General features: G+C 43.6%; 2 protein-coding genes and 1 pseudogene across 3 annotated transcripts in view; 1 reads left to right on the top strand and 2 right to left on the bottom strand.

The window, feature by feature from the left end:
- Positions 1-743: 743 nt before the first annotated feature.
- sh3glb1a (SH3-domain GRB2-like endophilin B1a) lies at positions 744-19,894 on the bottom strand. The gene is made up of 9 exons (XM_071414940.1): positions 19,658-19,894; positions 15,928-16,069; positions 11,975-12,103; positions 10,235-10,368; positions 9,729-9,821; positions 4,008-4,097; positions 3,483-3,583; positions 3,085-3,313; positions 744-2,822 (listed from the first exon to the last, which is right to left on the bottom strand). The coding sequence occupies exons 1-9, from the start codon at positions 19,718-19,720 to the stop codon at positions 2,715-2,717; spliced, it is 1,089 nt and encodes a 362-aa protein (XP_071271041.1). The 5' UTR covers positions 19,721-19,894; the 3' UTR covers positions 744-2,714.
- A 2,820-nt stretch (positions 19,895-22,714) lies between these two features.
- LOC139583648 (crystallin J1B-like) lies at positions 22,715-31,184 on the bottom strand (annotated as a pseudogene).
- A 15,220-nt stretch (positions 31,185-46,404) lies between these two features.
- The window catches only part of LOC139583652 (guanine nucleotide exchange factor VAV3), a 143,147-nt gene continuing 117,462 nt past the window's right edge, over positions 46,405-72,089 (top strand). Inside the window, exons 1-2 of one of the 2 annotated variants that reach the window (XM_071414942.1) lie at positions 46,405-46,937; positions 70,470-70,586. In XM_071414942.1, coding sequence (XP_071271043.1) covers positions 46,731-46,937; positions 70,470-70,586 — 324 coding nt within the window. In that variant the 5' untranslated portion in view covers positions 46,405-46,730. The remainder of the gene's footprint in view (positions 46,938-70,469; positions 70,587-72,089) is intronic. The other variant, XM_071414943.1, reaches the window with a different exon arrangement.

Below are 72,089 nucleotides of genomic sequence, written 5' to 3' on the forward strand. Positions count from 1 at the left end.
AAACAAATTAAATTAATCCTGACCTATTTTTAAAGTTCATAATCATGTGTCAAGGCCAAGCAGGATGAACCTTGATTATGTACCAGCCTTTATACAGTGCCTAAAGATGCATATAATCTTTAATTCAGATAAATTTCCCCATGGGGATAGACATTTGGTTGCAGCTCTGTGCATACATAACACAATCAAAGATAGACTAAGGACATATACGGACAATAAATACAGGTAGAAAAAGTGCAATTCATGAGTGATCAATGTATAATCTGTACACAACAGAACACTATATAAATTACAATGTTAGCCATAGTCCAACCCGCTGTTCCTACTTGTGGATTTAAACATTCAGAAGCCTTACTGCCGCTGGGACAGAGGATCATTTGTCCCTATTTATTTTGTGTCCAGTTGGATGCTTTGTAATAAGTTGTGCAGAATGCTAATGAATACCCATGGAGAACAAGTTCTTAATAGTTTTGTTATGGGTCTCATTTGAATTTCTTTGACTCCGTGTCCCATCTCTTCACTTCCTTCTCCAAGCGCATCAGAAGGCCTGAGGGGAGGAACCTCTAACCTTCTCCACCAGTGCGTTTTGATGAGGCAAGGAGAGGACATGAGGTTCACAACTGAGATTGACTCTTGGTCCTCACAGAGCAGTCACAAGCCTGTCCTCTAGTGGTAACAAAAAGGAATAAATTACTTAATGTAACATGCTGCATGTTAATATGAAGAAAAACAAGAGACCGTCAAGCAATACATTATTACTTTAATACCAAACTGCATATATTCTTTACAATTCTATGATTACAGTTTTTTTTTTTTTTTTTTAAATGAGCAGCAATAAGCCATTATATAATTTAACCCCCCCAATGAACTAGTGTGTGTGTTTGTGGTTGGTGGCACCTTAATTTCAGAGGACGGGTTTGTTGGAATAGCTGGAGCGGAATCGGTGGAATAGTATCAAACACATGGTTTCTATGTGTTTGATGCCATTCCATTTGCTCCCTTACGGCCATTATGAAGAGTCGTTCTCCCCTCAGCAGCCTCCATTGGTGTGTGTGCTCGCATGGGGGAGGGTGTCTGATTGGTTACACACTACATGTTAGTACTGAAAAAATGAAGACCACCTCTTGCTTTCCATTAAGGCACTGTTGCCCATCAAAGTAAACATAAAGCCTAGCCACACACCGCAGAGCACCGAGGACAGCCCATATTAAAACTGACTAATTAACCATATTGTATAATCAAATCAGAAGCAGTAAGAGAATACCTGAAGCTGCTTGAGAGTTGCTACTACTGAATGAATGAAATAAAAAGGCTTACCTAAAGTCAAAATATGCTTTCCTAAAATAATGTTGCCGACGGTGAAAATGTTGGTCCCTAATTCTTAGACAATGTAAATAAAATATAGATTAGGGGTCAATATTAAGAAAGAGGATTGCTTGAAATGGTTTCTTATTAACAAATACTTTACTGGGTAGTTACAGTTATGGCATTTATATATATAAACAGGGTCTTAACAGGTTTAACTGTAATGTTTAACCCACCCTTACATCAGAGATACATCTCTCCAGATACCTCCGTCAGATTGAGAACGTAAATCAGAGGCACATGTCTCTCCTAGCCGTGCCAGACAATCCTTAATGCAACTTACAGTAAGACCTTACCCATTCTAACTGCATTCTAATCAAATGGAATTTTCCTGGACCGTTGTCACGGTTAAGGTTCCACAAAAGGCACTGTGCAATTGTCAAAAGGCAACGAGTAGCTAATATTTGTTTATTTAACCTTATTTAACTAGGCAAGTCAGTTAAGAACAAATTCTTATTTTCACTGACGGCCTAGGAACAGTGGGTTAACTGTCTTGTTCAGGGGCAGAACGACAGATTTTTACCTTGTCAGCTCGGGGATTCGATCTAGCAACCTTTCGGTTACTGACCCAACGTTCTAACTACTAGGCTACCTGCCGCCCCTGATTATGATCTACAAAATAATACTTAAAGTTAAGATTAGTTTATTTTTAAGTCGTCCTATGCAAATTAAAGTGCTTTTTTGTCTTGTTGAAAATACAAAAAAAAGACATGTCGAGCAATTCAACCATATTACAAACTGGACTATAATTGGCAGTGTAGAAAAAAGAAAAAAAAATCACATCAAAAAACACTTTAAGATCAACATCTGAATTGTATTTTAAACAAAAGGTTCGGTTGTACAAATGGAAGGTTGTGGAGAAAGTCTGGCACATATTGAATTAAGATTGCATTGAGCGAAAAACATGGAAGCGGCTTGTATAAACAGTTGCATACATGGCACGGCAGGGATAGGGTCAGTTCCAATTCAATCCATCCAATTCCTATGACGAATTTCAATTCACAATGTCATTGTCACTGTTTTCCATTGACTTACAATTCTCCTGATGAATTGACAGAATTAGCATGGAGCAGACCATATCCCGTGGTAGACAGTATAAATAGGGAAACCTTGCTCTACTACACTGGGCTTGCGTGTTGCTTTCCTCTGGATCCTGGTGCCTGTATTAACAAAGCGTCTCAGAGTATGACTGCTGAACTAGGATCAGGTAATCAGATCCCGCCTGTTCATATAGTTATAATCTAAACTGTAAAACTGATCCTAGGACCTACTCTGAGATGCATTATGAATACGGGCCCCGCAGTCTGGACTCTGAGTCTCTCCCACATACAGGCATCACTCCGCTCTGATCAGTTCAACAGCTCCAGATAGGTGATGGGCACTTTACCCTTCTGGGTACCCCGCTCGCCCATCAGCCAATCAGAGTCCATGCCTGGGACACTGCTCACCATGATGACCTGGAAGTAAACAAGACATAACACACCCCTTCTTAGTCATGCAATAAACAAATCTCATCCGCAAGAACCTCAGATGTTGCAGTCGGAACAAACAAGAGGGAAAGAGAAAGAAAAAGATGAAGAGATAAGGTGGGAAGGAAAGATGGAGGAAGAGAAGGCTAAAAGGCAAAGAGCGAGCAAGAAAAACCAGAGACGGAAAGGCATGCCCAAAACCAGAGACAATTAAAGCTTTGAGAAGTGCTCAACCCCAGTCCCATGTTACCTCATCAGCGAGCAGGGAGAGTTCACTGCTGCCAGCAGCATCGTAGTCATAGAGAACGCGGGCTTTACGGCTGCCGCTGGAGATCCGGAGCTCACTGAAGCCTGACAAGCCCAGGCCGGGAGAGGGGCTGAGCATGGAGGCAGACAAGGGGATGGTTGGTACTGAGATACTGGCCCCACCGGAACTACTAGACGACTGGTTGTTGTTGGAGGAGAACGTAGACGGGAAGCTGGGGAGAGAAGAGGAGGACCACCACAGGTAAAAAAAAGAAGGCTAACCACATTTAAGAGCAGATCCTCACACTTTACAAATAGATGTCATGCTGTGCCAACAAAACTGTAGTAGAATAAACCACACACACTTAGATGGAGGTGATTTGTCAGAGTAGGTAAACATACCTCCCCAGTTGCTTCTGGAGGTCAACCATGTACTGGTAAGACTGGGCATAGTATGTAGTCTGGGCCTCCACAAAGTCAGTCAGACAGCGGAGGTGGTGTGCCTATTGGAAAGAGAGTACAGGGATTTGGGGGGGGGCAGAGATAAGGGGAGAAAGAGTACAGGGATTTGGGGGGGGGGGGGGCAGAGATAAGGGGAGAAAGAGAGTACAGGGATTTGGGGGGGGGGGGGGGGCAGAGATAAGGGGAGAAAGAGAGACATGTCTACCAACAGGAAAACTCCTCTACAAACAGGTATTCATGAATTAAACCAAAGATGCACGCTGGTACAGTAATTGACCCTTTGGGTTACAGAGTCTAGGTCATGCTGGCATCATGGAGGGTTGTGGGCAGGGACAGGCAGGGCACCCTATTCCGCTAGGATCTGGTCAAAAGTAGTGCACTATAAAAAAAGGCAATAGGGGGCCATTTCAGACAAACGCTGATCGAGGTCATGCGAGTCGTGGGGTCAGAGGTCAGGGTACGTACATGGGTGCTGCTGACCCCCTCCAGGAGCAGCCTGGTGATCTCAGCCTGTCTATCAAACTCACTCTGGGTCATCCTTAGGTCCTGCTCCGCCTGGTGGACACACACACACACACACAACATACAGTCATCACAGACGCACAGAAACACAACACACTTTTCAGGGATGAAAATATTGTAAACCAGCTTAATATACAGTTGAAGTCGGAAGTTAACATACACCATAGCCAAATACATTTAAACTCAGTTTTTCACAATTCCTGACATTCAATCCAAGTAAAAATCCCTGTCTTAGGTCAGTTAGGATCACCACTTTATTTTAAGAATGTGAAATGTCAGAATAATAGTAGAGAGAATGATTTATTTCAGCTTTTATTTCTTTCATCACATTCCTAGTGGGTCAGAAGTTTACATACAGTCGTGGCCAAAAGTTGAGAATGACACAAATATTAAGTTTCAAAGTCTGCTGCCTCAGTTTGTATGATGGCAATTTGTATATACTCCAGAATGTTATGAAGAGCGATCAGATGAATTGCAATTAATTGCAAAGTCTCTTTGCCATGCAAATGAACTGAATCCCAAAAAAACATTTCCACCTCATTTCAGCCCTGCCACAAAAGGACCAGCTGACATGTCAGTGATTCTCTCATTAACACAGGTGTGAGTGTTGACGAGGACAAGGCTGGAGATCACTCTGTCATGCTGATTGAGTTCGAATAACAGACTGGAAGCTTCAAAAGGAGGGTGGTGCTTGGAATCATTGTTCTTCCTCTATCAGCCATGGTTACCTGCAAGGAAACACGTGCCGCCATCATTGCTTCGCACAAAAAGGGCATCACAGGCAAGGATTTTGCTGCCAGTAAGATTGCACCTAAATCAACCATTTATCGGATCATCAAGAACTTCAAGGAGAGCGGTTCAATTCCTGTGAAGGCGGCTTCAGGGCGCCCAAGAAAGTCCAGCAAGCGCCAGGACCGTCTCCTAAAGTTGATTCAGCTGCGGGATCGGGGCACCACCAGTACAGAGCTTGCTCAGGAATGGCAGCAGGCAGGTGTGAGTGCATCTGCACGCACAGTGAGGCGAAAACTTTGGAGGATGGCCTGGTGTCAAGAAGGGCAGCAAAGAAGCCACTTCTCTCCAGGTAAAACAGCGGGGACAGACTGATATTCTGCAAAAGGTACAGGGATTGGACTGCTGAGGACTGGGGTAAAGTCATTTTCTCTGATGAATCCCCTTTCCAATTGTTTGGGGTATCCGGAAAAAAGCTTGGCCGGAGAAGACAAGATGAGCCCTACCATCAGTCCTGTGTCATGCCAACAGTAAAGCATCCTGAGACCATTCATATGTGGGGTTGCTTCTCAGCCAAGGGAGTTGGCTCACTCACAATTTTGCCTAAGAGCACAGCCATGAATAAAGAATGGTACCAACACATCCTCCGAAAGCAACTTCTTCCAACCATCCAGGAACAGTTTGGTGACGAACAATGCCTTTTCCAGCATGATGGAGTGCCTTGCCATAAGGCAAAAGTGGCTTGGGGAACAAAACATCAATATTTTGGGTCCATGGCCAGGAAACTCCCCAGACCTTAATCCCATTGAGAACTTGTGGTCAATCCTCAAGAGGCGGGTGGACAAACAAAAACCCACAAATTCTGACAAACTCCAAGCATTGATTATGCAAGAATGAGCTGCCATCAGTCAGGATGTCGCCCAGAAGTTAACTGACAGCATGTCAGGGCGGATTGCAGAGGTCTTGAAAAAGAAGGGTCAACACTGCAAATATTGACTCTTTGCATCAACATCATGTAATTGTCAATAAAAGGCTTTGACACTTATGAAATGCTTGTAATTATACTTCACTATTCCATAGTAACATCTGACAAACTTTGAAAATGTATATTTGTGTCATTCTCAAAACTTTTGGCCACGACTGTACACTAAATTAGTATTTGGTAGCATTGCCTTTAAATTGTTTAACGTCGTTCAAACGTTTTGGGTAACCTTCCACAAGCTTCCCACAATATGTTGGGTGAATTGTGACCCATTCCTCCTGATAGAGCTGGTGTAACTGAGTCAGGTTTTTAGTCCTCCTTGCTCACACAAGCTTTTTCAGTTCTGCCCACAAATGTTCTATAGGATTGAGGTCAAGGCTTTGTGATGGCCACTCCAATACCTTGACTTTGTTGTCCTTAAGCCATTTTGCCACAACTTTGGAAGTATGTTTGGGGTCATTGTCCATTTGGAAGACCCATTTGCGACCAAGCTTTAACTTCCCGACTGATGTCTTGAGATGTTGCTTCAATATATCCACATAATTTTCCCTCTTCATGATGCCATCTATTTTGTGAAGTGCACCAGTCCCTCCTGCAACAAAAGCACCCCACAACATGATGCTGCCATCACCGTGCTTCACGGTTGGGATGGTGTTCTTTGGCTTGCAAGCCTCCCCCTTTTTCCTCGTCATTATGGCCAAACAGTTCTATTAATTTTTCATCAGACCAGAGGACATTTCTCCAAAAAGTACAATATTTGTCCCCATGTGCAGTTGCAAACCGTAGTCTAGCTTTTTATGGCGGTTTTGGAGCAGTGGCTTCTTCCTTGCTGAGCGGACTTTCAGGTTGTGTCGATATAGGACTCGTTTTACTGTGGATATAGATACTTTTGTACCTGTTTCCTCCAGCATCTTAACAAGGTCCTTTGCGGTTGTTCTGGGATTGATTTGCACTTTTCGCACCAAAGTATGTTCATATCTAGGAGACAGAACGCGTCTCCTTCCTGAGCGGTATGACGGCTGTGTGGTCCCATGGTGTTTATACTTGCGTACTATTGTTTGTACAGATGAACGTGGTACCTTCAGGCGTTTGGAAATTGCTCCCAAGGATGAACCAGACTTGTGGAGGTCTACAATGTTTTTTCTGAGGTCTTTGCTGACTTATTTTGATTTTCCCAGGATGTCAAGCAGAGGCACTGAGTTTGAAGGTAGGCCTTGAAATACATCCACAGGTACACTTCCAATTGACTCAAATAATGTCAATTAGCCTATCAGAAGCTTCTAAAGCCATGACATTAATTAATGTTTTTCCAAGCTGTTGAAAGGCACAGTCAACTTAGTGTATGTAAACTTCTGACCCACTGGAATTGTAATACAGTGAAATAATCTGTCTGTAAACAATTGTTGGAAAAATTACTTGTGTCATGCACAAAGTAGATATCCTAACCGACTTGCCAAAACTATAGTTTGTTAACAAGACAATTGTGGAGTGGTTGAAAAACGAGTTTTAATGACTCCAACCTAAGTGTATGTAAACTTCTGACTTCAACTGTAGGTATGTTTTGGAGCAATTTATTGTGCATAATGAACCCGTTTTTGAAGCCCGCAAAAGGAAGTTCAGGGCATTTGTTTCAACCCCAAGTGAAATCAGGACAACCTTTGTTTTTCATTAGGCTGTGTGCTACTGCTGTGGTTCAGGAACAGGAGTTAACAAGCAGAGTGAGGACAATGGCATATTCTTCTGACTCATTTGACTCTAGTAGTTGCATGCAGAGGAAAAAGACCCATAAACATTGACTGATGGCCACTGTGACATTGACAATGGTGTTGGACCCCTCTGGTCCTTCCAGCTTTACACTATTATTCCAGAGAGAGAGCGCGAGATGGCAGAGAGAGGAGACCGAGAGTAGAGAGACACGGAAAGAGAAGATGGGAGAGAGAGAGACAGAGCGAGAGAGAGCGAGAGAGAAAGAGAGAGGAGACCAAGCGTAGAGAGATACGGAAAGAGAAGATGGGAGAGAGAGAGCGCGAGAGAAAGACCAGAGTAGAGAGAGATACGGAAAGAGAGAATGGGAGATAAGAGACAGACAGAGACAGATCACAAGAGACACACAAACAGCTGCTAACCATGACGCCAGCAGGTGTTCCGGTCCTCAGTTCCAACATGGCTGCTGAACATTCCACTCACCTCGGTCACTTCCTATGGCCACATCTGTTTGTTAGCACGGTGTGAAACAGTGACAGTCATTCTATTAGAGCTACAGCTGCTGCGACACCACAGCCAACACAACACAGCCTACTATCCTGATACTGTGTGTGTGTGTGTGTGTGTGTGTGTGTGTGTGTGTGTGTGTGTGTGTGTGTGTGTTTACAGTACAACAGTCTGACTACAACACACGATAGTGCATGTCAGTTTACTAGTATTCACAGATCCACAGACTGATACACAAGCTGCACTACAACCACGACACAGTTTCTCAACAAACGGCAAGCGGCCTTCTCTTGCTGTTGTCGACATCCTTTAGGGAAACGGCAGACGGCTGTACCAACAAATTGACTGGGGCCTCCTACAGTACAGTACGAAGATACACAGATAAGCCAAATATTGTTTCTCTGGTTACCTTAAAAGAGGCAATCTGGGATTGGTACAACATTGGTTACATTTCTCCAGCCCCATCCCTCATTATTTGACCAAAACATTGGCGGGCTGACTGACCACTTTGCTGTTGTTTGAATCCCAGAACGCACCGCGGATCACCAGGATATGTTTTTTTAACCATCACTGCTACTTGTTTCACAACGTCCCCCTTCATGGTTTGGTAATTTGCTGTGCCTGTTGTAACAGTGAACAGCGCAATCCTCTGAAGGAGAATCCTCCGATCATATCAGTCAGACTGGTAACAACAAGGCTTGCAGGCGAACCCAGGCCCCTGCTAAGGTCTAGTGCTAGCTAGATAATGATGGGTGAACCACAAGAGATGGCAAACCTACACAGTCGCCACCTGATGAGGGAACACCACTTTACATCGGCCTTTTGCCTTAGATACTATAGTGGAATATGCCTGTTTCAGGCTGTTAGGTAGTACAGAATGTGACATCCAGTTCTCTTGTATAATAAGTTAAGTGCTGTAAGTAAATTACTAGAGCAGGGTTCCAAAGTATTCCCATGCATAATGGAGATATGTGATCGTATAGAAAATGTAAGCAACGTTTGAAATTATTATGTTTTAGTCTAATATATTTGTTCGGGCTTCATGCGATTAATTTGCAGTCTACAAATTGTTTGTAATTATGTTGCGGCCCCCTGACCATCCGCTCAAGAACATAAATGGGGCCGCGGCTGAATCTAGTTGATGATCCCCCAATTAGAGTATGCATGTACCTAGCCGGGTAGAGGCTAGTTAGCACTAGCCTAAACTATTCCACTATTGTTTCAATGACACAGGCCATGCATTCACATGAACGAAAAGGCAACCAACCTTCAGCCACCCATGTGACGTGCAGGAGACTGAACATGTTGCTAGAAAGAGAAGACGTACACAGGGGAAAGGACAGAGTAGAATGGGAGTAAGGAGGAGGAGTGCTACAGGAAAACAGGATGGTGGAAGAGAGAGAGAGAGAGGAGCTCCAGAGAAATTGAAATGAGGAACTGGCCCTTCTCATAACGAGCCGTGTGTTGGTCAGGGAGGGGGAACGGTTCAGCCAATGTTGTGTAACCAAGGCCACAGCGTTCTAGGTCAGTCTAGTGACTTGTGTCTGGAGACTTAACAGACTACGCCCAGATAACTTTCACCCGTCCGACAACGTCTCCCTCTACAAGGTTTTTTGTCGTTCGTCTTAGTAATTTAGTTATCTACAAATGAACACTGTCCTATATTACCACCCATTTCAGACGCGCGCGCGCGTGTGTGTGTGTGTGCCCGCGCGTGTTTTGAAAATAAACAGTCCACTCACCACTGCTCTAGCGTCAGGAACTCTGGCCTTCTTTAGCCTGGTTTTTGCTGCGTCCAGATCCAAACGCTTCACCTGCAAAAGCTTCCGTTCTTTCTGCACACAACACCACAACGACAGATTACTATCAAATCAGCTGCATTATCATATTTGGAACCAAAACGGTTGATGTTAATAGGACTGTCTGCCGCTCGTCATTACATAGAGTAATGACAATGAAACTAGACCAGAGCGTACTGTACGAGGGCCTGCAGAGAAACAGCAACATAACATCATGCCACAAATATGACTGGACTGACTATTACATCTATTAGGCCAATTAGCTTTCACGTGGTGGGCACTGGCAGAGAAAAGGGACCTTGACTCTTTTAGATTCAATTACTTCCAACCACCCAGTTTCAATCCAAAAGGTCATGAACCTTTTGGGGACTGGTCAAAAGTAGTGCTGTACTACATAAGGAATAGGGTGACATTTGGGACGCTGAACGGATCATCCCGTTGATACTCACCAGGATGGTTTTGAAGTCTCCTTCTAGAAAGTTCCTGAACGGCGTGAGGAAGTTGATTGCTGAGCTCTGGATGAACTCTCTCTCCGCTCCTCCAATCTGCTTCTCCGTCTCGCCACATTTAATAAGTGCGTTTCCTGTAGGGACAGGAAGTAGACAAGGTTTAACCAGGAAGTAGAAATGAAAGGTTTAACTACAGAGACATCCAGGAGGACACAGACGCTGGAGATTTCAGCTTTGCTTTTTTTTAATGATAATAACACATAGCAATTCCTTGGCACCTGGCCCATGTGAATGTTGTGCTCAGCTGAATGAGACAACTCTATATGGATTTTAAATATGTCCAATAAAATCGATTCAGTCACAGGCTATATCAATATCCATAAACGCTCATTCCCTTTTTTATTTTAGCAACTACATTGTTGATAAGGCATAGCCTATACAGGGTTCTACACAATTTATTTTCTTCAGTTGGTGGCACCAGTACATGATACGGTCACACCGATGTTTTAATAAAATAATTTATAATGGCCTGGCCTGTGTCCAATAAAGTTCCTGCATTTCATACAGAACCAGGCTAATAACGATAAGCCATCTTTTAAATTAGCATGCCCATGTGTTTTTACATTGATTTGGATCGATTTACTGTAACAGAAAAGAGACTGTTAAAATGAATTGCAAAATGTTTGAAAAAACGACACCGAAAAAAACAAATAAAAAAATGTCATGTGGAGTACTGATTTCCCCTAGTTTCATCAGGTTTTCACTCAAACACTTAACAGAAAAACACAATTTGGATGTTCCAAGTCTACAACAATGCTTAAACCACGTCAGGGGACCATGTGTGTGCACCAGCCAGGTTGTGTTTGGCAAGTGGTGTTTCTGTAGCGCACCTGTAATGGAGTTGACGCACTGAGCAAGGTGCCTATTAGGTTATATGTTTGCAGCGCACATGTGATAAAAAAGCAGGTGAAAAAGGTAACTCAAATTTCAACCTAGCTAATTTCTGATTCATATAAAATTGTTTGACTATAGAGGTAACAAAACTGTACTTCAAATCTATGCTACTCCCCCACTTAACATACTAGTCTTCTTTGCGTCCGACACATAACGAAAAAGACATTACAGACAAAAACACTTTACAATTTACATACATTTAAAACATTATCATAGACAATGCCAAGTGTGCAAAGCTGTCATCAATGCAAAGGGTGGCTACTTTGAAGAATCTCAAATATAAAATATATTTTGATTTGTTTAACACTTTTTTGGTTACTACATTATTCCATGTGTTATTTCATAGTCTTGATGTCTTCACTATTATTCTACAATGTAGAAAATAATAAAAATAAAGAAAAACCCTGGAATGAATAGGTGTGTCCAAACTCTTGAATGGTACCGTATAAAAAAAAATAAAGACACAAAAATAAACAATAAAACAAAGGAATCATAGTGTGTGTGTGTGTGTACATCTACCAGTTACACATACATGTCAATACATACACACAATAATTAGCAGTTGTCAACAGTGCCATTTCTGAGAGATGACATTGAGTTAATTGGGGTGGGGGGGTTATGACAGTGTTCCCTCCTATCGGCCTTTGTTCACTCCCCTTGACAGATATGACAGGGGAGGTGAACAACTTTGTGGAATAGAGGGACTACCAGCATTTGTCAAATAAGAAATGCCTGTTTTGATTTTGCGTTGCACTTATTAATGCACCCCAGGTACAACTCACTCACCATAGGCCGTTCCAGGGCCAAACTCACTCCCCGACTCGATCATGGACTGGCCAAGCACCTCGTGGTTGTTCATCCGCGTGGGGACTTTCTTCTCCAGTTTCTCATACAGAAATTCCTCTATTCTGACATCTGAAAATTGTACGATAAACTCAATTAGAGAGAAAGGAGAGTCACGAGGAAACAAGACTAAGGAGCAACCTTGTGCTGCATGACCCAACAGCCAGATAACAGGGATATCACACAGGCTATCCAGGCAAATCCAGTCTGCAATCTAGTCTAGTAAATCTTCAACAATATTACTGGGGTTCAAAGAGCCTTATAGTAGGCTAATTGAGCTAGCACAGACCTACATAAGACAGTACACTGACTGCACAAGTCAATTCTGGCACTAGGCTAACTAACCACCTTTGATGGAGCCAACTGCTTTATCTACTAAACCAGAAACTATAGGACTAGCTGCTGAGTACAATCATAATAACTATGCCTAACAGCACGCAGAAGTAGGTGTGCTTTGGTTGTGAGTGTGCATGGAGATAAGATGTGTGTGTGAGGCCCTAGCAGCAGACTGAGCTATGCAGCGCCATGGTGTAAACTCAGAGGGTCCACAGCTGAGCGTACAGTCGCATAGACACCCAACTGTGGTTTAACAGTCAATACTCATAAGTATGTGGCTCGTTGAAGAATTGCCATCTTTTTGACCAATCACATCAGATCTTTTTCAGATCTGATTGGTTAAAATACCAATTAGTTAAAAAAAATATCAGAATTGGGCTGCCTATGTAGCCTAGGCTTAGAATGTAAAGGATTATTACCGTCCAATTGTGGCACAAAAGCTGGATAAAATGTAGCCTATTGGCTATGAAGGGAAAGTGGCTAACCAGTTACTGCTTCTTTACTGAGGGGGAACTTATTCTTACAACCTGTTTCATGGGAATCTGTCAAAGGATACATTAACCTAGATTTTTACTTCCATGTAGGTAAAAAGTAGCCTTTGTCTTGGTATTCAAAGACAAATGATAATGTTAAAGTAAAACAGCAGCACCGTCTAATCTCTTCTGCTTTGTTAACATCCAGAGTAGGCTAACTGTGCATCAGTTGAATCCCTCAAGAGTTGAATTTGTACGGCAGCAGCAGATGCATGAATACCTTGGCTCTCACTGTGTCTATAGCACAGTCATACCTAATAGACTTGTGTAATATCTAGGCCTGTTTCCCAGACCTAATCTACAGCTGACTGAAGCCAAGACAACACACAGCCATAGAACCTACAGTACTAGACACCATGCCATCCTCATGGACCATGACAACATCCACATGTAATGCTTCAGAACTTTTCAATGCCATTTCAGGCCATTTAACAGTTACTTTTTATGGGGCTGAATCAATGACTGTATATGAATGGACAAAGCCATTGATCACGTGGCACCATTCATTCCCATCTGAAGACTCAACAGCACATTGAAGTGCTAAATGATCCGTATATTATATCATTTGCATAGATTATATCCTCTGTGTGCGATTTTTAAAAATTAAATTGGTTCAAATCAAATTTTATTTGTTACATGCACCAAATACAACAGACCTTACCGTGAAATTATTACTTAAACTCTTAACCAGCAAATATAGTTAAGTTACTAAATAAACTAAAGAAGAACATTATGAAAAGTAACAATAAAATAACAATAACGAGGCTATATACAGGGGGTACAGATACCGAGTCAATGTGCGGGGGTACAGGTTAGTCGGGGTAAAGTGACTGTGCATAGATAATAAACAGCGACTAGCAGCAGAGTAAATGGGGGGGGGGGGTCAATGTAAATAGTCCGGATGGCCATTTGATTAATTGTTCAGCAGTCTTATGGCTTGGGGGTAGAAGCTGTTAGTTAAGGAGCCTTTCGGTCAGAACAGTCTATGACTTGGGTGACTGGAGTCTTTGCCGTTTTTTGGTCCTTCCTCTTACACCGCCTAGTATATAGGTCCTGGATGGCAGGAAGCTTGGCCCCAGTGATGTACTGGGCCATATGCACTACCCTCTGTAGCGTCTTAATGTCAGATGCCAAGCAGTTGCCATACCAGGTGGTGATGCAACCGGTCAGGATGCTCTCGATGGTGCCGCTGTAGAACTTTGAGGATCTGGGGACCCGTCGGGCTTGGCCACGCAGTTGGAAGGGACTAAGCACGCACCCCTAAGGGGCCCCTGTGTTGAGGATCAGTGTGGCATATCTGTTGCTGCCGACCATTACCAACTGGGGGCGGCCCGTCAGGAAGTCCAGAATCCAGTTGCAGAGGGAGGTGTTTAGTTCCAGGGTCCTTAGCTTAATGAATACATTTGTGGGAACTATGGTGTTGAACAGCATTCTCACATAAGTGTTCCTTTTGTCCAGGTGGGAAAGGGCAGTGTGGAGTGCGATTGAGATCGTGTCATCTGTGGATCTGTTGGGGTGGTATGCGAATTGGAGTGGGTTAGGGTTTCCGGGATGTCGTCGTTGATGTGAGCCATGCCTTTCAAAAGCACTTCACGGCTACTGACGTGAGTGCTACGGGGTCATTTAGACAATATACCCTGACTGGTGTCTGTAAGTCCTAACTAGGGGACATTCAATTCTGGTCAGTTCATATTTGAAAAATCTTAACATTGGATACTGATGTTACAGTTTGCCAACAACACGATGGTGGTAGGCTTGATCGCCAATGACAATGAGACAGTCTGGTGCCAGGGCAACAACATCTCCCGCAAGTTAAGCAAGACAAAGGAGCTGATTGTGGGTGACAGGAAACGGAAGGCTGAGCACGCCCCCATTCACATTAACACGGCTGTAGTGGAGCGGGTCGAAAGCTTCAAGTTCCTGTGTCCACATCACTAAGGACCAATCATGGTCCAAACACATCAACACAGTCATGAAGAGGGCGCGACAATGCCTCCTCCTCTTCATGAGTCTGAGAAGATTTGGCATGGGCCCTCAGATCCTCAAAAGTTCTATAGCTGCACCATTGAAAGGATCCTGACTGGCTGCATCACCGCTTGGTATGGCAACTGCTTGGCATCCAATCGCAAGGCGCTACAGAGGGTAGTGTGTACGGCCCAGTACATTACTGGGGCCGAGCTCCCTGCCATTCAGGAGATCTATACCAGGCGATGTCAGAGGAAGGCCCTAAACATTTTCAAAGACTCCAGGCACCCAAGTCAGACGGTTCTCTTTGCTACTGCATGGCAAGCGGTACCGCAGCGCCATGTCTGGGACCAAAAGGCTCCTGAACCGCACAGCAACCATATGACTACTGAAGTTAATCAAATGGCTACCTGGACTATCTTCATTGACCCCCCTTTTTTGTTATTTTTGCACTGACATTCTTGCACTATACGCACTCACTGGACTCTACCCACACACTCACACATACTACAATGACACTCCAACACGCACGCGTGCATATTGATGCCACACACACACAGACACTGCTGCTACTCTGTTAATTATCGATCCTGATTGCCTAGTCACTTTCACCTCTACCCGCATGTACATATTACCTCAATTTTTTTTTATTTTAACCTTTATTTAACTAGACAAGTCAGTTAAGAACACATTCTTATTTACAATGACGGCCTATCGGGGAACAGTGTATTAACTAACTGCCTTGTTCAGGGGCAGAATGACAGATTTTTACCTTGTCAGCTCGGGATTTGATCCAGCAACCTTTCGGTTACAGGCCAAACGCTCGAACCACTGCTGCATTACCTCGTAACCCTGCACATTGACTCGGTACCGGTACTCCTTGTTTATAGCCTCGTTATTCTAATTTTATTGTGTTAATATCTTTTTTTCTTTCTTACTTTTTAACTTAGCATTGTTTGGAAAGGGTTCTTAAGTAAGCATTTCACGGCAAAGTCTGCACCTGTTGTATTCGGCGCATGTGACAAACATAATTTGATATGACATCAGTGAGTGCAGTCTTACTTGGGTTTGGTTGTAGTAGAACCTCTGTCTGCTTCATGATTCTCTCCGTGTTTTGCTTGGTACATTCTGCTCTGCACAGAAGGTTCTCCAGGTGAGCATCCAACTCAGTCTTCTCAGCTTGCCCAAGTTTTTCCTCTGTAAACTGAAGATGAAATGAAAGGGTGAATCTCCAGTGGCTACAAACTGACAAAAGTCAGGTGGTTGTCAAACTAGGCTACCTGTAGCTCAATGAAAGTGAATATTTTATTTGACATAAGTACTTGGCACTGTCTATTTACCTCTTTCAAGTTGGCTTAGCTTGCCTGACTAGCTAACCCAATCATAGCTCTGATCCAGGACGTTACGTGCGGCTGAAGCCTTCTTGAGGTACTGATGAACCAAGTCTGGAACCAACAGGACCTTGAACAGCTTCTACCCCCAAGCCATAAAACTGCTAAATGGTTTGTTAAACAATTACCCAAATAGCTACCCTGACTATCTGGATTGACCCTTTGCATGTTGACAGGCCATGTCAGAGCAAAAACCAAGCAATGAGGTCAAAGGAATTGTCCGAGACAGGATTGTGTCAAGGCACAGATCTGGGGAAGGGTACCTTCTGCAGCATTGAAGGTTCCCAAGAACACAGTGGCCTCCATAATTCTTAAATGGAAGAAGTTTGGAACCACCTAGACTCTTCCTAGAGCTGGCCGCCCGGCCAAACTGAGCAATCGGGGGAGAAGGGCCTTAGTCAGGGAGGTGACCAAGAACCCGATGGTCACGCTGACAGAGCTCCTCTGTGGAGATGGAAGAACCATCTCTGCAGCAACCCACCAATCAGGTCTTTCCCCCTTCTGATAACCAGGTGGCGAATCGCATCTCTGCATGTCTGGCAGACATATCAGTGTGGATGACGGATCACCACCTCAAGCTGAACCTCGGCAAGACGGAGCTGCTCTTCCTCCCGGGGAAGGACTGCCCGTTCCATGATCTTGCCATCACGGTTGACAACTCCATTGTGTCCTCCTCCCAGAGCGCTAAGAACCTTGGCGTGATCCTGGACAACACCCTGTCGTTCTCAACCAACATCAAGGCGGTGACCCGTTCCTGTAGGTTCATGCTCTACAACATTCGCAGAGTACGACCCTGCCTCACACAGGAAGCGGCGCAGGTCCTAATCCAGGCACTTGTCATCTCCCGTCTGGATTACTGCAACTCGCTGTTGGCTGGGCTCCCTGCCTGTGCGATTAAACCCCTACAACTCATCCAGAACGCCGCAGCCCGTCTGGTGTTCAACCTTCCCAAGTTCTCTCACGTCACCCCGCTCCTCCGCTCTCTCCACTGGCTTCCAGTTGAGGCTCGCATCCGCTACAAGACCATGGTGCTTGCCTACGGAGCTGTGAGGGGAACGGCACCTCCGTACCTTCAGGCTCTGATCAGGCCCTACACCCAAACAAGGGCACTGCGTTCATCCACCTCTGGCCTGCTCGCCTCCCTACCTCTGAGGAAGTACAGCTCCCGCTCAGCCCAGTCAAAACTGTTCGCTGCTCTGGCACCCCAATGGTGGAACAAACTCCCCCACGACGCCAGGTCAGCGGAATCAATCACCACCTTCCGGAGACACCTGAAACCCCACCTCTTTAAGGAATACCTAGGATAGGATAAAGTAATTATTCTAACCCCCCCCCCCCCCCTTAGAGTTAGATGCACTATTGTAAAGTGGTTGTTCCACTGGACATCATAAGGTGAATGCACCAACTTGTAAGTCGCTCTGGATAAGAGCGTCTGCTAAATGACTTAAATGTAAATGTAAATGTTTATGGTAGAGTGGTCAGACGGATGCCACTCCTCAGTAACAGGCACATGGCAGCTTGCTTGGAGTTTGCCAAAAAGCACCTAAAGGAAACCTGGCACCATCCCTACGGTGAAGCATGGTGGTGGCAGCAGAGCCCAGACTTGAACCGATCTAGCATATCTGGAGAGACCTGGAAATAGCTGTGTAGCGACACTCCCCATCCAACCTGACAGAGCTTGAAAGAATCTGCAGAGAAGAATGGGAGAAACTCCCCAAATACAGGTGTGCCAAGCGTGTAGCATCATACCAAAGAAGACTCGAGGCTGTAATCGCTGCCAAAGGTGCGTCAACAAAGTACTGAGGAAAGGGTCTGAATACTTATGTAAATGTGATTTTTTTTATTTACATTTTTTTCCTTTTTCTAAAAATCGTTTTTGCTTTGACATTATGGGGTATTGTGTGTAGATTGATGAGTGAAAAAAACGATTTAATCCATTTTAGAATAAGGCTGTAACGTAACAAAATGTGGAAAGGTGAAGGGGTCTGAATACTTTCAGAATGCACTGTAAGCTGCTGCTGTTTATCTGTCCGTTTATTCCTAGTTATAAACTGGGTGATTCGAGCTCTGAATGCGGATTAGCTGACAGACGTGGTATACCATGGGTACGACAAAACATTTATTTTTAATGCTCTACTTACATTGGTAACCAGTTTATAATAGCAATAAGGCACCTCTGGGTTTTGTGGTATATTGGCCATATACCACTGGCCTTATTGCTATTATAAGTCAACTTGTCCAAGTCAGATTTACATGGCTATCAAACTGTCATGACAGGGTAAGCCTACATGAAACACAGCCCTTATTTTAATTGTTTCAAAAATTCCCTATGGGAAAAATGTATGTAGGAAAAATTATTGGAACCATTTCCCTGTTTGACCGCTAGGTTTTATGGGTATTATGACACCTCCACTGTGTGGCTCTATTAGAGATGAGATGATGACTTGGAATTAAATAGTAAAGTCATCAAATAAAACAAATGTAATAGGCAACTGAAATATTTTATTGAAGTAATGTAAAGTTAATAAGTGATAAGCAGTAATGGGCAGTCACTACCATCATGGGCATTTTATTAATTGTTTTATTCTGTGTTGCTAAAGCAGTCAACCCACATAATGCATAGTGCAGTTAATGTTGAAAAGATAATCGAACCAACATCGAAAACCCCCAATTTTATTTAGTGACTGGCTTCAATATACTTTTGTTAGTCACCAAAGTAAAAATGTTGCTAGAGTGATGAGTTTTTCTCTTCGTGGAAACTGTCGTTTCTCCCCCAAAAATATATACAAAAAAAGAATAACGATTTCACTTTGTTTTCTGCCAGACTAGTATGCGCACGCGTCTGATCTATACTACGAGGCATGCACATGGAACAGAGTATGCACAGCGCATTCAAAGAAAATACGTCCACACTCCAGAAACACCTTTACTTTGGTCAGTGACTAAGTATACTTTACAAAATCGGAAAACACCACATAGGGAGGGATAAATGGAAAGATGCAGTGCTCAAGCCGCACGTCACGCCCTGGACCAGAGTTTACCCAATCACTGCCTAATTTACTCCCGTTCCAAACTAGAGCGGATGTGCTGAGTTTACTATTCTAAACTTTTGGTCAAACAAAACATGTATTTGTTAGTTGGCTGTTAAAGTGGATCAAATAAAGTAAGTAATGTAGAAGTAATGACTAACATTACACACACACATCTTTAGCCAAATATGACAAATTCCAAACTAGCTAGCTAACTAGCCTAGCAATAGCATATCGCCAGCAGTCGCAGGCCTGAAACAGCAGCGGAGTTTCCAAAGTTGATGCCTCGCTCTCAACATTGTTAGCTAGCTAGCGACAATGTGAAAACCGCAAAATATCTGAATTCAGAAAACAACAAATGTGTAAACTTACTTGAACCGCACGACTGAATAAAGTACCGGCGTCTGCTGCTAACCTTTTGACGTTGAAATCCATGTTTAGTTGTAGATTACACTTTGTGCTCAAAAAGCTGGCAAATTACTTATCCATACAGAGGAATGGTAAACAAATTAATATTTTCCTCGCTAGCTACGTTTCCCGTGGTTAGATTTTGACAAGAAGCAGCCAAGTGTTGACTGTTTCGTTTTAGGGAGTTTTCCGACTGTCGATGTGTGGCTTTCGTAGATAGAGTAGGCGGGGCTGTCAGTGTATTCAAAACCTCTTGTCACCACTAGGGGTCAGATTTGTCTCAAGTTTCAGCTGTTGCCTTCACTCTTTTGTGGGCCATATTAAACTTGAACCTAAAAAACATGCTTAATTGGAACATCTTTTTAGTCCAGGACTAGTCTTGTTCTTGGAAACCAGCCCTATGTGTTCAGGGCTAAGCTTTTGCACTGATTTTACTTCTTAATATTGTTCAGAGGGTCTTGATGGTGTGGAGGCAATGTTCAATGCATGGGGTATACATGTACATTTGAGTCATTTAGAAGACGCCAGCATACATTTTCATACTTTTTCATATACAGTCAGTGACATGCATTAGCCATACTAATTTGAGCAGTCAGAGATTATTTCTCTGGTGCTGTCATGACTAGCGCTTGAAGTGAAACGTAAAAGGTGCCAGTGGTTTGTTTACTAGTTCATATTTTACAGCTGCTGGATGGTAGGCTACTCCATTACTAAACACTTAGGGGGCCAGTTGGTCGGCACCGGCTCACTACTTCAACCACATTGCCGTGGTCACTTTCACTCATAGTGTTCAAAATGACATTACAAAATGTATTTTTTATTTAACCTTTATTTAACTAGGCAAGTCAGTCCAGACCAAATTCTTATTTACAATGACGGCCTACCCCAGCCAAACCCTCCCCTAACCCGGACGACGCTGGGCCAATTGTGCGTCCCATCAATTGTGCGCCGCCCTATGGGACTCCCAATCATGACCGGTTGTGATAAAGCCTGGGATCAAACTAGGGTCTGTAGTGACGCATCTAGCACTGAGATGCAGTGCCTTAGACCGCTGCGCCACTGAGGAGCGCAAATCTCCTGCACTGTGAAGCAGAGAGTGAGCCAGCTTTTGTTTATCAGGGGAAAATGACACGTTGGCCATGCAATGCAGCGTGTGATCTGTTTCTCATTAGTGTGAGTCTGGTCTGGTCTGTAGTCGGCTGTTTTGTTTCCCCTTTCATCTTTTACAGTGTTTGGTGGTGGAATCAGAAGCCTAGCACACACACACACACACACACACACACACACACACACACACACACACACACACACACACACACACACACACACACACACAAACACACACACCTCTGGGCAGAGTCTCTTCTATATATGGGCGGGGTCTCCTCTCTCTGACAAGCTGGCTTAGCAGAGGCCTTCTGCCACACAGCTGATAAAGCCTGGAGACCATCACTACAGTATTTCCGTCTCCAGGGAGACAGGAAAGGGAAACTCCCCGTCAGATGTTACAACATGAGATAAGTTGACTTTGTAGGGAACTCAGAGCTTGAGATGTAATCTAAACACTTTGTGCTGACTGACTGAACACAATGCACCAGATAAATTATGTTGCCTCCCCGTCTCTCTCTTTCTGTCTTTATTTCTGTCTTTTTATCTCTTCTCTTTATCCCGCTCTCTCTCTCTCTCTCTCTCTCTCTCTCTCTCACTCACATGTCTATGTAGACATTCTGTGAATCAGTGCACGGACCAGATTTGAAGATAAAAAACAAGACACCTTGAAGATCTGGATACAATTATCTCCAATACAGCCGGTTACCTGCTGTGGTGCCTGCTGGGTAAGGGGAAGTAGGTGAGAGGGATCAAATGACTTCCCCTCATTACTCATAGACAGACACACATTGATACACTGATGTTCCTCCTGTTGGAAGGGCTGTGTTGTGTTGCCTCAGTTCACTGATGACTAGCAGTGAGTTTACCATAACACACCTAGTGAAATATTTAACATACAAAACAATACAAGAGGAAAATGTAATGATAAAGTAGCCTTAAAATAAAATGTGCTGTCACTACTTTGTCAGTACACATAGTTATTGAGTCTCCTATGGTTATCCGACGTATACAGATTGAAATTTACACATTTTTAAAGGCTGGACTCTTGTAATGTAGGCCTATGCAGTTTAAGCAAACTTAATAAGCCATTAACAGGTTGTAGTTTTGAATGTTGATCTGACTAGCCATGGCCTCCAGTTAGAGAGAGCAACGCAGCTGTTTTAAATCATGCCAGCCATATAAATAAGTAATAGTCGATGTTAGCAAAGTCACTATCTATGATTTTACAAGTGCATATATTGTAATTCAGTCACACTGCCCTAAATTATAACATCTAGTCAACTTTCACCACATCTTATAGCCAGAGCCATGCAAACCAATGAAAGATTTTACACTGCATTACATCTTATATTCCTGTTTTCATAACCACACTCCATGTCAAAGATATTAAGATATTGGCTTCATTTTATGCAGAGAGTATATTCAAAATCATCAGAGGAGCCATTGAGAACATGGTAATATGGAAGTCAGCAGTTTTAAGAAAACAGACTAACTCCTTTGAGGGAGGGATAAGTTGCAGTCCCTTCAGTTGTTTCAGCACGGTAAATCTCTGTGTCTCTGTTATTTCACTTCAACAGAACCCATGCCAGAGAGAGAAAGAGATAGAGAGTATTGAAACTTGCTGAAATTCATTTCCTCTTTTGCAAAATACATTTCTGTTCTTTAAATTATTGCAAGCCCTCAGTTTCTCTAACCGGAGCAGAGGTTATTTCAACTGAAAAACCACCCAAAACCATAGAGACAGTATTTCAGAGCTGTAGCTAAGGTGAAGTAAACAACTGCAATATGTGATAAGTTAATAATTTCCTATACATGCAAGCACTACAACACACAAATGCTATTTGTAATCTTCCTAATTTAGTTTAGATGCTGTGTTAATTCATTTTACGTACTCAGTTACCACAAAAATGGTTCACAAGTATCCTTCGTCTTTTAATCCTAATGTATACATGACAAGAATATTCCATATTCCATATACTCATCATTTTGCAACATACTGCAGCTTTGACAGAGCAACAAGGTTCAAGTTACATCCGTCAAATGTTACTTTAGAATGTAACTTTCATAAACTGTTTTGTCAAAGTACAACTGTGTTATAAAATGGGCTTACAAAGCAGTTGTAAAAAAAATTATACATAATCAATACATAATTCATATTCCCTAATAATATGTTGGACTGGTTATGTTAATCAGCTCTAGCAATACATTAATTTAGTAATATACATTTGCATAACTGCCTTTAACGTGATGTGCCAAATCTAGGCTTGCTGTGAGCCTACAACTTTCTTAGCCAGTCCCAGCAGCACAGGATATTTGAGGGTCCTGTTCTTCCAAGACTCTGGGATTCCCTGAAGACCTGTCTGGAAAGACAAGGGAGGAGGAACAGATAAAGGCTACAGTATATAAAATGCTAAGCCTTCAGAGCAGACACAAAGCAATCCATCCGAGGTCAAACTCATTACCCAGGCTGAAACTATGGACACGGGATACAGAAAAGTAGTTTTATTGCTCACTCATTATATAGGCTTCACCTTATAGTCGACATGTATAAATTGGATGAAGGTTGATTTATAGAACAAATAACTTGAATGATTAGGTTTGAATATCCTGCTGTGTGGAATGTCTTACAATCAAATGACCATGTAACAACTATGTAAATACTAGCTACTTGAAACACTAGCTAGCTACTTCTAATGAATAAAAGTTCCATGTTTTGATCATATTTGCATGGGCCAGACAGTATAACTGACTGTAAGTTGCTCTGGATAAGAACGCCTGCTAAATGACCAAAATGTAAATGTAGGGCTTTGCTCCAACCCTACCTGTGCTCCAAAACAGGCCCCTATGAATGAGGCCCTACTGGCGGTGCATCCCCCGCGGCGCATGGTTCCCCTGACTGCCTCCTCCAGCTGGCTCAGTGTCAGGACCCCATGCAGCGCTCCCTGGAATGCACCTGGCAAGGCTGGGGATAGGAACCACAGACACAGATAAGGACCAAGAGGTAATTGTCTTCATACTCTTTACTCATGTCATCAAGCATTCAATATATTTCTTAAGTTTTATTGGGCAGTGTATGTGGTTAGATTTTCCATGTCAATAAATCCTTTTGAACTGAGAGGTGAAGGGAGGAAAACACCAACATGAGTTACACACATCCTAACATGAGTTACACACATCCTAACATGTGTTTTAGGTTCAAAGATGCAGGAGCTGCCGTCTCCCGGAAATTTAAGCACGGGTTCATTAATGACGGGATCAAAGACTAGAGAGAAGGAAAGCACTTTCTTAGACCAGGGCTAACTAACTAACTAGCTAACGGATGTGCTGACTGGGATGGTGTGGTTACGGTGCCAAGTCGACAGACTGGACCCTGCTGCTGCCACAGCCGTGCTGGCGACGCCACCTACCTAGTGTGTGTGTGTGTGTTTGTGTAACGGATGTGAAATGGCTAGCTAGTTAGCGGGTACGCGCTAGTAGCATTTCAATCAGTTACGTCACTTGCTCTGAAACCAATATGTAGTGTTGCCCCTTGCTCTGCAAGGGGCCGCGGCTTTTGTGGAGCGATGGGTAACGACCGTGCTTCGTGGGCAACCGTTGTTGATGTGTGCAGAGGGTCCCTGGTTCGCGCCCGTGTCGGGGCGAGGGGACGGTTTAAAGTTATACTGTAGGATTGATGCTGTTGACCCGGATCACTGGTTGCTGCGGAAAAGGAGGAGGTTGAAAGGGGGTGAGTGTAACGGATGTGAAATGGCTAGCTAGTTAGCGGGTACGCGCTAGTAGCATTTCAATCAGTTACGTCACTTGCTCTGAAACCAATATGTAGTGTTGCCCCTTGCTCTGCAAGGGCCGCGGCTTTTGTGGAGCGATGGGTAACGACGCTTCGTGGGTGACTGTTGTTGATGTGTGCAGAGGGTCCCTGGTTCGCGCCCGTGTCGGGGCGAGGGGACGACGTAAAGTTATACTGTTACATTTGGGACCTACCTCATGTGTTAGTGAACACAGCAGGTATCAGCTCTGGGGAATGCTTGGCTAAGTTGTCCTTCACCTGACAGATTTGTGCTGCAATGGTGAAAGGCAGAGTGAAATGCAACATTTAACACTTCCCATATGCATTTTTTATTACCATACTTTGGGGGGAAATTATATTTTCTTCATTAACCTGCCACTCAAGATTCTATGTCCATTTACATTTTACAGTCTTGTGTTACCTTTTTAGGTTTTGACAGTGTAACGGTCTATGTTTAGCTGGTGCAGAGGAGTCAGGCGCAGGACATCAGAGATTAGTAAATAAAGGTAACTTTACTCAAAGTCATCAAAATACAAGAATAAATACAAGCCCACAATAAGGACCACAAATACAACAAACAATCACTCACAACCAAACATGGGGAACAGAGGGTTAAATACTAAACAGGTAATTGGGTGACTGAAACTAGGTGTGTAAGACATAGACATAACAAATGGAAAATTAAAAGTGGATCGTCGGTGGCTAGAAGGCCGGTGACGTTGACAGCTGAACGCCTCCCCAACAAGGAGAGGGACCGACTTCGGCGGAAGTCGTGACAGACTGGCTGAGATTTGGCTGTTCCCACCATTGTATTAATATTTAATATACAATATGTATAATCTAACGCTCATAGGAGATTAGTAAAATAAATCAGTTGAGATCTACATCATTACTTAACATTCTAGCTAGGCTGCACATCAAATGGCACCCTATTCCCTAATAGTGCACTACTTATGACCAGAGCTCTATGGGCCCTGATCCAAAGAAGGGCAGTAAATATGGAATAGGGTGCCATTTGGGATGAAGCCCTAATAATGCATGAGCAGAAATAATGTTTATAAGCGGGAGTGGCATTAGAGTCGTACCAATAACAGCCCTGTCCAGGTCCTGAGGGTTGTTTCTGTTTGGGTCGTTGAGCTGGGCCAACACTGAGTCCAGAGCATTGGGGTCAGAACCATTCAGGATGAAATGCTCCAGGAACCTGACAAGAAATGCATACTGAACAAAATTATAAACTCAACATGCAACAATTTCAAAGATTTTACTGAGTTACAGTTCATATAAGGAAATCAGTCAATTGAAATAAATTCATTAGGCCCTAATCTATGGAATTCACATGACTGGGAATACCGATATGCATCTGTTTGTCACAGATACCTTAAAAAAAGAAGGTAGGGAGGTGGATCAGAAAACCAGTCAGTATCTGGCGTGACCACCATTTGCCTCATGCAGCACAACACATCTCCTTCGCATAGAGTTGATCAGGCTGTTGATTGTGGCCTGTGGAATGTTGTCCCACTTCTCTTCAATGGCTGTGAGAAGTTGCTGGATATTGGCAGGAACTGGAACATGCTGTCGTACACATCGATCCAGAGCATCCCAAACGTGCTCAATGGGTGACATGTCTGGTGAGTATGCAGGCCATGGAAGAACTGGGACATTTTCAGCTTCCAGGAACTGTGTACAGATCCTTGCGACATGGGGCCGTGCATTATCATGGAGAAAATGAGGTGATGGCGGATGAATGGCATGACAATGGGCCTCAGGATCTCATCACAGTATATCTGTGTTTTCAAATTGACATTGACAAAATGCAATTGTGTTTGTTATCCATAGCTTATGCCTTGCCATACCATAACCCCACCGCCACCAATGCAGCGTTCTGTTCACAATGTTGACATCAGCAAACCGCTTGTCCACACGACACCATACACGACGTCTGTGGATGTGAGTTAGACGTACTGTCAAATTCTCAAAAACGACGTTGGAAGCGGCTTATGGTAGAGAAATTAACAATAAATTCTCTGGCAACAGCTCTGGTGGAAATTCCTGCAGTCAGCATGCCAATTGCACTCTCCTTCAAAATCAAAATTTGAGACATTTGTGGCGTTGCGTTGTGTGACAAAACTGCACATTTTAGAGTGGCCTTTTATTGTCCTAGCACAAGGTGCACCTGTGTAATGATCATGTTGTTTAATCACCTTCTTGATATACTACATGGATTATCTTGGCAAAGGAGAAATGCTCACTAACAGGGATGTAAATTAATTGGTGTACAACATTTTAGAGAATTTTTGGGGGATATTTTATTTCAGCTTATGAAACCTTTACATGTTGCATTTATATTTTTAGTTCAGTTTAGATATGGCATAATCTCGTAAATTGTACCTACCACAACCATAGTCAGTATTTTATTTTTGTAAAACATTTTTATAACCTTTATTTAGCTAGGCGAGTCAGTTAAGAACAAATGATTATTTACAATGACAGCCTACACCGGCCAAACCTGGACCAATTGTGCGCCCCCCTATGGTACTCCCAATCACGGCCTGTTGTGATACAACCTGGATTCAAACCAGATGTCTGTATTGATGCCTCTAGCATTGAGATGCAGTGCCTTAGACCGCTGCGCCACTTGGGAGCCCATTAAGCATTGATTGTGTTATGAAGCATGTTAATGGACGTGAGTAATGAGATAAATTACACAATTTATGAGGCCTTTATGCATTAAGAGCCATTTTCTGCTCTATAGGCCTACAGTACCTTGCTGCAGCCAGTGTCATGGCCACACACATATCGTTGTTCTGGGTTACACGTATGGCTGTCTCCACCTTCTCCAACATCTCCGGCATCCCAGCAAACATCGCCACAACGGGAGCCATCTTGGTGACCCCGTCCATCTGACAGTCCACATCACATCCTGAAATGGAGAGTGAAAAAGTAAAATCTTTGATTCCCTCAATTCCTCACGTCCCTCTCAAAGCTCATTGGAGGAGGAGGTCTAAGGAGAGGGACCTTGGAGCCTATCCTCCAAAGCGCCTTGAGAGGGAGGTGAGGAATCAGTGACAGAAGGAATCAGCGATTTGACAGCTTGTACTTTTTTCAAACAGGTTGTGTCTAAATGTAAATCATAATAAATGAACCCAGGACAGACGTGCTTCCTTTCAGCTGGTGATCTTTATGTTACTGTACCTGTCTTTTCTTTTCCTGCATCCACGTTCCTCATGAAGGCTTTGAGGCTTGCGTTTCTCCAAGGGCCATCAATGGGGAGGACAGCTTTAGGACCTTTACATTTCAATTGAGAGTGAACAGCTTTAGCTGACTGAAAAAAATATAAACTCTCTCACTGTCAATTGCGTTTATTTTCAGCAAACTTAACATGTGTAAATATTTGTATGAACATAACAAGATTCCACAGACATGTGACTAACAGAAATTGAATAATGTGTCCCTGAACAAAGGGAGGGTCAAAATAAAAAGTAACAGTCAGTATCTGGCATGGACTGCACCCGATTTGCCAGTTCTTGCTGTGAGATGTTACCCCACTCTTCCACCAAGGCACCTGCAAGTTCCCGGACATTTCTGGGGGGAATGGCTCTAGCCCTCACCCTCCGATCCAACAGGTCCCAGACGTGCTCAATGGGATTGAGATCCGGGCTCTTTGCTGGCCATGGCAGAACACTGACATTCCTGTCTTGCAGGAAATCACGCACAGAACAAGCAGTATGGCTGGTGGCATTGTCATGCTGGAGGGTCATGTCAGGATGAGCCTGCAGGAAGGGTACCACATGAGGGAGGAGGATGTCTTCCCTGTAACGCACAGCGTTGCGATTGCCTGCAATGACAACAAGCTCAGTCTGATGATGCTGTGACACACTGCCCCAGACCACGACGGACCCTCCACATCCAAATCGATCCCGCTCCAGAGTACAGGCCTCAGTGTAACGCTCATTCCATAGACGATAAACGCGAATCCGACCATCACCCCTGGTGAGACAGAACCGCGACTCGTCAGCGAAGAGCACTTTTTGTCAGTCCTGTCTGGTGCAGCGATGGCGGGTTTGTGCCCATAGGCGACGTTGTTGCCGATGATGTCTGGTGAGGACCTGCCTTACAGGAGGCCTACAAGCCCTCAGTCCAGCCTCCCTCAGTCTATTGCGGACAGTCTGAGCACTGATGGAGGGATTGTGCGTTCCTGGTGTAATTCGGGCAGTTGTTGTTGCCATCCTGTACCTGTCCTGCAGGTGTGATGTTCTGATGTACCGATCCTGTGCAGGTGTTGTTACACGTGGTCTGCCACTGCGTGGACGATCAGCTGTTTGTCCTGTCTTCCTGTAGCGCTGTCTTAGGCGTTGCACAGTACGGACATTGCAATTTATTATCCTGGCCACATCTGCAGTCCTCATGCCTCCTTGCAGCATGCCTAAGGCAAGTTCACGCAGATGAGCATCTTTCTTTAGGTGTTTTTCAGAGTCAGTAGAAAAGCCTCTTTAGTGTCCTAAGTTTTCATAACGGTGACCATAATTGCTTACCGTCTGTAAGCTGTTAGTGTCTTAGCGACCGTTCCACAGGTGCATGTTCATTAATTGTTTATGGTTCATTGAACACGCATGGGCAACAGTGTTTAAACCCTTTACAATGAAGATCTGTGAAGTTATTTGGATTTTTACATATTATCTCTGAAAGACTTGGTCCTGAAAAAGGGACGTTTCTTTTTTTGCTGAGTTTTACATGTTCAATCACCATACTGTGGAGAATAGTTTAAAAACCCTGGCTTCATGATATCCCAATAGGAAAGTGTTTTTGTCCGGAACATTCTTTTTTCAAAAGGGGATTCCCCATAAGTTACCAAAGGGGAAAACAGAACTCTGTGGTATAAAAAACTGACAAAAGCACACAACCACTCTACCCCTCTGTGGGACCAGATGACTAGTCAGTTTTTCACTTTTTTTTTTATACTGTTTCTCTTGTCATTGGTCAGACGATGGGGCACAGAAAAGCAACAGTTTGTACACATACAGGAAATGACTGCTGATTGGTGGCCTACCGTTCTTTTGTCTGTATGGGTTATTGAGAGGAAGATCATACACAGTGTCTGGGCCAAAGAACTTGTAGATGCGCTTGGTCAAGTCCTCCACGTTCACATCTAGTGATTACCAATAAAAACATAGAGCATATGAGTATATTATGTCATTCATGAAGTGAACACGATAAAACTAACTCGACGTGAAATGTTCTTTATTTAGCAAGACATTAGGCCATTGGATGTTCGTCCTATTGGGTGTCAGTATGCTACCTCCACATTGACTGAGTGACTCTAGCAGTACGTAGGCCTGGTCTCCGTAGCACGTCTGCTCTCCGGTCTCTCTGCGGTAGAACGGGTTAGCTGACTGAGGGCGGAACTCTGGACACGGTTCCAGATCTGACAGAACCTCCTCCAGTCGCTCTGGGTTGTAAATCCAATGCATGGGCTGGGCTGTTAGGATGGGGTACATAGAAAAGAGAAAGTTACTGGACTGATATTAGTGTAGCCTTAGTATTTTGACTTTTATTTTGGCATAGACCTAATGTATTGAGTCATTGTTATATTCTGTGACCCTTATTTCCTGTGGATGTAGTATAAGGTATCTACAACCAGAAATAGGGGTTTCATCAGCTTGGATCCAACTCACTTCCCTGTCATAATATTCAGTCTTCAGTATGCGTTATATACTGTGGTTATTAGACATAATGACATTGAACACTTTTCAAATCTAGAACGAGTCCAGATCATTAATTGCCATACTGTACGTGTACAGCTTGTAATATTGCACATAGCAAGAGCGCAATGTTAATCAATCCATATGACATTGATTGTATGTCCTTTAATTCTAATGGAACATTATTGATTTTATAACACTGTTGTTTAACTTTGTTGAGAAGACAGAGTAGGGTAACACCCTTTAATACTCTTAATATCATCAGTGACAGCTGTGCAGCTGTGCAGCTGTCTCATACTGATTAACACCAAGACATTACATCAGAGCTATGTTTGAGCCAGTGCTGCAGTATCTTATTGGGATATTACTGTTAATGAAAAGATATCAGTCCCATGAAATTACCTGCTGCGTCTGCCACAGCTGCTCCAATGATTGCTCCTATGGCTCTCTCTGCCACAGTTGAAGCCATCTGTGTCATTTAGGCCAACAGAAACAGAATTAGCGGTTAAAATGGCTTTCTCTTGAAATGTACTTCAGCTTTTCAGTTTTTCTCTCCTTTTATTGTACTGGATGACAAAATGTGAATTTTGAATAATTGAAATTGAAAACATTATTACTTTATTACTATATTGGCAAGAAAAATAACAATATTTAACATGGTTGTAATACAAAATATATGAATCAACTAAGAAATGTAACAGACAGTTGAGCATACGGCCCTCTGTACTGTACGTCATACATTCAAAACAATATGAGTCAATTAGCACACAAGATTAACACTTTCCTTACCATAGTTTTCTTCTTATTCTCCCCCCAGCATCACACTGATGTTGTTTTGAAAACTTGACTGACGTTGTGTCATCTGACGCTGGAGGACTGCCCAGATATACTGAGACGGTTATAACACTGCAACGATGACTCATGAAAAAGGCCAGAGGTCTGAGAGAGACCGGTAGGGGGCATATATTCTGATCTGTTATTGCATCGCTCAGGTTTAAGATAAGATGGTTTAATAAAATATGTTACTCAGTGAAACCATGGTAACCTTTTTTGAATACAGTCTTTGCTCCCAGGATACTCATGTGGGTAATCCCCCTCTATTTCCATGTTTGTATGCTTTCCACTCCACTGCTTTGCCCATCAGTTATACACAGCTGATGCCCTCTGGCCGTCTGATCTGACCTCCCTCATCCTAACCCTCTCCTGGGTCTCCCAGCCCATTGATTCGTCAGGTCTCTCCTGGCCCTTTCAGACCAGCCACATACTGAGAGTGTTAGGGTTATATCATTCAGACGATCAATACAGGAGACAAAACAATGAACACAACCTATGGTGCCTCTTCTATCATTTAGGGGCTATAATGCTAGCTCTCAGATCCATTTAGACCATATCTGCTCTGTCCAAAAGTGTTTTGACAATTCATCTGTAAGACAATAAACCTCAGCTCAGTAATATAATATTTATATACTAACCATAACACACATATAATAACTGTATCTACAGTGTATATACACATTTTAAATCATGTTTATACCATAGGATTATACTATGGGACAAGGCCTAGGTCAAATCTAACATGAGAAGTGTTTGTTCCTGCAAAAGGCTAATGTTACATTCTGGATGTAGCTTAAATAAAACCACCTGCCCACCCGACCAATCCAGCAACATCATCTCAGGATGTGGAGTGAAAGGAGCCCTGTGGTGTAAATATATTGTCCATTGTCACCAAATGAAATGTCAGTGTGAGCGAAGGCCGAGGAGAGGGTTTCCATATATTACAAACATGATGCCGGGCTCTGGAGAGAAGTGGATTGTGGGAATGTGGGCTATGTGACAGGGCCTGGGTGCTCAGGAGGACTGAGCTTTAGGGCTTGATCATCTGGCTGCCCAGTGGGGGTATGCCACTATGCCATCCTGTGCCAAGCCTCCGAAATAGCGGCAGGGACTGAGAGAGGGACAGGAGAGGGAAGAGGAGATAGCTTGACAGTGACCCTGGCCTGAACACATAGTGCCTCTCTCTCTCTCTCCCTCTCCTCTCTAGCTCTCTCTCTCTCTATCCCTCCCTCCCTCCACTTCATTCCTCTGTTGGCCCTGCCCTGTCAGGCTTCCAATATCCAAATATGAGTTCTAAAAAATAACAGTATCAAACCAAGTTGATGTTCCATAATATAAATAAACAGGAAATCTTACTCACCATTGCTCTCGTGAATCAAAACAGTTTTAAAAGCAGTAAGAAAGTTCAGGACAAATATGTACAAATACGGTCAGTGCTTTTCAGCCGGTCTCCATCGACTGTGTCTCGTATCTCATATTGTATGCCCCAAATCTAAACATGGACTCAGACTCCAACAAACAGTTTTCAAAATCTACCAACCTAAATACATTGAAATGAGAGGCTACTTGTTTAGATGACCAGACACCCTCATAAGACAATGGCACACTATGGGTATGTCCTCTGTGACGAGGATTACGATTCAAAACATAATTCACATTATCAGACAAGGGGACTAGGTCCATTTGAAGCCTGTCTGTATGTGCCTATCTATGTTGATGAATCTCAATATTTATCTCAACACAGTGCCTTTGGAAAGTATTCAGACCTCTTTACTTTTTCCACATTTTGTTACTTTACAGCCTTATTCTAAAATAGATTTAATCGTTTTTTTCCCCTCATCAATCTTCACACAATACCCCATAATGACAAAACTAAAACAGGTTTTTGACATTTAAAAAAAACCCGGAAATGTACAGAAGTATTCAGACCCTTTATTTAGTACTTTGTTGAAGCACCTTTGGCAGCGATTACAGCATCGAGTCTTCTTTGGTATAATGCTACAAGCTTGGCACACTTGTATTTGTGGAGTTTCTCCCATTTTTCTCTGCAGATCCTCTCAAGCGCTGACAGGTTGGATGGGTAGCGTCGTTGCATAGCTACTTTCAGGTCTCTCCAGTGATATTAGATTGAGTTCAAGTACGGGCTCTGGCTGGACCACTCAAGGACCTTCAGAGACTTGTCCTGAAGCCACTCCTGTGTTGTCTTGGCTGTGGGCTTAGGGTCGTTGTCCTGTTGGAAGGGGAACCTTCACCACAGGTTTTCATCAAGGATCTCTGTACTTTGCTCCGTTCATCTTTCCTTCGATCCTGACTAGTCTCCCAGTCCTTGCCGCTCACAAACATCCCCACAGCATGATGCTGCCACCACCATGCTTCACCGGAGGGATGGTGCCAGGTTTCCTCCAGACGTGACGCTTGGCATTCAGGCCAAAGAGTTGAATCGTGGTTTCATCAGACCAGAGAATCTTGTTTCTCATGGTCTGAGAGTCCTTTAGGTGCCTTTTGGCATACTCCAAGCGGGCTGTCATGTACCTTTTAGTGAGGAGTGGTTTCCGTCTGGCCATTCTACTATAAAGGCCTGATTGGTGGAATGGTGCTGAGATGGTTGTCTTCTGGAAGGTTCTCCCATCTCCACAGAGGAACTATGGAGCTCTGTCAACGTGACCATCGGGTTCTTGGTCACCTCCCTGACCAAGGCCCTTCTCCCCCAATTGCTCAGTTTGGCCAGGCGGCCAGCTCTAGGAAGAGTCTTGGTGGTTCCAAACTTCTTTCATTTAAGAATGATGTAGGCCACTGTGTTCTTGGTGACCTTCAATGCTGCAGAAATGTTTTGGTACCCTTCCCCAGATCTGTGCCTCTACACAGTCCTGTCTCGGAGCCCTACGGACAAATTCTTCGACCTCATGGCTTGGTTTTTGCTTTGATATGCACTGTCAACTGTGGGACCTTATATAGACAGGTGTGTGCCTTTTCAAATCATGTCCAATCAAGTGAATTTACCACAGGTGGACTCCAATCAAGTTGTAGAAACATCTCAAGGATGATCAATGGAAACAGGATGCACCTGAGCTCAATTTCAAGTCTCACATGAAGGGTCTTAATACTTATGTAAATAAGGTATTTCTGTTTTTTTTAAATCAACGTTTGCAAACATTTCTAAAAAACTATTTTTGCTTTTTCATTTTGGGATATTGTGTGTAGACTGATGAGGATTTTTATTTATTTAATCAATTTTAGAATAAGGCTGTAACGTAACAAAATGTGGAGAAAGTCAAGAGGTCTGAATACTTTCCGATTGCACTGTATGTATTAATCTGAAGAATGATGATAACTACCTGGCAGTCAGATGGTCCTGCACATTGTGCTGTGCTGTGTGGAGTCTCTTGGAGATAGATAGTTGTACTGTAACAGGAGCTGAGTGGTGGTGAGAGGACAGAGGAGGGTTGTGTCCCAAATGGCATCCCATTCCCTATGTAGTGCACTACTTTGGGCCCTAGTGGGCCCTGATCAAAAGTAGTGCACTATATAGGGAATAGGGTGCCCTTTGGGACGCACACGAGATGGTGCCTGGTCTGGACATAGGCCACCTCTCCAGTCATATGCTCTGCTGCGCTATCCTTGGCATCCAGAAACAACCATGTTAGGCCACGCCATGCCAGCTGCTTACTGTTCAATCACTTCACTCCCCATCCTCCTCCTCTTCATCCCTCAGAGAGAGAGGGAGAGAAAGAGATATCTCTGCAGAAAATGTAAAGAATTGAATAACACAGAGAACAGTGTTTAGTGGATGTCTAAACTTTCCATGTTGGTGATAAGAGTACGGCTAGAACAGGCCTATACTGAATTCCATGGTTGTCCAACCCCCTCATACAATGTAAGCATAATAAACTGGTACCTAGCAGAGATGGGAGCTGTGTTAGCCCCACACCATTCCCCCAGTGAATCATAGCCTATACCTGTCACGCCCTGATCTGTTTCACCTGTGTTTGTGATTGTCTCCACCCACCTCCAGGTGTCACCCGTTTTCCCCATTAGTTCCTGGGTATTTATTCCGGTGTTCCCTGTTTATCTGTTGCCAGTTTGTCTTGTTTTTCCATGCTCCTGCTTTTTCTTATCTCTCTTTTGCAAGTCCTCCTGGTTTTGACCCTTGCCTGCCTTGACTCTGAACCCGCCTGCCTGACCATACTGCCTGCCCTGACCTCGAGCCTGCCTGCCACTTTGTACCTCCTGGATTCTGACCTTTATGATATTTTGCCTGTCCAGGACCATTCTATTGCCTGACCCTTGGATTATAATAATTATCAGCGACTCGAACCATCTGCCTCCCGTGTCTGTGGCCTTATAATACCTGTAATGAATAAGTCACACATAGCAATTATTTGGGGATTTTGGACCCTTGCATTGGTCCCTAAGTCTCATTCAAACACTGAATATGAATGCCTATTTCCATTCTTTTTCAGAGCTTTAATTGCTGTGTTCTTGGGAGAAAATTGCGATTTTTGTACTTAAGTCACAACAGTACATGTACCATTATACCCAAGCATGAAACAATTTATTTTCAAAAACATGTAGGATTTCCTGCTTTGTTTCATATTTCCCTGGCAATCAAAATGCATAGAGGACCAGTGAACAGGAGAGAGAGGGGGGAGAAAGAGAGAGAAAGGGGGGGAGAGAACCTGGGCCCTGGCAGTAAACCCCAAAAATAGTAAAATAATGTTTTTCCAGAGAAGATCAAGATCTCAGGGAATTAGACCAAAGTTGATGATGCAGTGAATGAACTTGAGAAAGAAATTAAACACAATTAAAAAACAAATTCAAATTCCTATAAAAAGTTGGCTAAAACTAATTTATTGTGTCATTGAACCAATTGCACTTTATGGCAGCGAGGTGTGGGGTTCACTTGCAAAACAAGATTTCACCCAATGTGACAAACACCCCATGGGAAAACTACAAACAATGCATGCAGGGCAGAATTAGGCCAATATCCACTAATAATAAAACCTAAAAAATTGCAATTAAGTTTTGGAAACATCTGAAATACAGTGACCCCTCTCATATCAGTACCAATCTCTGCAATATCAAGAGCTGAGCAAAGAAAAGAGTCCCCTCGTTCAGCTGGTCTTGGGGCTGAGTTCACAAACCTGTTCTACTAACACACTGAAGCCTCAAGACCAGAACATCTAATCAATCAGATCAAAACAAATTACAAGACAGTCAAAACAAAACTACATTACTTATTGGGAAGCAAGCACAAGCACAAAGCAAAATGCAGTTCTATCTGGCCCTAAATCGACAGTACACCGTGGCTAACTATTTGACCATGGTTACTGATCAAAACCTTCTAAAACCTTGACAAAGTACAGGCTCAGCACAGTCTTGCCATTGAGAATGGTAGACACAGGAAAACATGTCTCCCTGTAGAGGAAAGGCTGTTCAACCACTGCACCACAGCAGAACCTGAGACAGAGCTGCATTTCCTGACTAAATGTCAAAAATATAAAACAATTAGAGAGTGTAATTTCCCCAAATTTGAAACCCTTATTCAAGGTTTCAAAGACCTCTCTGATGAGGATAGTCTACCCGTCCTGTTGGGGGAGGACGCAGAGGGCTGTGGGTTGGCAGCGCACTACATTGCTGCCCGCCAGAAGATGAGGGACAGTGTCTGACAGACCAACCAATGTCTTGCACATGTCCTCTATGCTTATTGTTATTGTTCAATGTATGGTTATTTTGACCCTTGGTTATTGTTGTTACTGTTGTCCTGTTGACAATATTGATTATTATTATTAATTATGTATATATTGTAAATCTCCAAAGTAAGCTTTGGCAATATGTACATTGTTACGTTATGCTAATAATGCAAATCGAATTGAATTGACAGAGAAAGAGTGAAAGAGAGAGAGAGAGAGAGAGAGAGAGAGAGAGAGAGAGAGAGAGAGAGAAAGAGACTTCCGTTTTCCCCAACACACACGTGGTTATCTCCACACTGCTACCACGAAAATACTTTCACCCTGCCACCATATAACGGGTGAATGCAAGCATTTAACGAGACTGTGCCTCAAAACCTAATGTATACCTGGCCCACCACTCCACCCTGGTCTTGAACAGCCTTTATGACCAGGTCCACCTCTACAAGGAAGCAATCCCAACTTTTGCCAGGACCCTGAAAGACGTCACCCTCTACCGTAGCCCCAGCACCTCACACAGGAGCAACAGATTAACGGACCCCCCACCCACACCACCTAAAGCTCATCTCTTGGCAGTAGTACTGTTGACTACTTTATCACTGACCTCAATCCAGAGTCTCTTAGAGCGTTCACAGTCAGTCCACTGACTCCCCTATCAGATCACAGCAAAATCAATCTACTTGAACAGAGCTATGCTCAATCATGAGGCATCAAAGCCAAAGGAACTGAATAATAAGAAATGCTATAAATGGAAGGAAAATAGTGTGGAAATCTACCAAAAACCAATTAAGCAACAACAAATTCAATCCCTTCTAGACAATTTCCTGGACAAAAGGTTTCACTGTAATAGTGAAGGTATAAACTTGGCAGTAAAAAAACCTAAACAGTATATTTGACCTCTCAGATTCCCTACCAAATCTAAAAATGTCAAGCAGACAACCTAAGAAAATTAACAACAATAACAAATGGTTTGATGAAGAATGCAAAAACCTAAGAAAGAAATTGCGAAACCTATCCAACAAAAAACATAGAGACCCAGAAAACCTGAGTCTACACCTTCACTATGGTGAATCACTAAAACAATACAGAAATACACTACGGAAAAAGAAGGAACATTATGTCAGAAATCAGCTCAATGTAATTGAAGAATCCATAGAATCTCCTGGGAAAATTGGAAAACTCGAAACAAACAACCAACAACAAAGAGTTATCTATCCAGAACGGAGATGTATGGATAAAGCTCTATTCCAATCTTTTTGGCTCTATAACAAAGCACAAACAGCAAAAACATATACATGATCAAACACAAATCTTAGAATCAACTATTAAAGACTACCAGAACCCACTGGATTCTCCAATTACATTGAATGAACTACAGGACAAAATACAAACCCTCTGTCATGCCCTGACCTTAGAGATCCTTTTTTTGTCTCTATTTTGGTTGGTCAGGGCATGAGTTGGGGTGGGCATTCTATGTTGTGTTCTATGTTGTCTCGTTCTATGTGTTTGGCCGGGTGTGGTTCTCCATGGCAAGAAGCCTCCAGTGGTGATCCATGGCACGAAGCCTCCAGTGATGATCCATGGCAAGAAGCCTCCAGTGATGATCCATGGCACAAAGGCTCCAGTGATGATCCATGGCACGAAGCCTCCAGTGATGATCCATGGCACGAAGCCTCCAGTGATGATCCATGGCACAAAGCCTCCAGTGGTGATCCATGGCACAAAGTCTCCAGTGATGATCCATGGTAAGAAGCCTCCAGTGATGATCCATGGCACGAAGCCTCCAGTGATGATCCATGGCACGAAGCCTCCAGTGATGATCCATGGCACGAAGTCTCCAGTGATGATCCATGGCACGAAGCCTGCAGTGATGATCCATGGCACGAAGCCTCCAGTGAGGAGTTATGGTACGAGGCCTCCAGCGACGCCCTTCAGTCCGGAGCCTCCAGCGACGCCCTCTAGTCCGGAGCCTCCAGCGACGCCCTCTAGTCCAGAGCCTCCAGCGACGCCCTCTAGGCTTCAGTCCGGAGCTGCCAGAGTCTCCCCCCTGTCCGGAGCAGCCAGAGTCTTCCTCCTGTCCGGAGCAGCCAGAGTCTTCCTCCTGTCCGGAGCAGCCAGAGTCCCCCTCCTGTCCGGAGCAGCCAGAGTCTCCCTCCCGTCCGGAGCAGCCAGAGTCTCGCTCCCGTCCGGAGCAGCCAGAGTCTCCCTCTCGTCCGGAGCAGCCAGAGTCGCCCTCCTGTCCGAAGCAGCCAGAGTTGCCCTCCCGTCCGGAGCAGCCAGAGTCTCCCTCCTCTGCGAGGGTCCCCAGTCCGGGGTCGGCGGCAAGTGTCCCCGCCACCTAAGTGGGCCAAGATTAAGGTGGAGCAGGGTCCACGTCCCGCACCAGAGCCGCCACCGCGGATAGATGCCCACCCAGACCCTCCCCTATAGGTTAAGGTTTTGCGGCCGGAGTCCGCACCTTTGGGGGGGGGGGGGGGGGGGGTACTGTCACGCCCTGACCTTAGAGATCCTTTTTTTGTCTCTATTTTGGTTGGCCAGGGCGTGAGTTGGGGTGGGCATTCTATGTTGTGTTCTATGTTCTCTAGTTCTATGTGTTTGGCCGGGTGTGGTTCTCAATCAGAGGCAGCTGTCTATCGTTGTCTCTGATTGAGAACCATACTTAGGTAGCCTTTTCCAACCTGTGTTTGTGGGTAGTTGTTTTCTGTTTTGTGTGTATTACCTGACAGAACTGTTTCGTTTTCGTTCTTCCTCGTTGTTATTTTGTTTAGTGTTCAGTTTTGATTAAATTTATAACATGAACACTTTCCACGCTGCGTTTTGGTCACCTTCTTCCCAGGACGATCGTTACACCCTCCAACTGTGGGGTTGATGGTATCCTAAAAGAAATGATAAAATATACAGACTACAAATTCCAATTAGCTATACTTAAACTCTTTAAAAATAATCTTCAGCTTTGGCATCTTCCCCAATATTTGGAACCAAGGACTGATCACAAATGTGACCCCAATAACTACCGGTGTCACGCTCTGACCTTAGAGATCCTTTTTATGTCTCTATTTTGATTTGATCAGGGTGTGAGTTGAGGTGGGCATTCTATGTTTTGTGTTTCTATGATTTTCTATTTCTATGTTTTGGCTGGGTATGGTTCTCAATCAGGGACAGCTGTCTATCGTTGTCTCTGATTGGGAACCATACTTAGGTAGTTTTTTCCCCATCGTTCTTTGTGGGAAGTTGTCTTTGTTTGTTGGCACTATTGCCTTTAGCTTCACGGTTTGTTTTGTATGGTTTATTGTTTTTTGTCGGTGTCATTCTTAAATAAAGTAAAATGTACGCTCACCACGCTGCACATTGGTCCTCATCCTGACAACCGGGGGATATGCGTCAATAGTAACCTTGGGAAAATCCTCTGCGTTATTATTAACAGTGGACTCGTACATTTCCTCAGAGAAAACAATGTACTGAGCAAATGTAAAATTGGCTTTTTACCCAATTATCATATGACAGACCACGTATTCACCCTGCACACCCTAATTGACAAACAAACAAAACAAAACAAAGGCAAAGTCTTCTCATGCTTTGTTTTTTTAACTCAATTTGACATGAGGGTCTGCTACACAAGTTGATGGAAAGTGGTGTTGGGTGGAAAAACATACAACATTATAAAATCCATGTACACAAACAACAAGTGTGCGGTTAAAATTGGCAAAGAACACACATTTCTTTCCACAGGGCCGGGGGCGGGGGGCAGACATGCAGCTTAAGCCCACCCTTTTCAAAATATATATCAACGAACTGGCGAGGGCACTAGAACAGTCTGCAGCACCCAGCCTCACCCTACTAGAATCTGTAGTCAAATGTCTACAGTTTGCTGATGATCTGGTGCTTCTGTCCCCAACCAAGGAGGGCCTACAGCAGCACCCAGATCTTCTGCACAGATTCTGTCAGACCTGGGCCCTGACAGTAAATCTCAGTAGGACAAAAATAATGTTGTTCCAAAAAAGTTCCAGTTGCCAGGACCACGAATACAAATTCCATCGAGACACCGTTGCCCTAGAGCACACAAAAAACTATACATACCTCAGCCTTAACATCAGCGCTACAGGTAACTTCCACAAAGCTGTGAACAATCTGAGAGACTTGGCAAGAAGGGCCTTCTATGCCATCAAAAGGAACATAAAATTCGACATACCAACTAGGATCTGGCTAAAAATACTTAAATCAGTTATAGAACCCATTGCCCTTTATCGTTGTGAGGTCTGGGGTCCGCTCACCAACAAAGAATTCACAAAATGGAACAAGCATCAAATTGACACTCTGCATGCAGAATTCTGCAAAAATATCCTCAGTCTACAACGTAAAACACCAAATAATGCATGCAGAGCAGAATTAGTCCGATACCCGCTAATTATCGAAATCCAGAAAAGAGTTGTTCAATTCTACAACCACCTAAAAGGAAGCGATTCCCAAACCTTCCATAACAAAGCCATCACCTACAGAGAAATTAACCTGGAGAAGAGCCCCCTAAGCAAGCTGGTCCTGGGGTTCTGTTCAGAAACACAAACACACTCCACAGAGCCCCCGGACAGCAACACATATCATGAGAAAACAAAAAGACAATTACTTGACACATTGGAAAGAATTATAAAAAAACAGAGCATACTAAAATGCTATTGAGAAAGGCTGCTGAAGGCAGACCTGGCTCTCAAGAGAAGACAGGCTATGTGCACACTGTCCACAAAATGAGGTGGAAACTGAGCTGCACTTCCTAACCTCCTGCCAAATGTATGACCATATTAGAGACACATATTTCCCTCAGATTACACAGATCCACAAAGAATTTGAAAACAAATCCAATTTTGATAAACTCCCATATCTACTGGGTGAAATACCACAAGAAACGGGCAACCAGTGAAGAACAAACACCATTGTAAATACAACCTATATTTATGTTTATTTATTTTCCCTTTTGTACTTTAACTATTTGTACATCATTACAATTATTTTGGAACTTTTGTGAGTGTAATGTTTACTGTTAATTGTTATTGTTTATTTCACTTTTGTTTATTATCTATTTCACTTGCTTTGGCAATGTAAACATATGTTTCCTATGCCAACAAAGCCCCTTAAATTGAAATTGAAATTGAGAGAGAGAGAGAAAGACAGAGAGACAGAGAGAGACAGAGAGAGACAGAGATGCTTCCCAGTGTTCATTGTGACAGCAGGAGGAAACAGGAACTGGATATCCATGACATTGTGCCTTTGAGCCTTTGCCATTTCACTCTTATGTGAGGACCGCCATAGCACCAATACTTCACCCCACCTCCCCTTATTCTGACTGTCACAGCTATGTACTATTGCTGGAGCATGGATCAGATAGCCTGCATCCAAACCGAATTGCTCTGTTTCACTATTGTTTCACTTCACAATTTAAATGGCGGGAAGGCCAGACTGAATTTGTGAAGTGAAACAAGACAATTCAGTTTAGATCCAGGCTATGACTCTGACACAACAATGGGGAAGTGGCCTGTACCTTTAAAGGCCCTGTGCAGTCAAAAATAATTTCCTGTGTTTCATATATTTCCACACAATGTGGTTGGAATAATATTGTGAAATTGTGAAAATTATGATAATGCCCTTTTAGTGTAAGAGTTGTTTGAAAAAAAACGGCTAACATTTCAGCCTGTTTTGGTGGCAGGGAGTTTTTGGACTTCCATGGTGACATCACCATGTGGTAAATTAGTTAATAGATCAATAAGAGAGCAGTAGCGGAAGCCCCCACGCAAGAAAGTGTGGTGATAATTGCGTTGTCTGCTCTATAACTTATTAGTTCATATGCCTTGCGACCGTGATATATAGGCCTAAGGCTGAGACAATAAGAAGACACAGAGGCAGAATAAATTAAACCACATCTTTGTTTCATCACAAACTGGAGAGAAACTTCTGTCCATTGAAGTCCACAAAACATGTTGCATGTAACAAACAGTTACATGACCTATAGCATGGTCAAGCAAGTTAATGTTTCCGGAAATATACTACTAAACAATTGTTGATTTAGAAACACGGAGAGTTATGGCAAGTCGCAAATAAAACAAGAGCTTCCTCCGTTATTCCAGCACCATTTCAACTTCAACATCATCAAATCACCAATGCTTAGTCTAATACAGTGACAACTAAAACCATTTAGTCCAATCAATGTAAGCTAAATATGATATGGCTATCCATCGTTCTGATTTGTGTGTGTGTGCGTGTCTGCGTGCGTTCATGCAAGTAGAAAAAACGTGTTGACTCGCCAATGCCATTCTCCTCTCTTTCATGTTGATGAAACGGTCTATCACACTGTCATACCATACAGTACACACTTTTAGTTTTTGTTGTCCTAGGCTACAGTACCTGGCTAAAATGCTTGCTCGCTAGCCTAACTTCCTTTCATGGGCAACAATGTGCCAAGCCAGCTAGTTAACATTAGTCTACTACATCTAGCTACATATTGAAATTACATCCTCTCAGGCCAGGGGCACAATTAATTCATTTATGATTGGATCAGAATCACCACTATAATCATTGGCCAGTACGGAGAATTAAGTAAAACCACAAGTTCAAATCCCTAACTCCATCCATGGCTAATTTAGGAAACGGACAATTTTAGCTAGTTAACTAGCCACTGGAGGACAACAACACAACGAGACGCAACATTTCAAGTTGTTTCTGTCAATTACGTTATGCTCTGGGTGTGATTGGAGTGAAGCCAGATCCAAACTGGCTTCCAGGACCATTCACAGTTGAGCTCACTCAGTTTAGCTCAATGCTTATTGGCTATTTTCTAATGCTTTTTTATCAAGGGAGGTCAAACGCTCGCTAGCTTCCCTTATGTTCAATGCTACAGGCGGCAACAATGTTATACTCAGTTTTGCAAATTGAAGGAAAATGATAAAACACAGAGAGATGAAAGATAAATTATTGTATATGTTTGGCATCCATGAATACATGCCACTGTAAGAAAAATAGTTCCAAATCTCTCTGCCAATAACAGCTAATTTTAGGAAAGCTAAAACTCCCAGACAGTCCAAACAAAAGTATTGCTTGAGAAATTGCTCTTTGCTAAAAAGCAATTTTTGTTTATTTTTTACCGTTTTAATTGAACACAATCACAGTAAGGTACTTAATTGTTACCCAGAAATGATTTGATATTGAGATAAAAACGACTGTATTGGACCTTTAGCCTATCTAGGACATGCGTTAGCGGAACCCCTCGACAACATTCCGCTGAAAAGGCAGCGCGGGAAATTCAAAAATATTTTTGGGAAATATGTAACTTTCACACATTAACAAGTCCAATACAGCAAATGAAAGATAAACATCTTGTTAATCTACCCATTGTGTCCGATTTAAAAAATGCTTTACAGCAATTGCACAACGTATGATTATGTTAGATCACCACCAAGTCAAAAAAACACAGCCATTTTTCCAGTCAAAGATAGGAGTCACAAAAAGCAGAAATAGAGATACAATTAATCACTAACCTTTGATGATCTTCATCAGATGACACTCATAGGACTTCATGTTACACAATACATATATGTTTTCTTCGATAAAGTTAATATTTATATCCAAAAACCTCAGTTTACATTGGCGCCATGTTCAGAAATGCCTCCAAAATATCCGGAGAAATTGCAGAGCCACGTCAAATAACATAAATACTCATCATAAACTTTGATGAGAGATACATGTTTTACATAGAATTAAAGATACACTTGTTCTTAATGCAACCGCTGTGTCAGATTTCAAAAAAACTTTACGGAAAAGCAAACCGTGCAATAATCTGAGACGGCACTCAGAAAATAAAATAAAAATTCCGCCATGTTGGAGTCAACAGAAATCAGAAATTACATTATAAATATTCCCTTACCTTTGATGATATTCATCAGAATGCACTCCCAAGAATCCTAGTTCCACAATAAATTATTGTTTTGTTTGATAAAGTCCATTATTTATGTCCAAGTAGCTACTTTTGTTAGCACGTTTAGTACACATATCCCAACGCTCGTGCAGGTACAGGCGAACGTTGGACAAAAACTTCTAAAAGTTATATTACAGGTCGAAGAAACTTGTCAAACTAAGTATAGAATCAATCTTTAGGATGTTGTAATCATAAATATTCAATAACGTTCCAACCGGAGAAATCCTTTGTCTGTAGAGAAGCAATGGAACGCAGGTCGCTATCATGTGAAATGCGCGTGACCAGGACCTGGCTCTCTGCCAGACCACTGACTCAAACAGCTCCCATCCGGCTCCACATCACAGTAGAAGCATCATTGAAGGTTCTACAGACTGTTGACATCTAGTGGAAGCCGTAGGAAGTGCAAACAGATCCATATCCTACTTTGCATTCAATAGGGACTGAGTTGAAAATCGACCAACCTCAGATATCCCACTTTCTGGTTGAATTTTTCTCAGGTTTTCGCCTGCCATATGAGTTCTGTTATACTCACAGACATCATTCAAACAGTTTTAGAAACTTCAGAGTGTTTTCTATGCTATAGTAATAATAATATGCATATATTAGCATCTGGGACAGAGTAGGAGGCAGTTCACTCTGGGCACGCTATTCATCCAAAAGTGAAAATGCTGCCCCCTATCCCCAAAAAGTTAAGGCATAAAACGGAAGGAAAGAGAGCTCTGATGGACATGTACAGTAGGTGGTGGACAGACCAAAGCATGTACTAGCCTACTAATAAAACCCCATTCTATGATCCAGACTTTGACCTTCCCCCATTCCAGTATAACGAATCCTCTCATGCACAAATATTTACCCACAAAATGTTTTTTGTATTTGCTATTCAAATAATTTCCCCCCACCTTTAATTAATGGATAACAACGGAAGCGATCTGATGCACTGCAGACCACAGCACTGCTAAATGGAGAATGGAGAACATAGATTATCAAACCATAACATATTTATATTTTCATCAGCAGAATCATGCAAAGGGTAGTCTAATTTTGTTTTTTGGTATTTACTAGGATCCCCAATAGCTGCTGCAAAAGCATCAGCTACTCTTCCAGGGAAATATAATGTTTATCTTGACGATTATCAAATACAATGAAATATGTAGGTCTACATAACCAGATTGTGCATTATTGGAGTCTTCATTCAAGCAGCAATAGATTTATTTGACTGATAAAGATGCATTCATCTATTCCTATCAATTATTAATAGTGCATCTCTTTGAGGTCACCAGTGCTGCGACAGACAATTTACATATTTAACCAAATTTAATCAAAATCTGTTTTCGATCAATTGAACAGACAAAACCCATTCTATTTATGTTAAATAATTCAAATAATTTTATGGAAGTGAATTTTTCTAACTAAAGTTAAGTCATTTAATATTCATCCTCTCCGAATAGACTACGGCTACTTCTAAATCGTTCTTAATAGGCTACAATTTTCCAAACAGCACTTGGTGTTTTTTTCTTTCTAAGAATGTTCTGAGGTGGGTGACACAATGCAAATATCAATGCAGTAATTAACTCTATGGAACATATGAGTGGCAAGCGGAAAAGGAGAGGCGGAGGGTTGGTATGGACTGAGAGAGAACGCGAGAGAGAGAGAAAGAGAGAGAGAGAGAGAGATGGAGGGAGAGCGCACGAACAGTGTTGCCGTTACTGTCAGCTGTGGAACGGTTCAGTCATCAATGGACAGAGTACACACCTAGCCAGCAGCATAGCCTCTTTCAATGTACCTTCATTTCTGCTATGAAACGGAGGGAAGTATAATCAAATCCGGTTACCTAGTTTCGCTTTCATCGTTTATATTGCAGATTGAAATGGAGACAACGTTGTGTTAGCGCGCGCTATTAATTAGACTCCAATAGGCTTTATTCCTTGCGGAAGATTTGTTTGATCTCAACCATACATTAACAATGATGGAGTATTGGAGGCAGTGCGCATTATGGCTGATCAACTGCAAGGTGCTTCCACCCAACCATCGGGTAACATGGGAGTCCGCCCAGGTATTCGACCTGGCTCAGACACTCCGAGATGGAGTGCTCCTGTGTCAGCTTCTCAACAACCTCCGACCCCATTCCATCAACCTCAAAGAGATCAATCTCAGACCGCAGATGTCACAGGTAAAATAAGAAACGTGTTTACAATAATTTCATATCAAAAACATTAAACGCTTCAAATACTCTGCTAAACCACAATACCCATATTTCCACGCATCGAATGGAGTAATCAAAAACATAGAAGACTGCACAGAGGGAGGGAAAACCTGTTGGCAGTTTGAATCACATTAGTTTAACTTAGTTCGCTGTGAACTTGGGAATTGTTTCATATCCTCGAAAGTGTTCTTTTTTATTGTCAACGAGGGAAGTTTCCATTATTTTGATCTCTTAAAGCGAAGCTGTACCGTTATCTGAACCGAGTCAGACCTCGCTTGCCCTCTATGGCATTTCATATTATTCTGTACATAAATCTGACACTCCATTTAGTATGATATGTTAGGTTTCGATGGTATGGATTAATTTTGGATGTTCATCATCCATTTCGTATGATATGTTACAAATTACAATTCCTATTATATGTTAAGATTTTGCAAAACGTACAATATGTTACAGATTTGTAATGTACAACATGTAATGAATTTGCAAAAGTATGATATGTTAGGCATTTCCATTTGTTGTGGCTAACATTAGCTAGGGCTAGGGGAAGAGTTAGCTAACTAGCTAAGTAGTTGCAAAGTAGCTAAAATGTAGTAAGTAGTTGAAAAGTTGATGATTGAATAAAATGCTAAAGTTGATGAGATTCGAACCTTTGGGTTGCTAGACTTTCGCATTATACACCCACCTATACACCCCAACCAATCATCCTCCTTTAGTTTTTGCCTTAATTAACCTTCTGTCTTATATAACCATACATCTAGTCTACGAGACCAGGCTGTCTAGGATATGAGAGTCACACATTCAGCTGGAGGTAGAGAGGTTACTTTGAGGATATGGCTTTATATACATAAACAAAACAGTTTCAATCAATTCTTATGTTTCCCCTTCCCCCATATTTTGATTTATATTTATTCATATAAATAAATAATCAAATGAATAGCCCCACAAAGGCAGTAAAATTACATTGGCCAACTATCACATTTCTCTGTGACAGTACATTACACGTTTTGTCTATTATAAATAAGTGGTAGCTGGTCTTTTCTGTGCTTTCCTCATTTTCCCTTCCCTGTAACATAGTTGTTTTTGATTTGTGCTCTTGCTTCTCTACACTTTCATCCTTTCATATTGATTTATTGTCCCATATTGAGTCAATAGCCAGTACAAAGTACAGGTATATGACAATATCTATTATGTTCCTATCACACAGAAAGGCTTACAGACAGACATACAGACAGATAGACAGATAGGTAGACAGACAGACATGCAGACATACATACAGATAGACAGATAGGTAGACAGACAGACATACAGATAGACAGATAGGTAGACAGACAGACATACAGGTAGCGTGACTGTCAGGCTACAGGTACAGCTCCCCTGTCTTCTGCGTTATTAAAAACCGAGGCTCCTGCCTCCTGCCACGTTTTCCTCTCCTCTCCTGGTTGTCAAAGACCATCTGCTCCTGTCCTGTCCCACGCCAAGCCTGTCCTGTCACAGCCTGGGTCACACCGAGCATGTCACAGCCTGGCCTGGCTCTGGGCTGGGCAGATTATAATTCTCCTTCACATCACAGCTAAATCTGTGTCTCAATGACAACTCTCAGGGGAGAGAGGGGACGGTCACTCCATGTGACGAGTCTAGACCAACCTTTAGAGCACCTGACTGCCACACACACACACACACACACACACACACACACACACACACACACACACACACACACACACACACACACACACACACACACACACACACACACACACACACACACACACACACACACGCACACATGCCCGCACGCATATACGCACACACACACTCAGTCATCACGCACACTTAGTCATCGCACACTCGAATGAAGCAGCCAATGAGTAAGCTGCTTCACAAACCAACTATCAGTGTAAAGCTGACAGACAGATTGTGTGAAAGAGTGAGTGCACTCTAAAACAATTCTACAATCCTCATGTCAATATGATATACTTCTACAATAGATTCGTAATCAAGTTTGTTTTTAAAATTGTCAAAGTCAAGTGGACCATTACATTTGCTATTGTTATTGACATTTTCTTATTGCTTTTAGTGCCTCAAACAAATTACAATGTTTGCATGGTGCTTTAAGAGAGGAAACTAGATAGTGTTGGTAAGAAGAGAGGTTGAGCTGTGTATTACTCTCAGGGTTAGACAAGGCCAACGGCTACAATTATTGATCGAGAAAAGATCATTATTTGCCAGCATCCGCTCTAAGTCATGACATAATGGCACACTATGTAGCAGGCACATTGGATGTGTCCTATGCTTACCCATTGTAACACTATGTTATTTTTAGACATGGCTTGATGCCAGCTTGGATTAGTCATTATGATTCAATAAGGATGAGACATACAAAAGTGTAAACACCTACATCACGTACATCACTGAAGCAAATACGATTAATATTTACAATTCTGCTTAGCCTACTTTCTCTTGATTGTAGACCAAGCGGATATAATATTTCTGCCCTTAGGCTTAACACACTACTAGTGTGCTACACCCATTCATACAGCATGCTAAGGAGACCAATTCCCTTTGGTTGTACATCACACAGAAACTGGAGGGGAAATAAATAAAAAAAATCCCCTCCACAACTTTCTATCTGCGTCCGAAATTGAACCTTACTCCCTATATGGTGTACGACTTTTCACCAGGGACCATTCAAAATTAGTACACTAAATATGGAATAGGGTGCTGTTTGGGAAGCACCCACTGCCCCCAGCCCTCAGTGCTCCATGGAGGTGTCATTTACATAACGGAGGGTTGGTTGAGATGCATGAATACCACAGTGAATAATTAATGAATACACAGTGGCAGTAGCTATTTTATCATTGGTCCATTTACAAACACATGGGACGCTAGGCCTCCCCTCACCCAGTGGGACCCTAGGGACCGCGGAGAGACCCAGACAAAGGCCTTAGAGGGCCCAGAGCACAAAGGACCTGTCTGTTGCACAGAGCCATATCAGAGACCCCTCTCTGAACACAGGGGCCTGGACCCTCAAAGCAGCGGGCCCCGTGGCTGTATTAGACGCGTAATTAAAGCACAATTCATCAGCCCCTCTGGAGACTTAGTTGTCCAGCAGTGATGGCAGCAGCGGGGTTGGCAAGAGGGAAGTAGTGGAGTGTGTAGTGTGTGTCTCTCTGATGTGAAGTGTGCTAACAGCGTGTGTCTCTCTGATGTGAAATGTGCTAACAGTGTGTGTCTCTCTGATGTGAAGTGTGCTAACAGCGTGTGTCTCTGATGTGAAGTGTGCTAACAGTGTGTCTCTCTGATGTGAAGTGTGCTAACAGCGTGTGTCTCTGATGTGAAGTGTGCTAACAGCGTGTGTCTCTGATGTGAAATGTGCTAACAGCGTGTGTCCTCTGATATGCAGTGTGCTAACAGTGTGTGTCTCTCTGATGTGAAATGTGCTAACAGTGTGTGTCTCTCTGATGTGAAGTGTGCTAACAGCGTGTGTCTCTGATGTGAAGTGTGCTAACAGCGTGTGTCTCTGATGTGAAATGTGCTAACAGCGTGTGTCCTCTGATATGCAGTGTGCTAACAGCGTGTGTCTCTGATGTGAAGTGTGCTAACAGCGTGTGTCTCTCTGATGTGAAGTGTGCTAACAGCGTGTGTCTCTCTGATGTGAAGTGTGCTAACAGCGTGTGTCTCTGATGTGAAGTGTGCTAACAGCGTGTGTCTCTGATGTGAAGTGTGCTAACAGCGTGTGACTCTCTGATGTGAAGTGTGCTAACAGCATGTGTCTCTCTGATGTGAAGTGTGCTAACAGCGTGTGTCTCTCTGATGTGAAGTGTGCTAACAGCGTGTGTCTCTCTGATGTGAAGTGTGCTAACAGCGTGTGACTCTGATGTGAAGTGTGCTAACAGCGTGTGTCTCTGATGTGAAGTGTGCTAACAGCGTGTGACTCTCTGATGTGAAGTGTGCTAACAGCGCGTGTCTCTGATGTGAAGTGTGCTAACAGCGTGTCTCTCTGATGTGAAGTGTGCTAACAGCGTGTGACTCTCTGATGTGAAGTGTGCTAACAGCGTGTCTCTCTGATGTGAAGTGTGCTAACAGCGTGTGACTCTCTGATGTGAAGTGTGCTAACAGCGTGTGTCTCTGATGTGAAGTGTGCTAACAGCGTGTGTCTCTCTGATGTGAAGTGTGCTAACAGCGTGTGACTCTCTGATGTGAAGTGTGCTAACAGCGTGTGACTCTCTGATGTGAAGTGTGCTAACAGCGTGTGTCTCTCTGATGTGAAGTGTGCTAACAAGGTGTGTCTATCTGATGTGAAGTGTGCTAACAGCGTGTGTCTCTCTGATGTGAAGTGTGCTAACAGCGTGTGTCTCTGATGTGAAGTGTGCTAACAGCGTGTGTCTCTGATGTGAAGTGTGCTAACAGCGTGTGTCTCTCTGATGTGAAGTGTGCTAACAGCGTGTCTCTCTGATGTGAAGTGTGCTAACAGCGTGTCTTTCTGATGTGAAGTGTGCTAACAGCGTGTGTCTCTGATGTGAAGTGTGCTAACAGCGTGTCTCTCTGATGTGAAGTGTGCTAACAGCGTGTCTCTCTGATGTGAAGTGTGCTAACAGTGTGTGTCTCTGATGTGAAGTGTGCTAACAGCGTGTGTCTCTGATGTGAAGTGTGCTAACAGCGTGTCTCTCTGATGTGAAGTGTGCTAACAGCGTGTGTCTCTGATGTGAAGTGTGCTAACAGCGTGTCTCTCTGATGTGAAGTGTGCTAACAGCGTGTCTCTCTGATGTGAAGTGTGCTAACAGTGTGTGTCTCTGATGTGAAGTGTGCTAACAGCGTGTCTCTCTGATGTGAAGTGTGCTAACAGCGTGTGTCTCTGATGTGAAGTGTGCTAACAGCGTGTCTCTCTGATGTGAAGTGTGCTAACAGCGTGTGTCTCTGATGTGAAGTGTGCTAACAGCGTGTCTCTCTGATGTGAAGTGTGCTAACAGCGTGTCTCTCTGATGTGAAGTGTGCTAACAGCGTGTCTCTCTGATGTGAAGTGTGCTAACAGCGTGTCTCTCTGATGTGAAGTGTGCTAACAGCGTGTGTCTCTGATGTGAAGTGTGCTAACAGCGTGTGTCTCTGATGTGAAGTGTGCTAACAGCGTGTCTCTCTGATGTGAAGTGTGCTAACAGTGTGACTTTGAGCTGCTGTGTTCAGTCAAAACCAACATCCAGTAGTTGTTGTTTTCTCAGGGTAAGACAAGTTATGTAGTAACAGTTATGCACTACACATACAACTAGAAATCGACTCAAACATTTCTTATGACAGGATTTTGCTTGAACCTGGAAACATTTTGACTGGTCCCTGTCTTTCAAGAGATCCAAATAATGAAAGCTAGAGATAAATTAAATGGATATGAGGGGTATTGGCCTTCGTACATTCTCCATAAAATCCACAAGGTCACAAGTTCTAAGGAAAGGAGAAGTATAAATCTGACATCCACAGAATAGCTTTGGATGCTGTTGTAGTATTTTCTCATGGGATTGTGTCTGCTTGTGAGAGGAAAGTGCAACAGGTGCAGCAGGAGTGAGTTAAAAGTGTCTTACTTAAACAAAAATTAGGTACAGTATGTGGTTATCTGTGTGTGTGTGGATGTTACAACAGGGCAGTATGAAAGTGTCAATTGAGAGGAAGTGTAGATGGGCAAATGGCTGCTGAGACTGTTATGCTCCAGAGTCTAGACCAAAAGGTTTTGTAAGTCGTGGTTTGGTTTCAGTAGCTTACACGTGAATGCACACAATGCATCGACAGCAGCAGCAGTACATATAGGCCTCTTTCAAAAAGACTGTCTCTAAGCTTTGGCACACTAAGGAAGTGAGGAGACGGAATAGAGGAAGGAAGTGAAACTTGACATGCCTGGGCCAAACCCACTCTGTCTAAAAAAACACACAGAAGCAACCTGACTTAGTACATGACAAAGCTTCAGAGTTCCCATTTATGTAAGAACATTACTTCAAGAGGTAGATAGAAGAGAGGGGGGAGGGAGAGAAAGAGATAGAGAGGAAATGGAAAGAGGAAAGTGTTGGGACACTTTGATGATGTCATCATTACTGATTTTGTTCCGAATGACTCAGAATTCTCCTAATCGTCCAAGTTCTGCATTCACCTGTATTTCCCTTGCTGGAATAGATTTAGATGTTTTGGGAAATTGTATTCTATGATAGTGGTGGGAAAAGTACTCAATTGTCAATATACATTAATAGAGTCCAATAGGGCGACGCACAATTGGCCCAGCATGGTCCGGGTTAGGGTAGGGTTTGGCCTGGGGGGGCTTTACTTGGCTCATCGCGCTCTAGCGACTCGTTGTGGCTGGCCGGGCGTCTGCAGGCTGACTTCGGTCATCAGTTGAACGGTGTTTCCTCCGACACATTGGTGCGGCTGGCTTCCGGGTTAAGCGGGCAGGTCTAAAGAAGAGTAGTTAGGCGGGTCATGTTACGGAGGACGCATGGCTCGACCCTCACCTCTTCCGAGCCCTTTGGGTAGTTGCAGCGTTGAGACACGATCATAATTGGATTGCAATTGGATATAACAAAATTGGGGAGAAAAAAAAAATACAAAATGTATTTTTTACAAAAGAAATACAAAATAGATAAAAAAATATTCTAGAAAATGAGTAGAGTAAAAGTCAGTCACCCATTAAAATACTACATGAATACAAGTCTAAAAGTATCTTGTTTTAAATGTAGTTAAGTACAGTGGTGGAAAAAGTACTCATTCTTGAGTCAACGTAAAAAGTAAAAGTAAACACTCTCAATCAAATTCCTTGTATTAAGCAAACCAGGGGGCACACTTTTCTTGTTTATTTAATTTACAGACAGCGAGGGGCTCACTCCAACACTCAGACATAATTTACAAATGCAGTATTTGTGTTAAGGGAGTCCGCCAGATCAGAGGCATTAGGGATGACAGTGCGTTATATTGATAGGTGCGTGATTTGGACCATATTGCTCTCCTGGCTGAGCATTCGAAATGTAACGACGTTGGAGGTGGCTTATGGTAGAGAAATTAACATTCAATTCTCTTTCAAAAGCTCCGGTGGACATTCATGCAGTCAGCATACCAATTGCACACTCCCTCAATACTGGAGACATCTCTGGCATTGTGTTGTGTGACAAAACCGCACATTTTAGAGTGGCATTTTATTGTCCCCAGCACAAGGTGCACGTGTGTAATGATCATGCTGTTTAATCAGCTTCTTGATATGCCACACCTGTCAGGTATATGATTTATCTTGGCAAAGGAGAAATGCTCCTTTGTTAACAAATTTGTTAACAAATTTGTTCACAACATTTGAGAGAAATAAGCTTTTTTTTTGCGTATGGAAAATTTGAGGGAATTTGAGGGATCTTTTATTTCAGCGCATGAAACATGGGACCAGCACTACATGTTGCGTTTATATTTTGTTAAGTCTATTTTTACTTAGTTACCTTACACCACTACATGTAACAAGACATTGTTTTATCCCATGTCACGTGATGTTGAGTTGTAGACCAAGGTCAGTGAAGCCTTTGATTTGAAATTCGAATGTTGTTTAATGTAATCATGCAGGTTTTCTCCGCAGCGTCGTCATGATATGACATGTATATTAATGCAGTTTTCATGATGACGTTGGCACAAGTCTTTCCCATGGTCATGAAATTACGGAAACACGCAAATACAACACACCACCATACCTGGAAATCCCTTGAATGGATCCATTTAAACCATCACCTTTAATCTATAGACCAAAATAAATGATAGTGCTCATAGAAATGAAGAGTCATCTTCAACAGAACTTTTGTTTTCACTTGGATATCATCTCTGAGCATATGTTACAAATAGAGGCCATACTTTTCATTTTCCTATGATTTGCCTATGCTATTCAATTAAGCAATAACGCTCGAAGGGGTATGGTATATGGCCAATATACCATGGCTAAGGGCTACTCCTGCACGACGCAACACAGAGTGCCTGGACACAACCCTTAGCCATGGTATATTGGCCGTATATCACAATTAAACCAACCGGTTTTTAATATAGAATATGTACCTCTGCAGAGCGCCAGTCAAATAATTGGTAATGCTATATGAGGAATCATGTAATTACATTTTATGATTTTCAAAAAGGAAGAGAGTCTGATATCCAATCAATGTTTATTGCGTTTTTGAGACCTACCAGACTGGTTCATTTCATCAGTATTGTTGTAAGTGCTTTCTGAGAGCTTTTTCGTCAATACTGACATAGTTACATTGAAAACAATGGCCATTGATGATAGCATTTAACTCTATTTTAATCCATGTCTAATACGAATCCGATGGGAACAACACAACATGAAACACATGAATGTCCCCATTTGTTATATGTCAACACAGGTTTTTATTTCTTTGTCCTTGTCACGGTCTTAGTAGATATCCGACTCGTTATTCATGAAGTGATCAGCTCTCCCCTGCCAGGATCAGCTCTCCCCAGTCCATGTAATCTTCTTCAATATGTCCTAAAAGGTTAAACTGATCCTAGATCAATACGCCCACTCTGAGATGTCCAGATGATGCACGCGAGGGAGAGATGTTTCTGTTGCCTGCAACCTTTACTGTTCGTCCAATCTCCAGTGGAGCATTGAAAACCTCCAGCCAAATGAAATGGACATTATTTTCTATCCTGCTAAAAATAGATAGAGCAGTCAGTCAGGCAGTCAGTAATGATAATGCTTAAAGCAAAGAGCACTTGGCCTTGCAGTGTGTAGCCTAGTGTTTCAGTGGTGTACGTATTAACAATATGTATTTCATATCATGTTTCTCCACTAAGTGTGAATGAGGATGTCTAATGCTTCTCATGCTGTGTAATAGTGGGTATTGGTGATACTTGGACATCTCTGCTGAGCTCTATTTAAATACTGTATGTCTATTTTCATTGTCTTTGGGTGCAGTGTAGAGGGACAGCTAGAAATACAGTGCATTCGGAAAGTATTCAGACCCCTTTACTTTTTACACATTTTGTTACACTACAGCCTTATTCTAAAATGAAAAAATAAAATAAATTGAATCAATCTACACACAATACCCCATAATGACAAAGCAAAAACAGGTTTTTAGATTTCTTTGGGCAAATTTCTGAGAACATTTACATAAATATTTAGACCCTTTACTCAGTACTTTGTTGAAGCACCTTTGGCAGCGATTACAGCCTTGAGTCTTCTTCTTCTTGGGTATGACGCTACAAGCTTGGCACACCTGTATTTCGGGAGTTTCTCCCATTTTTCTCTGCAGATCCTCTCAAGCTCTGTCAGGTTGAATGGGGAGCATTGCGGCACATCTATTTTCAGGGCTCTTCAGAGATGTTAGATCGGGTTCAAGTCCGGGCTCTGTCTGGGCCACTCAAGGACATTCAGAGACTTGTCCCAAAGCCACTCCTGCGTTGTCTTGGCTGTGTGCTTAGGGTCGTTGTCCTGTTGGAATGTGAACCTTCGACCCAGTCTGAGGTCCTGAGCACTCTGGAGCAGGTTTTCATCAAGGTTGTCTCTGTACTTTGCGGCGTTCATCTTTCCCTCGATCCTGACTTGTCTCCCAGTCCTTGTCGCTGAAAAACATCCCCACAGTTTGATGCTGCCACCACCATGCTTCACTGTAGGGGTGGTGCCAGGTTTCCTCCAGATGTGACGCTTTGCATTCAGGCCAAAGAGTTAAATCTTGGTTTCATCAAACTAGAGAATCTTGTTTCTCATGGTCTGAGAGTCCTTTAGGTGTCTTTTGGCATACTCCAAGCGGGCTGTCATGTCCTTTTACGGAGGAGTGGCTTCTGCCTGGCCACTCTACCATAAAGACCTGATTGGTGGAGTGCGGCAGAGATGATTGTCCTTCTGGAAGGGACTCCCATCTCCACAGAGGAACACTGGAGCTCTGTCAGAGTGACCATCGGGTTCTTGGTCACCTCCCTGACCATGGCTCTTCTCCCCCAATTGCTCAGTTTGGCCGGGCGGCCAGCTCTAGGAAGAGTCTAGGTGGTTCCAAACTTCTTCCATTTAAGAATTATGGAGGCCACTATGTTCTTGGGGACCTTCAATGCTGCAGAATATTTTTTGTACCTTCCCCAGATCTGTGCCTCGAGACAATACTATCTCAGAGCTCTATGGACAATTCCTTTGACCTCATGTCTTGTTTTTTGCTCTGACATGCACTGTCAACTGTGGGACCTTATGTGTGTGCCGTTCCAAATCATGTCCAATTTATTACATTTACCACAGGTGGACTCCAATCATGTTGTAGAAACAGGATGCACCTGAGCTCAGTTTCGAGTCTCATAGCAAAGTGTCTGAATACTTATTGTAACGAACGTCGTCGGGAGAAGGAGAAGAGGACCAAGGTGCAGAGTGGTAAGTATTCATAATACGTTATTCTAATAAATATGAACACTCTAACAAAACAACAACACGACAAACAAACAGTTCTGTAAGGTGCAACAAACACTAACCAGAAAATAACCACCCACAAACAAAAGTGGGAAAACAGGCTACCTAAGTATGGCTCTCAATCAGAGACAACGATAGACAGCTGCCTCCGATTGAGAACAATACCAGGCCAAACACATAGAAATAGAAAACCTAGACCTACAACATAGAATACCCACCCACATCACACCCTGACCAAACTAAAAATAGAAACATACAAAGCAATCTACGGTCAGGGCGTGACACTTATGTAAATAAGGTATGTCTAATTTTAATTTTTAATACATTTGCAAAATGTTCTAAAAACCTGTTTTCCCTTTGTCATTATGGGGTATTGTGCGTAGATTGATGAGGAAAACATTAAATGTAATACATTTTAGAATAAGGCTGTAACATAACAAAATGTTGAAAAAGTCAAGGCGTCTGAATACTTTCCAAATGCACCGTATATACCTGTGGTGGAGAAGAGTGTTAATAATTACATACAGAAGCACACTATGGTACGCTCGCACAGACACACATGAACGCAGGGTCAGACACCAGTTGACCTGTCTCACACACCCCCTGCAGCTGGAAACCAAACGTATGATATTTTACTGGATGGGGAGGAGGAGGAGGAGGAGGGGAGGGGGAGTGGGGGGACAAGGAGGAGGATGAGATGTGAGGAGTAGGAGGAGGAGGAGGGGGGGGCGGACAGACAGTATTCATGCTCCAGTGAGAAGACGATGGTCGTACGCCTTGCCTCTTCCGAGAGAACAGAGAGGCTGGAGAGGGAGAGCCTTGGATCAGGTCATTACAGCTGATGAACAGTAAAGGTTTATGTGTCCCCTAACACACACTACTGTGCTGTGAAGCTCTACATACCCTGGCCTGGCCAACACACTACTGTGCTGTGAAGCTCTACATACCCTGGCCTGGTCAACACACTACTGTCCTGTGAAGATTTACATACCCTGGCCTGGCCAACACACTACTGTCCTGTGAAGCTCTACATACCCTGGCCTGGCCAACACACTACTGTGCTGTGAAGCTCTACATACCCTGGCCTGGCCAACACACTACTGTCCTGTGAAGCTCTACATACCCTGGCCTGGCCAACACACTACTGTGCTGTGAAGATTTACATACCCTGGCCTGGCCAACACACTACTGTGCTGTGAAGCTCTACATACCCTGGCCTGGCCAACACACTACTGTGCTGTGAAGATTTACATACTCTGGCCTGGTCAACACACTACTGTCCTGTGAAGCTCTACATACCCTGGCCTGGTCAACACACTACTGTCCTGTGAAGATTTACATACCCTGGCCTGGCCAACACACTACTGTGCTGTGAAGATTTACATACCCTGGCCTGGCCAACACACTACTGTGCTGTGAAGCTCTACATACCCTGGCCTGGCCAACACACTACTGTCCTGTGAAGATTTACATACCCTGGGCTGGCCAACACACTACTGTCCTGTGAAGATTTACATACCCTGGGCTGGCCAACACACTACTGTGCTGTGAAGATTTACATACCCTGGCCTGGCCAACACACTACTGTCCTGTGAAGCTCTACATACCCTGGCCTGGCCAACACACTACTGTGCTGTGAAGATTTACATACCCTGGCCTGGCCAACACACTACTGTCCTGTGAAGATTTACATACCCTGGCCTGGTCAACACACTACTGTCCTGTGAAGATTTACATACCCTGGCCTGGTCAACACACTACTGTCCTGTGAAGCTCTACATGCCATGGCCTGGCCAACACACTACTGTCCTGTGAAGATTTACATACCCTGGCCTGGTCAACACACTACTGTCCTGTGAAGATTTACATACCCTGGCCTGGTCAACACACTACTGTCCTGTGAAGCTCTACATGACATGGCCTGGCCAACACACTACTGTCCTGTGAAGATTTACATACCCTGGCCTCGTCAACACACTACTGTCCTGTGAAGATGTACATACCCTGGCCTGGTCAACACACTACTGTCCTGTGAAGCTCTACATGCCATGGCCTGGCCAACACACTACTGTCATGTGAAGATTTACATACCCTGGCCTGGCCAACACACTACTGTCCTGTGAAGATTTACATACCCTGGCCTGGCCAACACACTACTGTCCTGTGAAGATTTACATACCCTGGCCTGGCCAACACACTACTGTCCTGTGAAGATTTACATACCCTGGCCTGGCCAACACACTACTGTCCTGTGAAGATTTACATACCCTGGCCTGGCCAACACACTACTGTCCTGTGAATATTGACATACCCTGGCCTGGTCAACACACTACTGTCCTGTGAATATTGACATACCCTGGCCTGGTCAACACACTACTGTCCTGTGAATATTGACATACCCTGGCCTGGTCAACACACTACTGTCCTGTGAATATTGACATACCCATGCCTGGCCAACACACTACTTTACTGTGAAGATTGCCATGAAGGACATTTACCCATGAATCTCTCTGGCCTCCATCACATCCCAGCCAAACTATCCCAACCCTCCGTCTCTCATGACCCCATCACAGAATTTCTGCATCACTTGACCCACTCCGTAAACAGACAAGACAGAGCACCTGGATCGCACCAAATAACATAAACTGTACTGCTATCCATCAAGGTGTACACATACATAACCTCTAGCTTCAGGTGGATGTGGGTTGGGAAACATTTCATGGAAAATGCCGAAAGATATAGAAACGTTGTTACTCTTTATGGGCGACTTCCCACCCTTTTGAAATACCTCGGGCTGTACATGAAAGCATATAAGAGGCGTTGGAGATGCCAAATGTTATTAGTCTGTGAGTGTGTCCCAAATCCCACCCTATTCCCTATATAGTGCACTACTTCTGTGTACTGGTAAAAAAGTAATGCAGTAAGGGAATAGGGTGCAATTTGGAACGCAGCCTACTGTATGTCCCTGGGTTTGGATCAGCTACTGTGGACCGTAGCTAGCAGGCCGGCCAGCTGAGGCCGATCCGTCATCTCTCATTAATAATGTAATGAAACAGGGCTGTCATGAAGAGCTGTGCCTGTCAGTGCTGCGTTAAATAAGTCTGTGCTGTTAAATAGAAGAGTCAGGGAGAAAGTTATGATCTCTCTCGACCCCTCCTCTCTGTCTCTCACTCTTGATTTCTCAATCTCTCTCTCTCTGTAGCCTTAGGGATGAGTAATGAAAGTGAATACAAAATATGTGTTTTGTTGTCACATACACCAGATAGGTGCAGTGTAATATGCTGTTAAGTAGTACGGCGCCCCTGGAGAAGATGAGGGTTAAGTTCTTAGCTCAATGACACATCAACAGATGGTATTCTTTTTCTTTTTACGTCAGCCGATGTCACAAAGTGCTATACAGAAACCCAGCCTAAAACCTCAAACAGCAAGCGATGCAGATGTAGAAGCACGGTGGCTAGGAAAAACTCCCTAGAAAGGCAGGAACCTTGGAAGAAACCTAGAGAGGAACCAGACTCTGAGGGGTGGCCAGTCCTCTTCTGGCTGTGCCGGGTGGAGATTATAACAGAAAATGGCCAAGATGTTCAAATGTCCATAGATGACGAGCAGGGTCAAATAATAATAATCACAGTGGTTGTCAAGGGTGCAACAGGTCAGCACCTCAGGAGTAAACGTCAGTTGGCTTTTCATAGCCGATCAGTCAGAGTTAGAGACAGCAGTAGAGAGAGATAAAACAGCAGGTCTGGGACAGGTAGCACGTCCAGGGGAACAGGTCAGGGTTCCATAGCCGCAGGCAGAACAGTTGTAACTGGATTAGCAGCACGACCAGGTGGACTGGGGACAGCAAGGAGTCATCCTAGTCCTGAGGCATGGTCCTAGGGCTCAGGTCCTCCGAGAGAAAGAGAGAAAAAGATAGAGAGAATTAGAGGGAGCATACTTAAATTCACACAGGGCACCGGATAAGACAGGAGAAATACTCCAGATATAACAGACTGACCCTAGCCCCCCGACACATAAACTATTGCAGCATAAATACTGGAGGCTGAGACAGGAGGGGTTGGGAGACACTGTGGCCCCGTCCGACGATACCCCCGTACAGGGCCAACCAGGCAGGATATAACCCTAACTACTTTGTCAAAGCACAGCCCCCACACCACTAGAGGGAGTGGATAGCATACCTTTCGGTTACCTGCCCAACGCTCTTAACTGCTAGGCTACCTGCTGCCCGAATAAATGAATTGCTGGCGTATGTCTCAGTTAGTTTTTTGATTTGAGTGCAGACTGCACTGATGAGTATTATCCTTCAGACTGGGTGTGAGAGAAATACGTCATTCTGTGGCAGTTACTGGAGTCTAGTGTGTAGTATGGAGTCTACTATCCACTGCCTAGGAGGTTTATGGACAGAGTACAATCTGAGGGGGTGTATCTCTGGATTGTGCATCCTGCTGTTTTAGCTGTCTGTCTTCTGGCTGGGTTTGACCCTTAGCTGGACCTGGTTGTAAAAGGCGGACAGATGTTCCTCTGCAGTCAGCACATATTCATTCGCCTACACTCCAACTCAGGTTTCCTGATGACACAGCTGAGAACAGGTCCCAGCTCTCACATCAATGTATGTGACATATGCAGTACCTCAGGTCTGGCCTGTGTCCCAAATGACACCCTATTCCTTATGTAATGCCCATATGGCTCTGGTCTAAAGTAGTGCACTACATAGGGAATAGGGTGTGCCATTTTGGATGGAACCCTGGTGATCTGTTTCCATGTCATAGGCCCATACATTAAGCTATACATTACCATGGTCCGTGGCCCTCTGTTTTCCTCCTATAGGGTTTCATATGACACCATTTCTTCTCACCTGACACAATCTCAAGAGACGGTCATAAGATACAGTAGGTATGAGTCATAGAGAAAGCATGCAGGGGTTATGTCATTCTGATTCAATACCCTGTTGAATACGATGGTATTCATTGCTACATGGCTATAGTTAAACCATTGTTCTATCTGTCTTGTCTATGTCGGATGCTCCAAGCAGTAGCACACTAGCCTGGAATCCAAACTCATATGCTCCATTTGACCATTGTATCAGTTTGGATTCCAGGCTAGTAGCACACAGAGGCTGCATCTAAATGGTACCCTATTCCCTACATAGTGCACTGCTTTTGACCAGGGCCGATATGGCTCTGGTCAATAGTGCGCTATACAGGGAATCAGTTGCCATTTCAGATGCAGCCTGGCACTCTCGCTCCCTGTTGGCTGGGCTGGGTTGTCTGTGGGCATATCAGATTGAGTGAAAGGACAAACAGAAAGAGGCCTCTCAGGTCTCTAATCTCATTCACTGTACATCAGTACGTCCTCTGCTTCCTCTGTGACAGAGTCGGCCATCTAACCGGCTGTTAATTGACACTCATTAACCAAAAGAGATGAGATGAGTCTAACTCAGTTTGGCTTTTCATGTGGGAGACTTTAGACCAAATAGAGTAGGATTTGATTAGGTAGTAGCTGGTAGGCTACATACAATACACACTGGGGTTTTAAAAGAACCCCACACTGTGGTTGCCATGGAGCTTTGGAGCATATTGAAGGGAATACATAAGCAGAACGAAATAAGATCCTTATTATGGAGCTAAAGCGCTCTGAACAGATTCAACACAGCAATACCACATGACTTGAAAAGCAGAATGTGGGATTGGATGGTGGTAGAAACCATTTTATCTTTGTCTTATTTCTGCAGATGGTTTTGGCATGGTGCTTCAGATATGAAATGCTACACCTTCATTGTACAGTGTTGTGGTGAACTCTCCCTACACTTACCCTTGCATCCTTCCTGGTCCCCTTCCCTACTCTACAGGTTAACACACACACACACACACACACACACACACACACACACACACACACACACACACACACACACACACACACACACACACACACACACACACACACACACACACACACACACACACACACACACACACACACACACACACACACACACACACACACACACACACACACACACACACACACACACACACACACACACACACACACACACACACACACACACACACACACACACACACACACACACACACACACACACACACACACACACACACACACACACACACACACACACACACACACACACACACACACACACACACACACACACACACACACACACACACACACACACACACACACACACACACACACACACACACACACACACACACACACACACACACACACACACACACACACACACACACACACACACACACACACACACACACACACACACACACACACACACACACACACACACACACACACACACACACACACACACACACACACACACACACACACACACACACACACACACACACACACACACACACACACACACACACACACACACACACACACACACACACACACACACACACACACACACACACACACACACACACACACACACACACACACACACACACACACACACACACACACACACACACACACACACACACACACACACACACACACACACACACACACACACACACACACACACACACACACACACACACACACACACACACACACACACACACACACACACACACACACACACACACACACACACACACACACACACACACACACACACACACACACACACACACACACACACACACACACACACACACACACACACACACACACACACACACACACACACACACACACACACACACACACACACACACACACACACACACACACACACACACACACACACACACACACACACACACACACACACACACACACACACACACACACACACACACACACACACACACACACACACACACACACACACACACACACACACACACACACACACACACACACACACACACACACACACACTCACTGACACAGGCCCATGTTTCCATGCTCAGTCAAGGCTCACTGATTCGGGAGGTGTCTGCCGGGATGCAACAATAAGCCGTGGTGTGAAATCATCATTCCATGTAAGGAGGATGGTTTTGAGGGTACCCACACCAGTCAGGCCTCTTTCTGTACTCTACAAGAGCCTTAGGGGGCTGAGTGTTCCCAATGCAGAAAACAGCTCAGTGTGAAACGATCCCGAGCCTCCCTGGTGCTTGCTCACCACCCCCGTCCCTCCCTGCACCCAGCATGCTTCACCCCAGTGCTACAGAAAGGGTTTCAGCCCACTGAGCCTAGTGCTGTGGGTTTCAGATGCCTTTCTGTGAGGCTGCTGTTTCCTTCAGATACTAAAGCTCTTCGGGTTGCTCAGAAGCCCCCGGGCGACCGTCTCCAAGATGTGCTCCTCAGATAAAACGGCATGCATACAAGTGTAAACATTCAACATTATTTACTAGCTGCCTGCGTGCCCTTCACTCTGACTGTCTTATCTGGGGTTTTCTGCCCCAAGGCCTTTCTTGTGAAGTCATCTGTAATGCCTGATGCGATTTGAGTGGAGCAGAATTTAATATTTGATGTTTGTGCCCATCATCATCTTCACAGACGGCTCTGATGTCGTGCCACAGTTCAGGAGGATAGCTAAATATTGGATAGAGAAATATGAATAGAGAAACTGTTATAATGAATAGAGAAAGATGACTTTGCCTCTCTCAGTTGTTTGACTTGTGTATTCTGTTTTTAACAATGCATTGTTTACTAGTATTGTAACACTGTTCTAGTAACCCAGACTCGTTGACTGCATCTACTGTCGTGCCTAGCAGAGTTACAGCATCACACAGACAACAGTATCACACAGACAACAGCTGTGCTGTTGTAAAAATGTAAAAATGAGAGAGGGAGAGAGAGAACAACCGAAAAATAACACTTCCTGTGAAAGCCTGCCTGTGAGTCAAGACCAAACGAAAAAGAAGTAAGCAAACAACCCCATCTCTGAAGGGTTTCAGTACAGCCCTGAAAACAGCCCTGGTTACTGGTTATTCACTGTACATCAGTACGTGTTTGTGAGGACTGATGTCATTCTAACAGCCTGTTGTGATTAAGTCTTGTATTGGAGGATGTTACCATCAGCATATAACCATTTAAGATTGTAATCTTAATACAGGAGCTGAAGGCTCTACTATGTTCATTCGTTGTTGGGGATATCCTGTGTTGAGTGACTTAAGTTCATCATTTGGCGATATGGTTTAAATATGCACATTTCATGATGTCAATGACCATGCAATTCATAAATGTCAATTATCCTGCAATTCTCAAAACCTGCAGAGAAGCAGCATATTGCTACAGAAATGAACAAGTACACAATGCATTGTTACAGATGAGAGAGCATTGCAGCTCAGATCTGGTTGGGATTTTTATTTTACCTTTATTTAACTAGGCAAGCCAGTTAAGAACAAATTCTTATTTTCCTTGACGGCCTAGGAACAGTGAGTTAACTGCCTTGTTCAGGAGCAGAACAACAGATTTTACCTTGTCAGCTCCGGGATTCGATCTTGCAACCTTTTGGTTACAAGGCCGAAGCTCTAACCACTAGGCTACCTGTAGTCTAATTTAGTAATGACAGGGGTGTGCCAACAGCATCCTCCTATAAAACAGTCTATGACAACATCCTCTCTTTCATCCAGAGTTTATCACAGAGTAGCTAACCCACTGTGTGTCAACCATGTTTTATGTCAGCCAATTATCTTAACGGGCCTCCTCGTTTGTCTCTGTCCCAGACACAGCACTCTGATCAAAAGGTTAAGATTACACTGAGTGTGATGTTCACCTCTCCCATCTACTCAACTGTAAGACGGCAGTAGCATCCATCGCGTCAGCATTTTAGCTTCACTAAATCAATTTTTATTCAGCCAACGTTATGTGGCAGGGTTTGAGGCTACTGACTCTGCCTATGTGCGGTTCTGTCGGAGACTGATCTGGATTGAAAGAGGCCTGTCTATTGATCTACATTAGGTTAATTACTTCAGATTTGGGATGTGCACTAGGCAGAAAGGTTTGGCAAGTCAGTAAACAATCTTCTTATTAATAATACTGGATGGAGTCTTGACTTATTTGATTCTGTCAGGATGTCAGGCTGCACTTTTAGACAGACAATAGCCCCATCCATTTTCAAACTCAACAAAGTTTCTGGACTTAGACAGTTATACGTGAGTCTGGCACTAAGACGACACTCAACGAGCTGTATAAGGCCATAAGCAAACAAGAAAATGCACATCCAGAGGCGGCGCTCCTTGTGGCCGGGGACTGTAATGCAGGAAAACTTAAATCCGTTTTTACCTAATTTCTACCAGCATGTTAAATGTGCAACCAGCGGGAAAAAAACTTCTTTACTCCACAAACAGAGATGCATACAAAGCTCTCCCTCACCCTCCATTTGGCAAATCTGACCATAACTCTATCCTCCTGATTCCTCCTTACAAGCAAAAACTAAAGCAGGAAGTACCAGTGACTCGCTCAATAAGGAAGTGGTCAGATGACGCAGATGCTAAGTTACAGGACTGTTTTGCTAGCACACACTGGAATATGTTCCGGGATTCTTCCGATGGCATTGAGGAGTAAACTACATCAGTCACTGGCTTCATCAATAAGTGCATTGATGACGTCGTCCCCACAATGACTGTACATACATACCCCAACCAGAAGCCATGGATTATAGGCAACATCCTCACTGAGCTAAAGGGTAGAGCTTCCTCTTTCAAGGAGCGGGACTCTAACCCAGACACTTATAAGAAATCCCGCTATGCCCTCTGACGATATAAGGGCACGAGGTGAGACCCAGATGCAGACACGGGACTCAGATGGTTTGAGTCTTTGATATTTATTATATCCAAAAGAGGTAGGCAAGAGAATGGTTGTGGACAGGCAAAAAGTTGAAACCAGTTCAGACTCAAGGAGGTACAGTGTGGCAGGCACGCTCGAGGTCAGGGCAGGCAGAATGGTCAGGCCGACGTGTACAGAGTCCAGAAAACAGGCAAGGGTCAAAACCGGGAGGTCTAGTAAAAGAGAATAGAAAAGGCAGGAGCATGGGAAAAACACGCTGGTTGACTTGGAACATACAAGACAACCTGGCACAGAGAGCCAGGAAACACAGGGATAAATACACCAGGGATAACAAGCGAGACCTGGAGGGGATGGAGACAATAACAAGGACAGGTGAAACTGATTAGGGTGTGACAGTACCCCCCCTCTAGGGACGCCACCTGGCGTCCTACCTGGGCGCATACCTGGTTGACCGGGGTGTCAGTGGTGGAAGTCGGTGATGAGGGCTGAATCCAGGATGTCTCTAGCGGGAAGCCATCACCTCTTCTCCGGGCCGTAACCCTCCCAGTCAACCAGGTACTGGAAACCCCTGCCCCTTGGTCGAACACCCAGGAGACGTCTCACCGTGTATGCCGGATGGCCATCAATGATACGGGGAGGGGGGGTGGTCCTGGGGACAGAAGACAAAGGATTGTGAGACACGGGCTTAATCCTAGACACATGGAACGTAGGGTGAATGCGGAGGGTACGGGGTAACAAGAGACGGACAGCAGTGGAACTAAGGAATCTAGAGATGGAAAACGGACCAATGAAACGGGGGACAGTTTTCGGGACTCTACCCGAAGGGGCAGGTCCCGTGTGGACAGCCATACCCTCTGCCCAATGCGGTAGAGGGGAACTGGAGTCCGGTGGCGATCTGCTTGCTGACGATACCTGGAGTTGGTCTTGAGAAGTGCTACCCGAGCTCTTCTCCAGGTACGTCAACAGCGGGGACGAACATCTGGGCCGAGAGTACGTTGACTTCTAGTTCTTGTCATGGGAAGAGCAGAGGTTGATACCGCATGGTGCACTCAAAAGGGGAGTCCCGTAGCTGAACAGGGAAGGGTGTTCCAGGCATACTCCAGACTAGTTGTCGGATCCAGGTAGTGGGGTTGGTTGAGGCCAGACATCTTAGGGTGGTCTCCAGGTCCTGGTTAGCTCGCTCCGACTGGCCATTCGACTGGGGATGGAATCCGGAGGATAGGCTGGCCGACGCCCCAATTAGGGTGCAGAACGCCTTCCAAAACTGAGATGAGATTTGAGGACACCGGTCGGAAACCATATCCATGGATCTGGAAGACGTGCTGCACCATGAGCTGGGCCCTTTCCTTGGCAGAGGGAAGTTTGGGGAGAGGGATGAAATGAGCAGCCTTAGAGAACCGATCCACCACTGTCAGAATGACGGTGTTGCCATCAGATGGGGGAAGCCCAGTGACGAAGTCCAGAGAGATATGGGAACAGGGACGATGAGGAACCGGTAGTCAAATCAAATTTTAAATCAAATTTATTTATATAGCCCTTCTTACATCAGCAAGGGCGGTTCGTTGCTCCAGAGCCTTTCCGTTCACCTTCACACTCCTGGGCCAGACTACACTCAATCATATGAAGAGATTAGTCTTCAGTAAAGACTTAAAGGTTGAGACCGAGTCTGCGTCTCTCACATGGGTAGGCAGACCATTCCATAAAAATTGAGCTCTATAGGAGAAAGCCCTGCCTCCAGCTGTTTGCTTAGAAATTCTAGGGACAATTAGGAGGCCTGCGTCTTGTGACCGTAGCGTACGAGTAGGTATGTACGGCAGGACCAAATCGGAAAGATAGGTAGGAGCAAGCCCATGTAGTGGCTGAAGAAGTGGCTGAAGAAGGCCAGAAGGAGCTTTCCGTGGAGTCACTGCCCAGTATAGAGGTTCTGGATGTCAGGAAGCTTGGATCAGTGATGTACTGTGCCATACGCACTACCCTCTGTAGCGCCTTCGGTCAGATGCTGAGCAATTGCCATACCAGGTGGTGATGCAACCAGTCAGGATGCTCTCGATGGTGCAGCTGTAGAACGTTTTGAGGATCTGCGGACCCATGCCAAATCTTTTCAGTCTCCTAATGGGGAAAAGGTGTTGTCGTGTCCTCTCCACAACTGTCTTGGTGTGTTTAGACCATGATAGTTTGTTGGTGATATGGACACCAAGGAACTTGAAACTCTCGACTCACTCCACTTCAGTCCCATCGATGTTAATGGGGGCATGTTCAGCCCTCCTTTTCCTATAGTCCACGATCAGCTCCTTTGCCTTGCTCACATTGAGAGAGAGGTTGTTGTCCTGGCACCACACTGTCATAGACTGTTCTCTCTGCTATCGCACAGCAAGCGGTACCGGAGCACCAAATCTAGGTCCAAAAGGCTTCTTAACAGCTTCTACCCCCAAGCCATAAAACTCCTGAACAGCTAATCAAATGGCTACCCGGACTATTTGCGTTGTCCCCACCCCACCACCCATTTTTACGCTGCTGTTTATCATCCATGCATAGTCACTTTACCTCTACCTACATGTACATATTACCTCAATTACCTCGACTAACCGGTGCCCCCGCACATTGACTCTGTACCGGTACCCGCTGTATATAGCCTCGCTACTGTTATTTGATTGTTGTTCCTTAATTATTTGTTATTTTTCTATTTTTCTTATTTTTGTATTTCTATTTTTTTTAACTTCAGTTTATTTTAGTAAATACTTTCTTAAAACTGCATTGTTGGTTAAGCGCTTCTTAGTCAGCATTTTACTGTAAGGTCTACTCCTGTTGTATTCGGGAACATGTGACAAATAACATTTGATTTGATTTGACTCTGTCATTTTCACATATACAACAATGGCAGTATGTTTATTGTCAAAGCCAGGTGGAATGGGAATGTGTTGTGTGGCAGCCATGTTGAAGTGTGAACCAGACATGAGCCTCTTCTGGCCTCCAACTTTTCAATATAAATGTTTAGGCCCTCTTGACAGTTTGTGGCAAACAGGTCAGGACCAGCGTTGATAAATGATAATAGTGAGACTGGAGTCTGATTCTGAGAAGACGCTGAATAGACAGGGATTTCTCAAATCGGCTTACATTTCTGTCTAGACTTAAATAAATACGCATTTAATATGAGATCGAGCTATGCAGTGAAGCAAGTCTGTCATCAGAATAAAGTGACTCATTTTACTTTGTGTGACTGTATGGTCAATCATCTTATATTATCATCCAACTAATAATCAAAATATCCCCCTTTACTCTGTTTCCAGTTCCTGTGCTTGAAGAACATCAGGACATTTCTCTCCGCCTGCTATGAGATATTTGGCATGAAGAAGAGTGAACTCTTTGAGGCCTTCGACTTGTTTGATGTGCGGGACTTTGGAAAGGTAAGCAACAGGATTCATGCACTGAGTACGTTTACATGCAGACCAATAATTTGATATCATACTGATTGTGGCAGTATGCCGAGTACTGAAATAGTCATGTAAACACCTTACTCTGCTTATGTTAATTGGCGTGAGATCACGTTTTGAATGATTAGGACATGCAAACACCTTACTCTGTTTATGTTAATTGGCGTGAGGTCACGTTTGAATGATTAGGACATGTAAACACCTTACTCTGCTTATGTTAATTGGCGTGAGGTCACGTTTGAATGATTAGGACATGCCACCTTACTCTGCTTATGTTAATTGGCGTGAGGTCACGTTTGAATGATTAGGACATGTAAACACCTTACTCTGCTTATGTTAATTGGCGTGAGGTCACGTTTTGAATGATTAGGACATGCAAACACCTTACTCTGTTTATGTTAATTGGCGTGAGGTCACGTTTTGAATGATTAGGACATGTAAACACCTTACTCTGTTTATGTTAATTGGCGTGAGGTCACGTTTTGAATGATTAGGACATGTAAACACCTTACTCTGTTTATGTTAATTGGCGTGAGGTCACGTTTTGAATGATTAGGACATGTAAACACCTTACTCTGTTTATGTTAATTGGCGTGAGGTCACGTTTTGAATGATTAGGACATGTAAACACCTTACTCTGTTTATGTTAATTGGCGTGAGGTCACGTTTTGAATGATTAGGACATGTAAACACCTTACTCTGTTTATGTTAATTGGCGTGAGGTCACGTTTTGAATGATTAGGACATGTAAACACCTTACTCTGTTTATGTTAATTGGCGTGAGGTCACGTTTTGAATGATTAGGACATGTAAACACCTTACTCTGTTTATGTTAATTGGCGTGAGGTCACGTTTTGAATGATTAGGACATGTAAACACCTTACTCTGTTTATGTTAATTGGCGTGAGGTCACGTTTTGAATGATTAGGACATGTAAACACCTTACTCTGTTTATGTTAATTGGCGTGAGGTCACGTTTTGAATGATTAGGACATGTAAACACCTTACTCTGTTTATGTTAATTGGCGTGAGGTCACGTTTTGAATGATTAGGACATGTAAACACCTTACTCTGTTTATGTTAATTGGCGTGAGGTCACGTTTTGAATTATTAGGACATGTAAACACCTTACTCTGTTTATGTTAATTGGTGTGAGGTCACGTTTTGAATGATTAGGACATGTAAACACCTTACTCTGTTTATGTTAATTGGTGTGAGGTCACGTTTTGAATGATTAGGACATGTAAACACCTTACTCTGCTTATGTTAATTGGCGTGAGGTCACGTTTTGAATGATTAGGACATGTAAATAGCTTAATCGGCGTTCTAGCAGTTTATTTGATCTGTGCATGTGCTAGCCTCAGCCGATCGACCCTCCCTCTTATTACGAATGAAGTGAGTTTGGAAAAACTGAAGGTACGCATCTTAGAAAGAGTTTTCACATGCAAACGTTAAATGTCCCAACTCAGAAACAAA

Source organism: Salvelinus alpinus, chromosome 8 (assembly GCF_045679555.1).
Source record: "Salvelinus alpinus chromosome 8, SLU_Salpinus.1, whole genome shotgun sequence".
Taxonomy (NCBI): Eukaryota; Metazoa; Chordata; class Actinopteri; order Salmoniformes; family Salmonidae; genus Salvelinus; species Salvelinus alpinus.

What these genes read in the sequence shown, in the direction of transcription:
- sh3glb1a (XM_071414940.1), bottom strand. Translation starts at nt 19,720, where the DNA reads ATGGATTTCAACGTCAAAAGGTTAGCAGCAGACGCCGGTACTTTATTC. An exon ending in TATTCAGTCGTGCGGTTCAA is followed by an intron (nt 16,070 to 19,657) that starts GTAAGTTTACAC and finishes TTTCATCTTCAG; the next exon opens with TTTACAGAGGAAAAACTTGG. An exon ending in TCTCCCTGCTCGCTGATGAG is followed by an intron (nt 2,823 to 3,084) that starts GTAACATGGGAC and finishes GTTTACTTCCAG; the next exon opens with GTCATCATGGTGAGCAGTGT.